At 33.9% G+C, this 60948-nt stretch overlaps 3 protein-coding genes across 8 annotated transcripts; 1 reads left to right on the top strand and 2 right to left on the bottom strand.

Annotated features, from left to right (window-relative positions):
• The first annotated feature begins 5243 nt into the window (after positions 1-5243).
• Positions 5244-22351, top strand: LOC148600278 (uncharacterized). 4 transcript variants are annotated; one of them, XM_088557646.1, is made up of 6 exons: positions 5244-5402; positions 6690-6780; positions 7181-11588; positions 17026-17865; positions 18493-18659; positions 20108-22351. In XM_088557646.1, the coding sequence occupies exon 6, from the start codon at positions 21587-21589 to the stop codon at positions 21989-21991; it is 405 nt and encodes a 134-aa protein (XP_088413772.1). In that variant the 5' UTR covers positions 5244-5402; positions 6690-6780; positions 7181-11588; positions 17026-17865; positions 18493-18659; positions 20108-21586; the 3' UTR covers positions 21992-22351. The 4 variants fall into 4 exon arrangements, 1 of the variants encoding a protein (XP_088413772.1); XR_015917786.1 differs by lacking the exon at positions 20108-22351 and having other exon boundaries at positions 5245-5402; positions 7181-10131; positions 11449-11588; positions 18493-18806; XR_015917787.1 differs by lacking the exon at positions 20108-22351 and having other exon boundaries at positions 18526-18837.
• Positions 22352-29571: 7220 nt separating this feature from the next.
• LOC148600277 (uncharacterized) lies at positions 29572-43059 on the bottom strand. Its single transcript, XM_088557756.1, has 7 exons — positions 43009-43059; positions 36354-36386; positions 35624-35777; positions 32734-32966; positions 31967-32245; positions 30368-30391; positions 29572-30116 (listed from the first exon to the last, which is right to left on the bottom strand). Exons 1-7 carry the CDS (start codon positions 43049-43051, stop codon positions 29821-29823), a joined length of 1062 nt encoding a protein of 353 aa, XP_088413882.1. The 5' UTR covers positions 43052-43059; the 3' UTR covers positions 29572-29820.
• A 12441-nt stretch (positions 43060-55500) lies between these two features.
• On the bottom strand, positions 55501-60284 carry LOC148600276 (uncharacterized). 3 transcript variants are annotated; one of them, XM_088557962.1, is made up of 4 exons: positions 60144-60263; positions 59152-59401; positions 58915-58972; positions 55501-56979 (listed from the first exon to the last, which is right to left on the bottom strand). In XM_088557962.1, exons 3-4 carry the CDS (start codon positions 58915-58917, stop codon positions 56356-56358), a joined length of 627 nt encoding a protein of 208 aa, XP_088414088.1. In that variant the 5' UTR covers positions 58918-58972; positions 59152-59401; positions 60144-60263; the 3' UTR covers positions 55501-56355. The 3 variants fall into 3 exon arrangements, with proteins under 3 accessions (XP_088414088.1, XP_088414089.1, XP_088414086.1); XM_088557963.1 differs by lacking the exon at positions 59152-59401 and having other exon boundaries at positions 60144-60284; XM_088557960.1 differs by lacking the exon at positions 58915-58972 and having other exon boundaries at positions 60144-60267.
• Positions 60285-60948: the final 664 nt, after the last annotated feature.

The following is a 60948-nucleotide window of genomic DNA, read 5'->3' as shown; positions in this document are numbered from 1 at the left end:
CAAAGTTTCAGTGAAATGTGACAAGCACTTTTTAAATATTTGATTTTTAAATATAGGGTAACCAAGTTGCGCGAGCAAAAAAGTGACAATATTCTACCATACTTAAATGCATTAAATATTTGCAAAGAACTTTTTCTGACTTTTCAAATAAAAAAAATCAATCACAACTTGTTTTTTAACAATATTTATAAAGAGATAGCCTTTAAAAGTAGTCATTTTCTGAAAAATTGGTCTATTTTTAAAAATTTATGTCTGACATGCCTCCCCCTTTTTCTTGATCACATGTCAAAAACCCTAAATCTTTAAATTTTCGCAAAAGGTGATATCTTTGGCTTTAAATTTGTAAATACAGTGTTTTCACAATAAAACATGGCAAGTTAAGGGCACCTAAAGCAAAAAAAGTACTCAAAAATGCATTTTCCATGTTACCATAGGGAAATGCTTATATGTCCTTAACCGCAGTAATGAAAGTGAGTTTTTCCTCATTTCTAATCAAATTTTTGCTCAAATTTACACAAAACTTGATTTCAAGTGCTGATTACCACCATATTTAAGTAAATATAGCCCTCAAAGTTAAATATTTGATATTTTTACTAAGTTCTCTACACTTTTCACAAGATAGGACATAAAATTCAGCCAAAGAGACCAATTTCCCATAATTTGGACCTATAACTTAAAAAATTGCATATTTTGAAGGATTTTTGTAGTGTATTCCTCTCATAGCAAAGTTTACAAGATCTTCAAGTAGTTTAAAGCTATTCCAAGAAACTTATCATTTTTCCATGGCCTCAGCTAAAGAGTCACTTTCTGTCTTAGAAAAAATATATAACTATACAAGTATCTTCCTATACACATACTGAATGCATTTGCAAAGTTTCAGTGAAATGTGACAAGCACTTTTTTAAATATTTGATTTTTAAATATAGGGTAACCAAGTTGCGCGAGCAAAAAAGTGACAATATTCTACCATACTTAATTGCATTAAATATTTGCAAAGAACTTTTTCTGACTTTTCAAATAAAAAAAATCAATCACAACTTGTTTTTTAACAATATTTATAAAGAGATAGCCTTTAAAAGTAGTCATTTTCTGAAAAATTGGTCTATTTTTAAAAATTTATGTCTGACATGCCTCCCCCTTTTTCTTGATCACATGTCAAAAACCCTAAATCTTTAAATTTTCGCAAAAGGTGATATCTTTGGCTTTAAATTTGTAAATACAGTGTTTTCACAATAAAACATGGCAAGTTAAGGGCACCTAAAGCAAAAAAAGTACTCAAAAATGCATTTTCCATGTTGCCATAGGGAAATGCTTATATGTCCTTAACCGCAGTAATGAAAGTGAGTTTTTCCTCATTTCTAATCAAATTTTTGCTCAAATTTACACAAAACTTGATTTCAAGTGCTGATTACCACCATATTTAAGTAAATATAGCCCTCAAAGTTAAATATTTGATATTTTTACTAAGTTTTCTACACTTTTCACAAGATAGGACATAAAATTCAGCCAAAAAGACCAATTTCCCATAATTTGGACCTATAACTTAAAAAATTGCATATTTTGAAGGATTTTTGTAGTGTATTCCTCTCATAGCAAAGTTTACAAGATCTTCAAGTAGTTTAAAGCTATTCCAAGAAACTTATCATTTTTCCATGGCCTCAGCTTAAGGCTAAAAACCACTAATTCCACTTCCCATAGGCTTCTATGCTAATTTCACAATATTCAATGGCTTCTCTGGACTTTACCTTAACTTTAACCTGCAGAGGACTATATATCAGCATGATTCTACATATGTCAGCTCACAATCCTCAGAATGGCATGTGGGGTTAGCAGACTTGCAGTGCAGTACTGGTCACCGGAAGTGAAGTGTCTATAAATAGCATGGGAAATCCCAGTGTTTTCACAAGATAGGGGTATATTTAGAAATCATTATGGAGATTAGGCTTCACATCACAAGAAGCAAAATGCACCTATAAAATGTACAGAAATGTTTTTCCTTTCAGAAACTGTTTAAATTTTTTAAATGAGATGAGAACTTTTTTCACAGCACTATGAGGAACAGGGGTAATTTCTGCGTAGGACTATTTTTGCGTACGTTCCAAATGCTCATTGGTTGAATTGGTGGTCTGTAACCTAAAGAGTCACTTTCTGTCTTAGAAAAAATATAGAACTATACAAGTATATTCCTATACACATACTGAATGCATTTGCAAAGTTTCAGTGAAATGTGACAAGCACTTTTTTAAATATTTGATTTTTAAATATAGGGTAACCAAGTTGCGCGAGCAAAAAAGTGACAATATTCTACCATACTTAAATGCATTAAATATTTGCAAAGAACTTTTTCTGACTTTTCAAATAAAAAAAAATCAATCACAACTTGTTTTTTAACAATATTTATAAAGAGATAGCCTTTAAAAGTAGTCATTTTCTGAAAAATTGGTCTATTTTTAAAAATTTATGTCTGACATGCCTCCCCCTTTTTCTTGATCACATGTCAAAAACCCTAAATCTTTAAATTTTTCGCAAAAGATGATATCTTTGGCTTTAAATTTGTAAATACAGTGTTTTCACAATAAAACATGGCAAGTTAAGGGCACCTAAAGCAAAAAAAGTACTCAAAAATGCATTTTCCATGTTGCCATAGGGAAATGCTTATATGTCCTTAACCGCAGTAATGAAAGTGAGTTTTTCCTCATTTCTAATCAAATTTTTGCTCAAATTTACACAAAACTTGATTTCAAGTGCTGATTACCACCATATTTAAGTAAATATAGCCCTCAAAGTTAAATATTTGATATTTTTACTAAGTTTTCTACACTTTTCACAAGATAGGACATAAATTTCAGCCAAAAAGACCAATTTCCCATAATTTGGACCTATAACTTAAAAAATTGCATATTTTGAAGGATTTTTATAGTGTATTCCTCTCATAGCAAAGTTTACAAGATCTTCAAGTAGTTTAAAGCTACTCCAAGAAACTTATCATTTTTCCATGGCCACAGCTTAAGGCTAAAAACCACTAATTCCACTTCCCATAGGCTTCTATGCTAATTTCACAATATTCAATGGCTTCTCTGGACTTTACCTTAACTTTAACCTGCAGAGGACTATATATCAGCATGATTCTACATATGTCAGCTCACAATCCTCAGAATGGCATGTGGGGTTAGCAGACTTGCAGTGCAGTACTGGTCACCGGAAGTGAAGTGTCTATAAATAGCAGGTACGAGACCACAATTATCTGCCCTTAGCTTTTTGTTGTATACGAATATAGTTCCTATAATAATAGGGGATTTTTCAAAAATTTTTTAGAAACACTTCCTTTCAGAATTTCTCATACTTTTTGTGCTCAAATGGAAGAGGAATAATGAAATTATTTTAGTAGATGTGTTGAAATGAGAAATTTGACATTTAGGTTGTGATTTGGTGAGGTCAAAAAAGGTCAAGTTTGTGACCTCCAGAAGCCATTTTGGGTCATTTTTTAGGGTATCTCTGTGTTTATGCATAAAATTTGAAAAAATAATGGTAAATTTTTTTATATTTTTTATATTAGTTGTTGGAAGGTTCAAATTAACGTCCCTGAAAATCTGAATTGAATTGCGCCGGTGGAATTTTTTTAAATTACAGAAAGGCTATAAAGAAGACAGTGGGAAAATTAATTGTGGTTTCGTGCCTAATAAGCATGGGAAATCCCAGTGTTTTCACAAGATAGGGGTATATTTAGAAATCATTATGGAGATTAGGCTTCACATCACAAGAAGCAAAATGCACCTATAAAATGTACAGAAATGTTTTTCCTTTCAGAAACTGTTTAAATTTTTTAAATGAGATGAGAACTTTTTTCACAGCACTATGAGGAACAGGGGTAATTTCTGCGTAGGACTATTTTTGCGTACCTTCCAAATGCTCATTGGTTGAATTGGTGGTCTGTAACCTTTAACCCTATAATACACGTAGCTATCCAAAGAATAGATTACCTTTATTAACTAAATAAACACCTATTATTCATGTACATGTATATGTTTGCACCGTATAAACACGAATTGTTGGCTATCAATATAATCAAGATAGCCTTTAAATACATGTAAATAGGCGCCATCCCTAGAGTGGTCAAACTTCATTGACGGAGTACAGATAACAGATATGACGCATGATTTACCTTGTCGATAGATTAATGAATAGATTTATGGTATGCAATGTGCATGTAATATAAGTTAAAATATGTTACAGTGTATATACTATTGCACATGTAATATAACTTACATGTAGTTACGTATTGTAATTGCTTGAAGCGTGATTACATGTACAATATTCACGCATGATTATTTTTACAATGCACGTACATGTACGTTGTATTATACAGAAATCCGTTAAATCCAGAAATAATTTAATTTCGAGAAACTTTTGTAAAACGAGGCGAACGGGCGATATTGATATGTACTGGGTATAAATTATACAAAGAACACATTTTTCTTTAAAAGGTCACTTGAATAGATTTGTAAGTTCTTTGTCTCATTTTCCGTATAAACTCAAAAAATGTCTCTCAAAGGCGAATATAAACAGCCCCTGACCCTCCCTCTTTTATGCTCGAAACATTTGGGTGCTTACATGTATATGATTTTTTTACAAAGCTTGAGCGGGTCCCCTAATTGCAGTCAGCGCACTCCCCTTTTCCTAATACAAGGACCCGCCACTGTTTTTATTCTTCGGCGTATAGTACAAGAATTTCTTACCATTTGCTTTTATCGAAACATAAGATTTTTTTCACATGCCACGGTATGGTTTTTGTCCATAATGAGAGTGATCCAATTAAAAGGCATTGGTTATAATAGTCTTAAAGGGCACTATCTACATGTACTTATTTGAAGTATATTTAACTTTTATTATGTCTTTTATGGCGGGAGATATTTTTATTCAATATCAATGGATGAATAAAATACAATACTTTTGGAATTTTAGAAGGATTTTGTCAGTTTATGTTTGAGATGAGCCGAGGTCAATAAATAAGGGTTTTTAGTGGGTGTATATATAACATCTGTTAACACTAATATAACTGTTTTTATATCGTACGGCATTGTCTTCGTTATCTTAGGCATTAGATTTTGTTAATTGTACAAATTTGAGAATAAATGCACAATTTTTTTAAAGAAAAGAGACTGATCAGATCGTATTTACATGTACATGTATATCTATAAAGACATAGATATATGTAATTATTATAAACACACGAAATCTTATCAAAAACCGCATATCAAATCGAACTTTGATTCTATCAAGGTTCAAATAACCAGGGTTATATTTCAATTAACGATAAATACTCTAAATATACGGCAAAGCATTGCTTACTCAATCTGGCTGTGATAATCCGCTAGAACGAGGAGGCCTTCTTCGTCCGTCAGGTAAGAACTTATCAACTAATTTGTCCTCCTCAATCTTGTTTACAATAAGTCATAGAGAAAATATATATAGTACATGCATATAACTAACGTTAAAAAAAATTAAGGAATACTTCTTGTAAAACCAACCGTAATGACTTAAAAGTTATAACTCAAATTTATGGAACGTGGGGCACGGATGAGTACAACCACCAACCCCCCTTATTTCTCGAGAATCTTCAATCCTGATTCGTTGAATTGATTTTAAATTGTAGTTACTATATGAATCAAATTTCTTAGATAAAGGTATTATACATCCCTTTGTGATATATTCGATGAATGGCAGAACCCTCCCCCCTCCCAAAAAAAAACAAAACAAAACAAAACAAACAAAAACAAACAAAAACAAAACAAAAACAAAAAACAAAAAACAAAAAAAACCATCATTTTTATTCCGATTGAAGAACAAGACGTAAATAAAAGTTAAAATGTAGAAAAAGGGGGGAATAACTCATGTACTTATTCAGGTTATATCGAATGTTTATTTACGTCTCAAATATAATTGTCAAATTAAAAAAAGGATAAGATAAAAGACAAGAACCGGGATTGACTTCAAACATGTCTTAACATTAGCTTCTTGTTGTAAAAAATTGTTCACATTGAGTTCATTATTCTGATCACAAATGACAATCAATAATTTATCTTTTTTTCAAAATCACACAAAAAATCAAGTGGCATCGGAACAGTGTGCAAGTTTGCGTAATATGCAGGTATTTTGTCGGTAAACATGAAAGACCTAGATTTATTACGTGCAACACAAAACTTTCCAACATCCTGCATGATACTCGAACCACAAACTACTAGTTGACCTTTTCCATTTTCTAAATTTTCAAGTCGAAATTCAATTTAGAACTCCAGGTGGATTCTATCCATCAAATCATTCAAACTTGAGCCTCAACAGCTGAAATAACCCATGCCATTAGATACATGTACCTCTCATCTAGCTACAACTAATTCTTAGTTGATAAGCTATAGCTCAGTGCTACAAATTTCCTGCTGCGATGTTAGAAATAGTTGCAGATGCTAACAGCCTTTACTAATCTATAGGCTCCGGCGACTGTTGAAAAAACATTGCTAGTGTCGAATCCATATTTAACAAACTTATCATTACCTTATTTTAATTCTATTCTTTTCTAAGATTTTTTTCTAAAATGTAGAACTTTTTATCAACTCTTACCACTAAAAAATGAAAACGAAAAATAAATATTTAAATTTACAAGTTATTTTAATAATGCAAATTATTTTTACTAGAATGTGGAGAGCTTGGACTTACACGTAGGTCGGGCCAAGAAGAATAAACATACATATACTCGGGTGTGTCCTGGAGAAGAATGGCACAAAGGTAACACCTTACTAAGCTTGAAAACAAGAACACCTTTAATGTTAAAAACACTTGATTACTACGGCACATATAATTTACATGTACATCAATGTTACACAAGAAGATTTATCGCCCTTACTACATAAAAAAAAACCCTTCAGATTAGGGGCGCAAATAAAATTCAAGAACTAGCGAAGCGAGGAAAATCATTATTGGAGGATAGAATTTCTAAAATATCAAGATTTTATGAAAAATAAATTTCGCATGGGGCCGTATGTCATGTTCGCCCTCTTTGAATACCTTCTTTGAATTATTAATTTCGAAACTGTTATCAACATCATTAAAACAAATTAATTCCTCTTTTAATGTCTTAAACTATTAAAATGGCCAATTTCATCGTTATAATTTACTTTTTACTCAGAAGAAAATCTATGAGATTTAGAAGAGTGAACATCGACATAAGAAGAAAATCAGGGGTTGATCTTACAGACGTTTGTCGTCCAGTTAATTAGACACTGCCAATGGATGTGTGAAAAACGGAAAAAAGTTGACATGTAATAACAATAGAACAGCATATGGTCCATCAGAGAGAAAAAAACGTGGTTCATCTAAGATATAATGTCCGTGTAAAAGTAAAATCGGATCAAAAATGGGGTCAAACTGCCGCCCCTAACTCCCCCTAAGTATGTTTGTTTAGCAGCATTACGTGCTTCAAGCCTTGGCTCCAAGAAGTAGACTGAGACGATGTTAACGAATGACGAACAAAAAAAACCTAATTATAGCCGACACAAATCTCTTTGGCGTCTTCGTCTCGTTCTCGATTCGATGTTTCTACTGTAGAAAAATACCTTTTGTATTTAGCTTGCTGCTTCCGGGTACATTAACATGATAATTTTCTTTTTACAGTTGTATGTGTTATTACCTAACTTATTGTAGAAATAGTAATGCATCATTACTGTTATCATATAGAGATTATATCGTATGATAATGAATTGAGTAATGGACCCGTTCGCTTCAAATGGTGATGTAACGAAACTTACATGCCCTTTACATTTATTAACCTATTCCCAGGTTGATTTTATCAGTAGATGCAATCGGCCAATCCAAGACTACAAAAGGCATAATTTACACAGTTTGATAATTATAAGAAATTTCTCATTTGTTACGACATGAGATACATGTAGCATTTGATCTCAATGACTTTTGGATCTTTTAGATATTTAGCAGACTGCAAATGAAAGAATTTAAATTAAATACGTGAATGTACCACAGCCGAGGTAATGAATTACATGTAAGTGTTGTCTTATCATCTTAAGATATTGTTCTTTTTAAAATATAAATATTACTCAGAATTGAGGGCTGTCATGTTAATTACAGCCTGCCGAAACATGGTGCATCACGTGTTAAGCCGAACTTTTTTTCCTATTTATCTTATAGTAAGAAAATTCTATTAATATATCACGAATTTATATAGTTGTCAGTCTAAGTTCTCTTGAATTGTCCCATTGATAGCTGTTAAAGATCTGTATTTTTTTCATGTCGTTAATGTCAATCATGTTTTTAAATGTGTGAAGCTTTTTAAAGGCATCTCTGGCCGATTGTGTGCAATATTTACTTCATCTGTTTAATTTTTAAATTCATGTATGCGAGTGTACATGTGAGGAAATGTGTGGGTTTGTGGTGGTGGCTATGTGTGTGTGTGTGTGTGTGTGTGTGTGAGAGAGAGAGAGAGAGAGAGAGAGAGAGAGAGAGAGAGAGAGAGGGGGGTGTATGTTTTATACGCAACTTACTAGTCAAAGATTACAAAAGAAGTAGTGTTGGAATATTATCGTTTGATAGAGTAAAGTGCGTATGTCCCATATTTATCGCTGGTATTTTGTCAAAGCTATAATGTGATACTGTAGATATTTTGCACGGATTAGTACGAAAACATGTATAAACGCATGCACACGATCTTGTATAACCACATGTACACGATCTCTCGTATAACCACATGTACACGATCTTTCGCTAAATCTCCCGCACATCATGCATGCTCCGTTAATATAATCTGTTTTCTTTTTCTTGCGATTTACTTTTTTTTCGTTCAATTTGGTTTCGGGTATTATTTATAGTAGTGCTTAGATTAAGTATGGTAGGTTGTTAATAGTTGACTAGAAAAAAGATTGGTCTAAAGGTGCTGGGTTAAACTCTTATAATGTAGTTCAAAAATTATTAAACTGAAAACTAGTATATGTATTTAGTATTTTAGGTTGGTAATTGAGCTTAGTTTGATTTAATTCTATTTTTAATTATTTTTTCCCAGAAATTGTCCCTGCATTTAATGCATATCGCATTTCTTTTCAATCATATATAAGCATGTCAATACAACATGCCGTTGGGGTGTATATTTGTACAAATGTAATATATGTCCATGTAAATGCACCAAAAATAAAACACTTCCGGTTGTGCCAAAAAATGTAGATTCAGTGTAGAAACAAGTAGTTTTGCTGTTTTAATTAATCTCTTAAAAGCAATGGCGGATCCAAGTTATCGCGATTTTGAGGGTTTGACACAGCTTTTGGAAAACGTGTTCATGCAATTATCAGCAAAAAGGAAAATAGTACCCCATTTTTTCTGAACCCCTTTTTCGTGTTAAAAAACTCTGGATCCTCCCCTGTAAAAGGAGATTTTGAATAAAGTAGTACCATCAATACTCTTGTAAATATTTTAGTGAATGTGTGTCTTCTATTTTGCATTTGGAAATGGTTTGTGTGTTATACGCGAGTGGATGTATCAAAGAGAAATAAAGACCATGGACTTAAGGTAGCTAAACACTATTTTCTACTGGTAAAAAGAGTGACATTTTTTCATAATGAAACAATTTTGGAGCTGATTTCGTTTAACGGATAAAAATGTGCCAGAGAAGATTTGTATTTGCTACCGATTGTGTACCATTATTTGTATTATTGTCAAACAAAACAATGGAATGATTAAATTAGGTATTAATGTTAACAACTGTCAATGATGTAGCTTTAGTAATTATAAAAACGTATTTCTATTCAATATCAAGTCCTCCTCTTAGCATGTGTTCTATAATTTTATTTCTATGAAAACTTATTAGGCTCTACACAAACTTGTTTCAGGAACCAAATTTTAATATGTGCCATATATCAGTTTCACTGTATCCATTTTTTTTTAGTTTTCTAGTCGACTAAACTTAACTTATTGTTTGCTTTGTTTGGAGAGATTGGACTGTATCAGTCAGTGGCACAATGAATTTCACTAAAGCAATGATGTTCCAATAAAGAATTTAATATGTACCCTGATACGAATTTTACAATTTGAATGCACTGAAAAGACACACTTACTTATGAAGTTGAGCACAGAATGGTGGGTTATCACTTTAGAGATCTATGGAAAAAAACTCTCTTTTAGCAGACTTTTGCAATTTGATTGGAATAGGGTATGCAAGCCTCGGACGTGACTCCGTGGTTTCATGATAATGGGTGCTCGTCGACCATTCAAATGCATGGAGATTCGTCATTGATAATTTACACATCGTTGGGTTCAATGTTAAAAGCAAAATATATTTTTTGTGTAAAATAATGATAAAAAATTACAAATATCTAGTTCTACAGGATAAAAATGTTAAGGAACGCATAAAACGGAAGATTTTGCATTGTGATGCATCGTTCCGATTTCCCGGTAGTAAACAATACAATACAGATCGGTCTACGGATTTCAATACGTTCTATATTGGATATTCCGGTAAGGAATCTCAACGAGAATTACAAACCCTATACAAAACAAACTAAAATATTCCATGGTATGCAGATTTATTTGAAAACAGACGTCGAACCCTTGCGAAATAAAGACACCATCTTGTATACATGTAAAAGTATAATATTGTAATTTAATATTAGACATGTGTCATGTTTTTTTTTTAAATGACGACTGCACTTAAACAAAAATAAAATAAAGGTGCATCTAGGTCACACTAGCGTTTACATAAAGAAGGAATTCAATAAACCCAAATAAATAGTTGGAACAAGCCTTATGTTAACTTTGACCTCTAAGACTTTAATGTGTACACGATAAATCAACTAAGAAACCCCATCAATTCAAGATTTTAAATCGAACACACTTTAGTCCATGCGTACGGTGGCAGAATGCGCCATGAAGAAAAAAATATTATGTTGTTCCCTCAAGAAAGCATGTAGTTCAAACAAGATGAGTTTCTCGTTCCCTCAAGAAAATATGCTGTCCTCTCAAGATACTATTTCGTTCCAACAAGATACATATATCGTTCCCACAAGATAAATATCTCGTTCCCACAAGATAATATCTCGTACCCACAACATATTTATGATTCCGTACACACAACTCTCATTCTGCACAAGGGGACTAAGGAGTCAAGACGTGATGGTCACAGTGACTTAAAGAGATTGATCCCGAAAAGGTAAAGCGCCTCTTAACGCACACTAGCCCACTATTCCCTAACCCCCAAACATTAAAATCTATCGTTGGTTCAAATTTCAGACAAAAAATGTAACTCTTATTGGAGTTAGGGTCCTTGAAAGTGTCATTTTTTGTTTGTGAATTTTTCTAGTTTTTTCTTATTATTTAGAAAACGGAAGCAGATTGATGTTCAAATAACATTAGAAAATTGTTGAGCATTGTAAGATCTATTTCTGGTGCATTTTTCAGAAATATGTGTTGATCCTTCTTTGAGTTACGACAAGTGAAAGAGTAATTCTTGGTGATTTTTCCAGTTATAGCAGATTATTAAGAAAACAATGACAGACTGATGATTAATGTAATTGAGAAAAAATGGTTGGAATAATAAGGTGTGTCATTTGTTAAAATTTCAGAAAAATTTGTTGATCCTTTTTAGAGTAATAGCTCATAAAAGTGTCATTTTTCTGATTATTTCGGAAATAATAGCAGATTACTTCAATGTAAATAGGAAAAAATCATTAAAAGCTTAATCAAATAAGATCTATTCTTCATGCAAATTTGCATAAGTATTTGACCATCTGTAGTTTATGCATCTGTTTAACCAGGTGAGCGATTCAGCTCTCTAGAATCTTTAGTATATAACGTTGCGCATGCTACTGCGGCAGTGTTGAAAAACACACCTATCTCAACTATAAATGACTATTGTATACAAATCAAAACTGTGATTATGTGAAAGCTGTATACTTTTGGAATATGGACTAATAATAAGTTCTAAAATTTGTCACAAATGGTACTTCTAATTCTTTATAATCAATTAAACTTTCCAAAAACCCGTAAAAAAAGTCAAAACTCCTTATGTCAGGTGTAACACTGAGTAGGTTCAAAAAAGCTAAAATAGTGAATTGCGTATTGCAGAAGGTATCAAATTTGCCAAATTTTGCATGGAAGAATAATTTCATGTGTTCTTTTTGAGATAGTTATCAAAATTGCGTTAATTTTAGGTAAAAAAGATATTCAATGCAAAAATGAAAGTGTTGGTAAATGGTCATATTTCTAAGAGCGTTCAGTAATCATATTCTGTTATTAATGTAAGAACTTATTTACACAATATTCTTTTCCGATTAATTTTTCCAAAAATGTACATACTTTCAGCAATTCTACGTCGGCATTTGATGAAATTTCCAGTACAAACAAAAAAGTTACATCTTTTTTGAAAACGTCTAGCGAAATGTCGGATGTCAATATTTTCTATGTAATTCGTTGAGAAAATGTCATGCTCCAACGCAATTCTACAATCCATTGCCAATTTCTTCTATGAAATAATGACACTTTATAATTAGTACATACACTTAAGAATACACATATTTCATTTTCTATGGTTTAAACCATTAAAAACGGATAAAATTCGACCAAAACAAATGTCTAGCGAACTTTCACTTTTTGAACGTTTGGAACGTTTTCCGTCGATCGGGTAATGTAGAAATAAAACGAAATCATGAATTTTCGCTTAAGAGAACAAGAACTAGACACTTATACGCATCTCTGCAATTACAACTATAGAACATGCAATTGAAAGAGACAAAAAATCGAAATCAAAGGGATATAAAATGACTAAGAGTATCAGTAGTTTGTGTTAATAATAAACGTAAGAATAAACCCCCCCAAAAAAAAAACAATATAACTAACTAACGGGGTTTTTAACGTCCTTGACTACCCTGTCGGGTCTCGCATGGACGGCCCAATTTGGTGGGCTTTAAATAATTTTGCTATTTATTTAAATTGTATTTATAACCAAAAAAAGTTGTTTAAAAAAAAATAGGAAAAAGGTAATAAAAATTATGAATAGCTGCAATGTTAGAAATTAAATAGTGAATAGTAAATATGAAATTTAAAAATGGACCATGTAAAGGAGGAAAATGCCAATTTGGATGGAGAAGCCAAAAGGACAACCAGTCGGACCAAGAAGGCGGAAGACCTGTGTGATTTAGTTTGCGTTTTAGAGTCAAATGGGTGTGGTTTAGTGAATATCCAAAGATGAAGTGCAAATTTAATAATTGATAATGTTGGAGTTTCAGGTACCAAAGGTGTATGCTTTTTTAGAGGTTGATTCCCATTTGCCCCACATTTGAAAAAAACAATATTCCCAGTTGTCCAGATTCTTATAACAACAAATAATTAATTAGTGTTTTGACAAAGTTATAGTCTTTTTCTAGTACTCTACTATCACCATCTAGTCATATACATGTAGATACATATTTTTGATTGGAATTAAAAAAAAAAAATAATAATAAAAATAATAAGTGAAGTTAATTATTTTAACTAATTAAACCAGCAGTCATATAATAACTTTTAATAACTGACCACATTAATTGGCTTATCAATTTCTTTCTAAGTGGGCTTGCTTATGAGCAACATGCCACTTCAGCTTGTTGAAATCAATGTGAACACATCTCAAAAGAGGTATATATAGAAAGTAAAAATGTCAACTTGAATCAAAGTCAAAATGGCTAATGCACAGCTAAACATAGAATTCATAGAGAACAGTAGAGGTGGACAAAGTCTTGTTCACAACAATTACCGTTTCCAGGTAAAGAATCGTCGTGAAGAAAGGGTTTACTGGCGGTGTGCTGTCAGAACATGCCCAGCTACTATAAGAACCTTAAACAACATACCAGTAGGTTACAACATTCAACACAACCACAGAGCAGAGCCATATAAGTTAGAGGCAGCAAAGATGTTAAACACAATCAAAAAAAAAGATGTAGAGAAGAAGCAACAGCTGTACCAAAACTCTATGATGAAGAGGTAGCAAAATTGAGAACACCTGAATGGAATGAAGAAGTACAAAATATGGTTGAACAACTACCAACATTCCAGTCTTCTAGAAGCATACTTTATAGACAACGTTCCCGTCTACTACCAAAGTTGCCAACATCAACCAACGACATTGATTTACAAGGTCAATGGACCCAAACATCAGCTGGTGAACAGTTCCTTCTTGCAGATGACAACAATGGACAACGCATATTGGTCTTCCCAACGCAACAGAATCTTCAACTACTAGCCAATAACGACACCATCTTTGGAGATGGTACATTCTTCACCTGCCTTTCTGTATTTACTCAACTCTACACAATTCATGGCAAAGTAAATGGTCAGATGTATCCTCTTGTTTATGGTCTACTCCCTGGCAAGAGTGAAGACGTTTACAGAAGGTTTTTTTTAGTATTGTACATACCAACTGCACAAACCAGCAACTTCAACTTCAGCCTTCAACTTTTGTTCTTGACTTCGAGACTGCAACAATCAATGCAGCAAAGACTGTCTTTCCTAACATTGCAATTCGAGGGTGTTTTTTTCATTTCACGCAGTGTATTTGGAGGAAGACACAGCAATCAGGACTACAAACACAGTACAAAGAAAATGAAGTCATCAAGACACTGGTACGCAGAGCAGCAGTGCTACCCTTAGTTCCTCTGCAGAGTGTAGATGATGTGTGGTTTAATGCTTTGACTGACTTGGAAAATGCCGATATTAACATCAACACAATACCATTTACAGACTATGTAACAACGCAGTGGGTAGAGTCTGATCAGCAAATCTAGAACCACTTTGACCATGATGAATCCAGAACAACCAACCACTTAGAGGGATGGCATTCCAAGATTAAGAAACAAATACAGCAGGCACATCCGAACATCTACACATTCATTACTCATCTCAAGCAGATCCAGTCAGCCAATGAAGTAAATATCATCCAAATTAGAGCAGGGGGACTACCAACAAGAAAGCGCCGCAAATACAGAAATATTAACAACAGACTGCAACTACTCAAACAAAGACTACGCAACGGGGAAATCACAGTTATCAATTATGCTGATGCAGCATCTCAGCTTATTCACCTTGGGTAGAAGTGTATGAACATTTTACTGTTTGTTTTACACTGTAATAGTGCATTATTATCATTCTCTGTTAATTTTTGTGAATCTTGTTATTTTCATAAATATCATAAAGCAATTAATAAATATTAGAAAATATTATTGTTGTTTCAATTATCACCCAAGGAGAAAAATATTAATATGGAAAAAGCATCATCAAAAAGCACAGTTCAAAATGCATTCAAACTATCCACATGGAATATCTCCCTCTGTTACCAGGCATCAGTACAAAGGATTGGAAAAGATCTATTTTATTTTATAATAAGTTACATATTTTATAGCAATAAATATACTTCAGGAACAATTTATCTATAGATACTACATAATACAATTAGATAATATTCAGAAAAAGACTATACATAATTACCTATTGTAATAAGGGTGTGAAAACAACTAATTAACACGTACACAATTCCCACTTGTCCCACAGATTTTTACCTGTAATTATAAAATGTGGGACAACTGGGATGACACCTCTTTTAGAATGCCGAAAAATTTATGCCGAGCCAAAAAGTGTACGTAAATTTAGACTGCCTTGTCTAGCCGGGCGTATTTCCCATATTTTACCGTGCAAGCACACGACGTTAGTACGCAGTTTTACTAACGCCACACGAGACCGTTCCAGCTCATGCTTCTGGTGAATGGGTTGACCAAATTTGTTTTATAAGTTTGAAAACTGGATTGATTATCATTGGTTAGATTGGTCAACTTTTAGAATTTAACAAGTGTAAATGTAAATCAAAATTTACAGTTAAGATTAGCCAAAGAAGCAAATAAAAAATGTATTTGTAAGCCAAAGTAGTAAAATAAGGAAAATAAAAAAAATATGGGGTTCCACAATACAATATATTTATATACATAATCTCTCATTTTATTTATTTAATTTTTACTATAATTATTTTTTTTACTTTTGTGAATCATGTACACATATGCTTATGAAACATATCTACCGCGCCGATAGCTCCAGTCGTGTGTAGTATAATGTCGCGTGCGTTCTTCTTAAAAAAATAAACTCATGTCATAAACTTATTTGGGAGTTTATTTTTTTAAGAAGAACGCACGCGACATTATACTACACACGACTGGAGCTATCGGCGCGGTAGATATGTTTCATAAGCATATGTGTACATGATTCACAAAAGTAAAAAAAATAATTATAGTAAAAAATAAATAAATAAAATGAGAGATTATGTGTATAAATATATTGCATTGTGGAACCCCATATCAGGTGATTAATTTTATTTTAATTCAATTATATATTAATTTGTTTTTTTATTGAAAAATAATAGAATAAATTGTTATATAGTTTACTGGAATTCGAGCGGAGTAGAATGACTGAAACGCAAAATAGGGCTGACAGAACTTTAAAAATGTATCGAAAAGCAGAATGCTAATAGATCAAATGAATGCAGAAAAGGGACTCATGAATATTTTTTATTTTGGAAAACGCAAAAGAGCAAATGAAAAAATAAATCAATGAGCGGCTATCTGATGGCCCGATTTTCTGATAGATAGAAAGCTCTTTCAATCGAAACACTAAGTTGTGAAAGGTCCAAATTCTGCTATTGGTACATGTAACATAAAATCAAGCATATATATCAAAATGCACATTTTAACTTATCGCAGGAGAAAGTTGCTATGTTTCCTCTCTAGACAGACTCTCTAGAGTGTACATATGTGTGGCGGTTGCATTCCATGCTGCGGTGCACATGCATGTGCAAATTTAATTTATCGGTAGTTCTGTTAATCAAATTAATTAATCTTTTCGATTTTTTAAGAAATGTTCAAGATGTTTTAATTGCTACCAATAAAAAATTATTGTATATTTAGCTTTACTGTACCCAAGAAGTCCAGCGCCGATGTAAACATATTAATATTCCTTTTTCAGATTTTTCTTAGAATATGGAAAAATGGTGGCTTCCATCTCTGTATTCCTATTTCCGACACGGATATTCTTACTCAGAAATGAAGCTTTTACTTCAGGATCAACATGATATTTGTATTAGTACACGGCATTTACGTCGAATTGCAAATTCTATTGGGCTTTATAAACGCAAAGAATCAAGTATAGAAAGATGCTATGAATTTATTCAATCGTTTCTGACAAAAACAAATGGATCACATGGATATCGCTTTGTTCATCAACAGTGTATAAAGAACAACTTAGTGATTAGCATGGAGAACGTTCGTGTTATTGTGAAAGCTTTGGATAGGCAAGGTGTTGAATTTCGGAAAAGACGCAAGTTTAAATGCAGAGAGTACATATCTTGTGGACCCAACAGCATTTGGCATATAGACGGGTACGATAAACTCAAACCTTTCGGCATAACCATTCACGGATGTATAGATAGTTTTCTAGAAAACTTATATGGATGAAGGCTGGAATAACGAACAATGACCCAAAAGTTATAGCAGGATACTATATCGAAGCTGTCGTAGGACTGAAATGCCCGAAATCGGTCAGAAGTGACTTTGGAACAGAAAATAAGTTTGTTGAACATATGCAGCGATTCTTCCACCGAAATAGTATCCATTCGGTTGAGTGCTATATTTACGGCTCAAGTACACACAATCAGAGAATTGAATCACTGTGGGCAATGTTCCGCAAACAGTGTGCAGAGTTTTGGATAAATCTGTTCAAACTGCTGAAACATTATAATCTTTTCAACGGATCAATCTTGGACGTGACGTCAACTTAATTCAATTTTATTTTATGGAGCTTATTCAGGTATGTATAAATCTTAGTTGTTACAAGTTCTAAAAGTTTTCGCGAGTGCAAGAGAAATCCCATTTCTAAATGATCCTAGATTCATTTTCTATAATGTTTTATGGGGGTACATGCTGGTCGTGATTGTAAATGATTTGTCTACCTCCCAGGCACAATATAACGTCTCCTTCATAGTTTATTTAACACTTAATAGACAATTTTGTGGTAAGTTGATGAGAATGCTCAATATACACTTCCATGAGGTAGGGCTTGGGTAGAACAAAAGAATTTTCCTGGCAGAAATGTATATTGAGCATGCTCTACGCATGCTCATCGACTAACTCATTGTCAGCAAAAAAGGGTCTATTCATAGAAGGGTAAATTTCTGGGGATTATACTATGGGTAGTCAATTTATACCTAAAATTTTACCATGAGCGTTAGCGATAAATTATACGAAACACGTTTCAACTCTTACGTGACAAAATAATGATTTTTTTCTTCCCTTCGTTTCGCATTTCACAGTTTCGTTTCGCAATTTATAGATTTCGCTTCGATTCGTTTCGATTTCGTTTCGCATTTTATAGCTACCCCAGCGGATTAGGAAATTAGTAATCTGATTATTGATAATATTTGCTTATTTTTTCTAGAAAGATATAAAAGCTTTTGTATCTTTGTATCAGATTGGAATCAGCACAAAATAAGGCACAACTCATCAACAGCCGCATCTTCAGGGAGGTCATACCTATTACACAGAATGCCAGCGTTGCTTGATGCTGAAGATTATATCCATAAAGTAAATGAAGACGAAGTCGACGTATGTTTGAATGAATGTTCTTTTAACAATAATCGTGTATGCGACGTTGACATATATGATTTTTGTAACAATATATTAGAGGAGATAGGATGGATCAGAAACGATGATCCTTATTCCAATGTTGATTTATATATCGCCTTACGAAATTACAATTCTCATGTATTACATTGATTATATAAAGGAGGCATTTTTTGAAGCGAGAGAAAATAAAATTGGTATGAATACCCTTGTTAATAAGAATTTCAACCAAAAAATCACTTCTAATTGGCGTTATTTGTCTTATTTTATTTGATTTTATTGGTTGGTTCGTTTGTTTATTTATCTCCCCAAGCTTTGTTGTAGGATATATATATATTTCGGTATGTTTGTTCGTTTATCCGACCGTCACACCTATGTTAAGCTTTGCATTTAAGTTGATTTCTCTGGAGCTGTAAGTCTGATCTTGATGAAATTTTGTACACTTATTCATCATGACAATAACAAATGAACTGCATAAAGGTTAGGGGGTTTCCACAAATAAGTGCCGAGCGGAACATCCGTGTCTTAGAGACTCATTTTCTTGTTTCCATATTCACTCCTTGGGAATTTGAACAATGGAAAATGTGAGTGTATGTTGTATCTATGATTGAACGGTAAGTAGATATTCAGGTAAAAAACATTTGCAAACGAGTATGAAAAATGCAAATTTTCATTTCTGTAATATCCTCGACAATGTTAGAATGCAATTATAAATTATCAATTTAATATAAAAGTTTCAACCAAAAAAAATTCAAAATAGCGCAATAAAATACAACAGTTATTTTGGACGCAAAAACGATGTAGATGTATAGGTAGTAGCGGTCAAAAAGAAGTCCTTGTCCATGAACGTGCGTAGCTAATATATTTTTACAAACATCTTCCCTGTGATAATTCCCCGTCGTAATATGATAGCTACACACACTTCTCATTGCTCAGGCTCCCATGGTGTGGTATTGTTTCCTAAATATCAAAACAATAGAAAATGGAGGAATACCGATTGAAAAGTACGTGTGACCACTCATGAAATACATATTCCAAGTTCTGGAAAACATCAAGGTTACTCTCTTCCTCCCCACCCGTCACACATTCCATCTAGGGGTATGCTTAGAGATCTCTAGCTAAAAGCACAAAGGTAAAAGAAGTTCTTGGTCGTTCTTCAAAAAACAAAAAACAAAAAAAATATAAAAAGCCACACAAATGAGTTGTTTAAGTAACATGTTCAACTTGACTTGAAATATCTCAACAGCTATATGAGATTGGATGGTATTTGGTCAGTGGATCAGGGATGATGTTTTAAGGCTCGTTAACCAAGTGGTATATGCAGAATGTTAAGCACCCATCCAACACGAACATAGATATAGCCATTAACAAAAACTTGATCAAATCAATTCTGCGGAAGATATATTTCAAGATAACTTTTTTCTTGTTAGGTTACTACCTATATGTAAGATGTACCCACTGACTAATTGGAAATGTCAACCTGTCTGCAACTTGTTGCTGAGATGACAATGACCAAAAACTTAAAATCAATTATGCAGAAAATACACGTCAAGGCGACTTTATCCTGGTGCGGATGTTAGTTATTATCCAGCAAGTTATATCCACTTTCTGACTGACCAAGCATACATGTACTTCCACCACTGTGGTTGCTAAGGTATGGAAATTCAATCATGCTATCATAAAAACTTCAGGGTGACCTAATTTTCGTAATCATGACATATGTGTTGGTGACTATCCAAGATATATCCAGTGAACAAATATCAACCCTTAACTACGGGTAGTTTCTGAGATATTGAACTTAACTGAAAACTTGTTCAAAGCCAATGAAATATGTAGATTAAGGGGATCTACTTATGGTAAGGACAGTTTAAGTGCCAATATTTATTCCCAAAATAAATAGCATTCTACAATGTTGATGAATTATGAAACGTTATCGAAAACTTGGTAATAAGAGTCAGTCATTTAAAATCTATCGATTACGAAGCTCACCTCGTTTTTCAGTTTGTCTCTCAGCCTATTGATGACAGCATCCCACAAAACAAGCAGAAAGAAACTACTTGGATTGACAACAAACTCAGACAAAAAAATTAACCAATCAAAACTTCTTTATGAAAAAAAAACAAGAGTGCAGAATATACAAAGGAGTATAAACATAATAAAATAATCATCACAAGATATAAGAAAAGCCTACTGGTGCTACATCCAAAACTTTATATTTGACTTGCTAGCATGCGAGCCTGATGAAAACAGAAAAACATCCAAAAAATCTCTTTACTTACTTCAAAGGTATGAAAAACGACAACAACGGCATAGCAGCACTATGAAATAATGGCACACTCACTGAAAATTCAGTGATCTAATTCTGTGAAACTAATTTTCGTAAAAGACAGTGATATATTTGGTTCTGTAATTCCCAAAAAACAATCATTTGTCACACATGTTGAAATATACAAGGCTATCAGCGAAGTAGTAGACACATGTACAATCAAAGGTATCCAACGTATTCGTCGTATGTGGCGTATATATATGGACAACCAGGAAGGTCGTTTGTCGTTGTTAACAAAGGGCATTGCGCTGAGGGGCAAGCAAATAAACATTCACACACACAATCCAAACAACCCTTTGACTGCAAACCTGGCCATAATGAAAGTTATTGTGAAAGGGGTCCCTCTTAGTGCTGATGATGGCATTATTAAAAGAACAATAGAACTTAAAGGAGTAAAAGTGGATTTCATAACAAGAGCACATATCAGAGTTGATGGGAGACTCACTAACTGTGAAAATGGAGACAGGATCCTATTGTGTAAAACCTTTATAGAACCTCTACCTAAATTCATGAAAATGGGGAGATACAGTGCTATAGTCTTACACAGTGGCCAGCCTACAGACAATGCTTTGAAACTGGGCATATGATTCTAGAATGTCCAAATGATTGGAAATGTAAAAGGTGTAATGAATCAGGGCACAGACAAATGGATTGTCCAGAAGCATTAACACCAGAAATGTTTAGTGACAATGAAGGTAAAGATGATGATGATGATGATGTTGAATTAAGTGAAAATGATAATGATAGTACAAAAGCTGATGAGCCTGAGATACAACAAGAACAATGTGAACAACAAAAACAGACAATAAAACAACAACAGACAATGAAACAACAGCAGAAAGAAAAAGGGGGTCAACAGTCAAATGGACAGGCCTTTGGGCAATCTGACAAGACACCCCATCAACAAGAAAAGCCAAGAACTGGGAGAAATCAAAACACTTCCAAAAAAATGAAAAGTCTGTTTCTTTTGTTAAATCTCACGGTATAATTGACGCTTCTGTAAACACTCCAGAAAGTAGAAATCAACATGGTAAGGGTAGAAACAAAAATCAACACACTCCTCCAACACCTGAGGAGAGGGACAAAGGTAAAAAAGCAAATAAAGGTTAATTATTATGTAATAGTGTAATTTTAATTAAACCCCCCAAAAAAAACTTTAAAAAAAGATAAAAATGGTATGTAAAAACAAGCTCTTCAAAAGAGTAAACATTGAATTGTGTTTTTGTGAAAAGATAATGATTCTTTTCTTAAAGTTTGTTGTATTGAATTTAATTGTGATGTATATTTCACATAGAGATGATATTAATATTTGTGTGAAGGATTCTAATATAAAGAAAATCAAAACTTGTTTTAGTGTTTCTTTTGTATGCAATATATCTTTAATGTTGTGTAACACTATAATTAAATTGTACCGTACAGGCACTTACTTTATTACGTTGTTACAAACTATGAAAAAATGTAAAACAATACAAGGTTCTAATGTAAAATCAAAATATTTAATAGAAAGTGGTAATAACTGAGTTGCCAAAATAGAGTTAATTATTTCTAACTATGTAGCTGATTTAATTTACAAAAACTGTGAAATGAGTTTTACCAACAATAGCCTGTTAAATAATTCGTTTACAAACAAAAACGAAAGAATAAAATATGTCAAGATCACATATCCTATTTATGTTTACAAACGTTTATTAAAACAGCTGAAGTTTGTTTACGTTTTAAATTGGATTTTACCTATTCTATTTTTAGCACTAGACAAACTATATTTGGGTTTTTGTTTATACCGTTTTATAGTATGTATGTACGACACTGTCCATTTAAATTCTGATTTAAGACCAAATTTTGAAAATTTACTTATCACTTCATATTTCATCCGATCTAGAAGTGGTTACAATATTTGTCTCAATCGGTGTTTCCATAACATCTTATACGTGTACTTGCATATGTTACACGATGTCTGCAAAAAATATTTGCTAGCTTATACTGAAGAAACTTATATAATTGAGAAATACTCACAGTATTTTATCCGTTTGTGTCTCGAGCTCCACGTCTTTGTAGGGTTTGCTGTCTCGGTGCGTTTCAAAGAACACATTGATAATTTTTATCTCGTTTTGAGTAAGGAAACACTTGTTCAATCCGAATTCATCACATTTTGTTCCAAAGTTTTCATCTTACAGCTATCTTTCACAAAATACGCAATTGTCACAACTTACATCTTTTATATTTCTCAGGCTAATACCCATTGTCACTTCAGAACAATAATTTTTCCACTTTTTACGGATGTTAATGTTATTTTAGATGAAAAAAGTGAATATCCAGGTAAAATAGCACACGCTCTTGACCACATGTTTTGTGTCTATCATTATAAAGCTTTGACACAGACAAGGTCAATAGGTGCTATCAGGTCACGTACACTTTACCCAATGTTTGTACCCGTTTTAAGTGTGTTTTGTAACTATATCTGTGTCATCGTTTGTGTAAAGTTTTTTGTTTGTGTAAATGTTAATAAATGTTATATTGATATATATGTATTTAATATAAATATTATTATCACTATTTACAATGGGATCTGAAAATGTATTAAATCTAAATACTTTAAATGTAAACGGTTTGAAATGTAGAAATAAACGGAATAGAGTTTTTGAATGGATTAAATCACATAAGTATTCGATTTGCTTTTTACAGGAAACACATTTTGATATTAATATTGAAAAAGAAATGTTGAAATACGACGAATTTTAAGTTTATTGCAATAATGCAACAACAAACAGGTGTGGTGTTGCAATAGTAATTAAAAAATCATTAAATCATAAAATTATTGATACATTTTCAGATGAGGAAGGTAGGATCATTTTGATTAATATTGAAATAGATAATTGTATATTCTCTTTATTATGTTTATATGCGCCTAATTGTAAAACTAGTAGAAATGCATTTTTTAAAAAAGTAAATAGTATGCTTAAGAACATGGGATTGGAATTCCTATATTGGGGGGTGATTTTAACGATAATTTCAAAAGTATTGATAGGAAAAGTACTAGAGTAGGGACACAAAATAACCAACCAGTTAACAGTCTTAAAGTTTTAATAAAAGAAAATAAGTTAACTGATATCTGGAGACTTTTAAATGAAAATAAACAACAATTTACTTGACAGAGAAAGGATAAGTCTCAAGCGAGTCGCATAGATATGATATTGATCGGAAAAGATTTTATCCCGTATGTAGAATGTTGTAAAATTAAGCCAGCTGTCATTAATTATACAGATCATCAGAGCATATTTTTAAAGTTTAAGACCGGTATCTCAGAAAAAGGGAGGGGTTATTGGAAGATAAATAAATCGGTTTTAAATGATGATGTTTATGTAAATACGATTAATCTATTAATTGATAAGTGTTTTAAAGATAAACAAAATACTAATGACATACAATTGGCATGGGATGTTTTCAAAATTGAGGTAAGGGAGATAACTGTTGAATATTGCAGAAATAAAACAAAAACAACTAGGGAAAATATGAAACTTCTTGAGAAAAAATTGGAACATAAGTTGAAGGTAAGGGATGAACAAGACGTAGATTCAGATATTACAGATAAGGAAATTAATAATCTTGAAATTGGAATTGGTAAAATTTACGATGAAAAGGCAAAAGGGGCACAAATCAGATCTAGGGAAAAATGGATTGAACTTGGTGAAAAAAATAATTCGTATTTTTTTGGTTTAGAAAAACAGAGACAAGTTAAGAAATCAATTAACAAATTAACGTCCGGGGATGGAAACATTCTAACAGATCAGGGGGAGTTGCTAACAAATATTAAAAATTATTATGAAAATTTATATTCATCTTCTTATCCAGACAAAATACTTAGTGACCAGTAACATATTTAATACTAATCTTGATCCTAAAATAGGCAATTTGACAAATCTAATTGTGACGGAGAAATAACATTAGACGAATGTACTAACGCTATTTTTAAAATGAAGCTTAATAGGTCACCTGGTTTAGACGGACTAACTGTCGAATTTTACAGAAAATTTTGGGGGAAATTGAAAAATATTATAGTTTCGGTTTTAAATACTGGCTATAGAAACCAAAACCTCACATATTCACAACGTACAAGTGTATTAACACTTTTATTTAAAAAGGGAGATCCTTTGTCTTTGGATAATTATTGCCCAATTTCGCTCTTAAACGTGGATTTGAAACTTCTGTCATATATTCTGGCTCATAGGTTAAAACAAATTTTAACTGATATCATTAATGAAGATCAGACTGGTTATGTTAAAAATCGTTTTATTGGTTTCAACCTGCGGCAAATACAAGATATTATCGACTACACAGAGTTATATAAAATAGAAGGGGCACTTGTATTTGTTGATTTTTCAAAAGCGTTTGATTCCCTAGAATGGAACTTTATGTTAACTGTTCTTAAACATATTGGTTTTAATGATTCATTTATATCGTGGGTTAAAACGTTGTATAATGGTATTCAAACTTGTGTCACTAATAATGGATGGATTTCTGAAATATTTAAAAAAACACAATGGGAATACGCCAAGGATGTCCTTTATCTGCTCTTTTATTTGTATTATCTGTAGAAACAATGGCATCACGAATACGAAGTAATAATGACATCAAAGGTATCAATATCAAATTAGACCAAAGAAATCATAGTATAAAAATTTCTCAGTTAGCAGACGATACTACTCTGTTATGTAGCTCAAAGCAAGAAGTAGAATTTGCTATGAACGAAATTGAAATTTTTGTGTCTTTTTCTGGGTTAAAATTAAATCGAAACAAGACGGAGGGAATATGGGTAGGGAAGTTAAAATCTTGTAAAGATAAAGTTGCAGGAATTAGTTGGACTATAAATCCAGTAAAAGCTCTGGGGGTATATTTTGGCTATTGTAGGGAAGAATGTGAAAAATTAAATTGGGAAAATAAATAAGATGAATAGACTTTTTGATACATGAAAAAAAGAGAAACCTAACAATTTTAGGAAAAATTTTAATAACAAAAAGACTTGTCTTGCCAATTTTTACATACATAGGGTCCACTTGTATCGTACCAGAAGTGTACATTAAAGAAATAGAAAGTAGATGTTTTAAATTTATATGGGATAATAAACCAGATAAAGTAAAACGAAATACAATTATTGGTAGATATGAAGTAGGGGGATTGCGAATGGTAGACATAAGGACTTATTTTTGTTCATTGAAAGCCGCGTGGGTGCAAAGATTAGCTATCGGAGAAATTGTAAATTGGAAGGTTATTCCTCATAAATATTTTAATGGTATTGGTACAAATTGGTTAATTTTTATGACGAATAATGATAATAGTATAAAACATAAATATTTTAAAGATATACCTGGTTTTTACGAAGAAGTATTAAAAAGTTGGAATGTATCAGGTGGGGGCAATCAAGAAAAACCTACTACATTCACAGAAATAAGAAAACAAATATTATGGAATAATAAATATATTAAATTTGACAATAAACCTGTATTTTTTTTTTATAATTGGATTAAAAGTAATATAATTTATATAAATGACATAATAGATGCAAATGGATGCATATCTCAAGAAATCATTTTAAGTAAATTGAAAAACAAATCGAACTGGATAGCAGAAATTCAAACTTTGAAAAAAGCCATACCTTTCGAATGGAAACAATCTTTATCATCAGAAAATTCTGTAAAGAGTGTGGTTCATTTTAAAAAGATTTCAAATTTGTTGGAAAAATATAGATATAAATGTAAAAAAATATTTCGAACAAGATATTGTATGAATCATTTATAGTTAAAAATTTGAATCCTCTATTGGAGAGTAAGCAATTGGTTAAGAATTTTTGATATAAAAGACGTGTTTTTTATGCCAAACATTTATAATTTTATTTTTGGTTATTTACAAGAAAACAAATTGAAGATGTTTCGATGGAAACTTCTACAATTCATAATTCCTAACAGAAAACTATTATGTAAGTGGAAAATAACTCAAAATATTCAGTGCAATTTCTGTAATGAAGACGAAGATTATCTTCACTACTTTATATCCTGTTCGTGCTTAGATAATTTTTGGACAAAAATACAAGAAATTCTTCGTGTATGTAATATGAATTTTGAGATAACTTTAAAACATCTTGTTTTGGGATATAAAATATTTGAAGAAACATATTTTTGGTTAAATCTCTTATTAACTATAATAGGTTTTTCTATTTATAAAGCATACTATGTATCTGAACATAGAACCAAACATGTTAATACTTTTGATATCTTTGTTAAAGAATTGAAGACTACAATTAACTCAGTTAATAGTAATTCAAAATTAATATTCATCAAAAATTATGTATCAAACAACTATCAGAAGTGATATTGTATGTTAAGTTGAATGTATTTATGTATTAGTAAATTTATGTTTGAAATATTTTATTTTGACACTTTTTACTACCCTGGGTAACTAGTGATTATGAACAGGGAGCGTCAGAAGGTGCTTGGACTTCTGACGTAAACTGTAACAAGCTTTATTGATAATAAAGAATATTATTTGTTGTTAAAAAAAAGAAAATTTATTTGAAAAAGCAAACATCTTCAACTGCCAATTCGAAAAAGCATTCCCAACTGAAACTACTGATAAACCACTACCATATAAAGGCAAATCAACTCATCCACTAATGGAAAAATCAACATCACAAAATAAGGTGCAATTAAACCCTACAACAAATAAATCCACACAAAGCCACTGATCGGATCTGATATGTGGACAGGGACTAAAAGAACTGTGTGGCAATATGCATCATTACATGCAAAAAAAAAAAACAAAAAAAAACAAAAAAAAACACTGACACCGGTAGAATACCAATAGATTGTAGTAACTTGCAAATGTTCGCCCAGTCTTCAAAAGAGGAGAAAAACACAACGTAATAAACTATAGACCAATATCACTCGAATGCATTCTCTGCAAAATCAAGGGGCATATCATTGCAAGTAGCGTAATGGAACAGCTTGAGTGTAACAACATCTTACACGGCCTTTTGCATGAATTTCACCATTCAAGATCCTGCAAAACCCAGTTAGTTTCATTTATTCAAGTATTTGCTCAAAATAACAATAGCAACATTCAGACGGATGTAATTGTGGTGGACTTTGCCAAAGGCTTTGACAAGGTCCCGTACAAAAGACTCCTTTATAACCTCAGTCACTATGGCATAGATTATTACATCTTAAAGTGGATTGACGATTTCCTTTCACTAAGAACACAGACAGTCTTTGTTGAAGATGAGACTTCAGAAACAATTCATGCCACATCCGGTGTATTACATGGAAAGTAGTGGGTCCTATACTGTTCCTTGTATGCATCAATGACTTTAATGACTACATCAAACATATTATCTAACGGCTTTTTGCAGATGACAGCATCATATCTAAAACTATCAAAAATACACAGATGCTGAACAGCTCCAAGAAGATCTATCAGCTGCAGTTGAATGGGAGGAGGACTGGCTCATGTCCTTCCATCCTGACAAGTGATCAGTTCTCCATGCAACAACGAAGAAAAATCCAATACAGCATAACTACATGTACACAACATGTACTACAAGAAGTAATCGCTACACAATATCTTGGACAACATCAAATGGAACAAACACATAGACTACATAACACCAGCAGCCTCAACACAACTAAACTTTCAAACGTAACCTAAAAGTTGACTCATAGGCCAAAACTAGAATACGGCAGCAACAACAAATCACAAACACAACAGTTTGAAATAGTATGGTAACAACGTAGAGCAGCATGCTATAGCTGCAACAAATACCACAACACTAGCTCCGTAATTGACATGCTGGAACAACTAAATTAGCTAGCTTAACAATTACGACGAACAAGAATACGTCTCATCTTCTTTTACAAAGTAATTCATCACTCCATTAGTCTCTTCCAACAGTAAAATAAAACATTGTACATTGTTTAACCCTATTTGACTCTTTAGTTCCCAAATGCAGAATGAGAGTTGTCTGTACGGAATTATAATTATGTTGTGGGAACGAGATATTTATCTTGTGGGAACCACATATTATCTTGTGGGAACCACATATTATCTTGAGGGAACGATATATGTATCTTGTGGGAACGAAGTAGTATCTTGAGGGGACAACATATTTTCGTGAGGGAACGAGAAACTTATCTTGTTCGAACTACATACTTTCTTGAGGGAACAACATAACATTTTTTTTTCATGGCCGCATTCTGCCACCGTACATGCGCGATTTGTACAGTTTTATGAAATGCTGTTGGTCAATTGAGGCTATAACAAAACGGATTGGACCGCAACGTCATTCCTCCCAAAAAATGTTACAAGTTAATCATCAGCGGAATTAACGTGTCTATTGATGACGACGAACATCGGCAAAACAATTTATATGACTGCATTTTTTGCAGTCATATACAATGTTTAAAGCAATTAAACAATAAAACTTGACAAAAAGGTTAAACAAAACTGAAATTAACGACACACACTAACTTTTATACGTGTAGTCTCGCAATGAATTGTAATTATACTTATGAAGTTCTGATACAGTGTATATTTGGGATATTAATTGTACATGCGAGTTTAAGTTATTACAAATATACATCTTTCACAACACTTTCAGTCATAAAAAGTATTCCTAGTAAAAATAATAGAAAACATTATACATGGTCTGCGTGTTAGGCTGAATAATCGAACGTTTTCATATAGACAATGTATGCATCCTTTGATGATTGAATATTTTAAGAAAACATCATTTGATGTGATACAATTTGCCTTGATATAGTTCAAATTTAATCACCCCATCTTTACAAAATGGAACAAGGAATGAACGTCTGCTGCTATAATGGGGGCTACAATTAGCCCAAGGATCAAACCGCCAAGCCAACCAATGGCCTGCGAAGACGCGCGTGCGTCCTCGGCAGAAATCAGCTTCCTTTTAGCAGTCGATAATTCTGTTTTGTCTATTTTTAGTTCCCTTTTAACTTCATCTTGAACTTTCTTCACTTGGTCTGGTGTCATTACAGTTGAGTTTTTGGTTGTACACACTTGTACGCAATCGCAGTTAGGTTGGGAAGTAGTGAACTCATCTACTAAAACGAAAAATCAAGGTAGAGTCAAAAAGAAGTCCCAAAAACTAATAAATTAAGATTGTCAATTAATCAATCAATCAATCAATCAAAATAAAGATAGCCAAACCTGCTATGATAATTCCAGTAAGTTATAAATAAATATTTCTTAGTACAATTTTTATGTTATTGTGTATGCATTTGAACTTGAAATATTCAAGAGTAAAATAATACTTCTTTAAGCAGAAAAAAAACAAGCATTGCATTTTACTCACCCAAACTTTGTTTGACAACACTACCTATTAAAAAGATACCAATTAATGTATATATGATATATATGTACAACTACCAGCACACAATGGGCTTACCTACACAGCCCGCCTATTTTCAGGTGTTTGATTATGCCTGGTAGCATGACCAGGCCTGTGACCAAGGTTATTTACTATATCCTTATTTGAGATACAAACATCGTATAAACCCTGCGTTATCCAAATTCTATCCGATTTTGTTTTAATTCTCTCGTTTTTTTTACGATTGGGCGTTCCGTAGAAATACAATACTGGACCAAACAATTTGTCCGGCATATTTGGCTATACTGAATTTGTGTAATTTCCTCAAAGTTGCAAAACGACATAAAAATAAATCTGATATTGCCTGAAAATCGTAATATATGTACATGTTCAAAGCACATGGGGTTTAATGTAAAAATACTCGCTAACAATTTACATTACATTTACATTATAGAAATTCGAAAATCCTGTTTCTGCTTTGTATGTGAAAAAGTTACATACCAGAAAAATAGCTTCCTCCTTTCTTTAATAAAAATGTGAAAAAAAGTCCTATTAAATAAGCACATATTAGATTAATACAGTACTCACACGTACAACAAAAATAAATTCTGGGTTAATACAGAACTCAAGCGTATAAACTTAACATATGTTTAGTAAATACACTGAGTACTCAGTTATGAAACAAACACGTTTGATTATTACAGTACTCACATGCATAAAACAAACGCATGGTGGGTCAATACAGTATTCACGCGTATAAAACAAACACAAATATTGGGTAAATATTGTACAATACTCACACGTATAAAACAAACATATGATGGGTTAATACATACCATACGTATAAAACACACACACGTTGGGTTGATACAGTACTCACACATATAAAACAGGCACATTTTGGATTAATACAGTACTCAGGTGCACGCGTTTAAAAGAAACATAAGTTGGGTTAATACAGTACTCACACGTACTCAACAAACACGTGTTGGGTCAATAGTGTACAATACTCGGACTTAAAAACAAACACATGTTGGGTTAATGTAGTACTCACACGTAAAAAAACGGTCGTCCAGGGTTCTGTCCTGACCAGAGAATGACTCGACGCCAATAAAAACTTTAAAATACAAAAAAAAAAAAAAAACAAGTTGAAATTAAATATATTTTTAGAAGCTGGTCAGCGCCAAAGGTGTGTGTGTGTGGGAGGGGGGAGGCGTCGATCGGGAGATTTTGAAAAGTGGTTGCAGAAAAGTAGGATTCCTATGCTATTACAGGTATGTGCTCATATTTGCCCAAAGTTTGCACGAAAGTTGAAAAATCCAAAAGGGGTTTAAACTGTCTGACTCATCCCTCTTCTGGATCCATCAGCTAGGCATTAATGATATAGAATTAAATTAAAAAGTACAAATTAAGATTTCTCCAGGTTTCTATATCATTGCCATCGTCCCCTCCATGCAATATATTGTACCTCACATAATGTGATTTTTTGCTCGAGGTTTATCTCATAACTTCTTTCATTTTTCATATTGGTTGCCAAATACATATTATACTGTATACAAATTAAATCCTACATTCAAGATTTACCTCTTTGCCAAGACTTCCAGGCGAATTCCGTAAACACCGATGAATTGTTTGTTAGCACAAACTCTTGCTTAAATCCAATATCTTCATGACTTCTACTTTTATAATTATGGCAATAGTTGATTTCAATGTCAAAAATGGAGGCAACACACTGCATGTCATATCTGCATTTTCTATGGCATATGTTTGCTGTTGTTGCGTCCTGCTGAAAAACTGCATTTACCCCGTACACTGTTTCCAATGATACATTTTGTCGTCTTTGTTCGGGAAAATTACCATTTTCTATGAGAAATAATTAAGTTCAAGTTTGACTTGATCATACTGTTTAATGCTGAATAAATTTATCAATACCTATTATTTATGATTCTTCAAGAGTTCAAGTACGATGTTTAGCAACTCAGAACAAAAACAACAACAAAACTGCAAAGATATGCATTCAAAAAAGTAGACAAAATGGATCAAATTCGAAACACACTTGTAAGTTCATTTAAATGATCGCATTTTTCCATTGATGGTGAGAACACAACGTAAATGATGACTCTCAATGGCCATAACAAACTGACGGATCTTGACCGTAAACCTTTGACAAATAATTTTTATATCTTTCTGAGAAGTACGTACATGTATGTACCAAAGGGTCCCTTTTATGCGTTCAGCAAATCCATTATATCAACGAACGTCTAAAATGATTTATGTAAAACGGACAGACGGACAGCATACTTTTATCTCTAATTTTCAAACATCGTGCAGAATAATACTCTTACATGTACCTAGGCTGTATGTAATATATGGATGCAGGTTCATACAATCGTCGTACGAAAACTCCATGGGTACTTTTTGTGCTACATTAGTTATATTCAAAGCTACACATCCTCTACTGCCGGAGGTTGGATGAAGTTTCAGATTGTTCACGGTAACTGGTTCACAACGGTCCGAATAGTAGAGTAACTCATCGTGATCAGGTTTGATAGCTCCTATCCAAACTAGTGGGTCATTGATGAAGCTGAAAAAAAAATAAATCTAAAATTCTAATGTGCAATTCACAAAAGTACAATGTAACGTATTAAGTGGCAGTCATTCTAAAAACAGACAGAAGGTGATTCGTGCATGTCAAAAACCCACAGAATTCAGTTTTATATCTTGTTCAGAGACAGTTACTGATCACGTAACCAGACTTAGTATTTCATTTGGTTATTGCGCTTTTGACAAAAAAAAAAAACATTATATAGATTGTATATGGAATTTGCACATTGCGAGAGTTACCGTTCTTTATTTGGCTACATTTGGTCGATTTTAGTGGGATATGAATGTATGATTTTCAAAAAGTCCAGATTTGAATGCAGAAATTATTATTGTTATGTGAATATATATCATATGTAAACTGAAAAGGTATCGTTTATTTGGTGGGTTTTTCTTCATCATGAAACACTTTACCATTGGCAGTGTCTGAAATTTAAATAGCAGAGCACAAGTTGTTTATAGAAGCAGAATGTTGCTTATTTTCCATTTAAAAAAGCTCACTCTGTTCCCTTTCTTGAAAGACTACATATAGCAAAATATATTGATTTCTCACGTCTGGTTATTTTTCATGGAAACGACACTAATATTTTTCATAAAACTCGACTGATCACTAAATATTGATTAATATCGAATGTTATCTAACTTAAATTATGATTAATTATTCGCTTAATCTGTTAATATGGGTCTTATGAATTTTATATAGACAACTTTAGATCATTCAAAGTGGTACACGCCACGAGACTTTAAGTTTACCTTTTAAGCTTAGCGTTTATTGTTTGTACATATCTTGGGTTCGATAGTTCTACGCACGATTGAAGTGTTCGTTTACATACAGAAAAGTAGATTTCGTGAAAACGAAGAACTATGTTGTTATATATAAAACAAATTAAGAGAGATGTGATGCAAAATTCATCAGTTTTCAATTTTTATTAAATATTTTCTTAATAATATGCAAGATTTTATCACAAATATTCAATTTGTTTTCTTCAATATGCAAGACTTTCTCGTTAATGTGCAAGATTTTTTCTTTAATATGGAAGATATTTTATCATGATGCCAAATTTCTTATTGATATGCAAGAATCTTTTAATAATATGTAAGATTTTATCATTATAATAGAAGATTTTTTTTAAATTAGCATGCAAGAATGTTTTATTATTACAAAATAATTCTATGTTAATTGTATTTCTTCTGCCTTGATTAAACTGCAATATTTTTATTTATATTCCATCTTTTTTGCTCATTGATGCCATGGAAGGCGCTCCGATGTAACGCATATATCCATAAGCTGATAGCGGCATCACTACAATTAGCGACAAGAGGCGACAAGAAGCGTCAGATACGAATGGAAAAAAAAGACCGACACTGACGCTTCAGGTACAGCACTGGATGACACTTTATAGCTTGAACTCCTTTATTGTTCGGGTCACGTAGAGTCACCGTGATGTGCATAATAACCGTAATACACCGACACTGTTCTGGTGTATTCGGAGATGATTATTTACTGTGAAGTTAAAAAAGACTGTCGATCTTAAATTACCCACCAGTCCAGCAGATGTCGTATTTTACCAGATATTAATGAACATTTATGTGCTTTTTATTGATATAGACCAATAAAAGCAATATGGTTTTAGAAAGTACTTAGAAATACAAACAATTTGATACATGTTAAAGCTACATGTATGTATCAATGAAATATGAAAATATTGAACATAGTTTTTCACTTCCTCTTCTTGCACAATACAATTACATGTATATTATAAAAAAAATGCTCCTTCTTTAATGTCTACAGTGCATTTCCTTGAATACTGTCAATTGAATAGGGATACGAAAGTAATCAAGGGAACCGAGGTTATAGCGGTAATCAAAAGAATGTAATCCAGGGACAAAGACCAGACATGGAAAATCGACATACACAACAAAGAACATAAAGTAACTAAGATCATACATACAAAGTAACAAGGCAAATGAGCAACTCGAACTTAGAGTTAAAGAAAGACAATTACACACTTATAACTTATGATTTAAAAGCTATCCTTACGTGTGTATATTCATAAAGAAAATAAATAAAAACCCAACTCGATGAAACATCTCTTCCTGATTGTGTTCTTGTTTTTTGATAGGTTAACACATTATAGAAAATACAGAAATATCTTTAGAGGTACGGAATTTTTGAAATAATACAGAATATTAAAAAACTATCATGGATTGACTTGAAACCAAGTTTTTTTCTTTCTAATTAAAGTGGGAACGTTCGTATATGGTGTGTTTGAACGCACGCTAGGAATGAACGTTCGTTTATCGTGTTTTTGTGTGTTTGAGTGATTTCTTTCTCTGCTCAGTCGTGTGGCCTCAACGTTCCCGTCAACGTATAATTAGGTAGTATTTGTTTGAAATCTATTCTACGAGTTCAAATATCAGTACTTACCCTGTCATTTTGTCTTCTTCCTACATATCCCGGACGGAACCAGGAGACTGGGGTCTTGGGGTCGGAAAAACTTCTTCCCCGTTTACTGAACAAATTGTTAACACCTTCGTGCAAAATTTTGGGAACAACGAGCAAATAATAGATTGGAACCATTTTCTTTAAGTCCTCTAGTCCCACCTTCAAAATGTCTGGATCCGCCCCTTTCTACCTACCTACTGCTTGAAATATTGATTGCAACATGTTTTAATGCATTTTTTCTGTCGATAGTATATTTTCCGAATCCAGATGATGTATGTGCAGCAGCATAATACGTGACCGGATCCGGAATAATGACGTATGTACCGTATTCATTCCACCCCTTTCCTGCTGAAAAGATAAATGGTGTGATGTTTGCCTAACCATGCCCTGGGTTGTTTGCTTTTTACATAATGTATTCGGGATATGAATAGTACTTTTATTGAGGCACGACTGTGTTTCAGTGATAATGGCCTAACTACATGTAAGTAGTGCAGATAACCATACTAAGATATCAACGATATGATTGTATCTGTTATTGAGTACAGTCACGAGTGGCACACAATGGCTCAGAATCAGATTAATGTGTCTGAGTGTGGCGACATTCATTTTTTTTTCTCGGCAGTTGATTCTGTGAGCTGCAGGTACATTGTATATTCAAAATACGACTCAACGTTTCTATCTACTATATGTACGAAGTATGTTCGGTTGATCAAATGTTTTCAATATGCATGAAACATGGATTTACCAATGGATTATAAACTAGGCTAAGCTTCGATAAATTAATCGCGACATTTTCTTACCATGCTTACGACATCATGTTGTTGAATGAATTAGCAATTTTTATTTTTTTGAATTATTGTTTTATAATGATTAAATCTATACATTTGTACAGCTTTTTCCGTCTAGTGCTACATTAATCATTACCATAAATCGTTTCATTCATTCCAAAGCATGTCCCTGTTGAAAAGAAAGCAATAAGTCATTCTCGACTATTTTCTAAACAATGTGAAATGTTTGTAACTATTTGTACATTATAAAGGACGTGATATTGATCTGAGAAATAAACGATTTGTAATGAGACACGTGCTTTTAAATAAACTTTGGAGTTTTGGATTGGTTTCCATTGAGATTTGCTCCCAGGTTAAACAAATGTAAGAAAAATGGATATGGTGAATATCACTAGGATTAATAATTTTAACCGTTAAATACACTTTACAGTTGCATTTCATGTTCATAATGCACAAAATAAACCTAATAGCAAAGAAGTATATCAAGTTCAAAATCAATGGTGACAATAGATAACTACTTTTACCGTAATATTTGAAAATTATCGTCAATGTGGGTTATTTTGTACTAAATAATTTATTGTTGAGTATTGGTTCATCTAGGATTGATGCATACAACAGAAGGACCGGTTTGATATTGAACATGATTGGACTGTTCAAGTGCCTTCACTCAACAAACATAAAATGTGATCTGCTCGACTGGCACACCACATTTTTCATAGTTGCGAAGTTGCTAGCAGACAAGTCGTCCGAGGTTGCCTAGGACCAAGGACGCCACCCAATTATCAATTAGGTACATTTTTTTGTAGTTCTCCTTTTTACATATTACACCTGCCTCATTTTAACATCATATATGTAGATGTTTAATATTAAATACATTTTATGATGAAATATATGACAAAAAAATCCAGTGTAATTGAATACGCAGTTTCTAATACCATTATAGACGTAAATTTTTACCCACACATATACATTACTCAAGGCCCCCTTTTTTCTCAACGGACCTTGGTTCTAGCAACCGACTTTGGCGTAAGTTTTAAGCGTAGCCTCATTTAAGAAGTTTCTCAACAACAGAGGAAGATATGGTAATTCCATATGTTTACGGAATTGATAGTCTTTTAGGCCTAACCTCTCATCCCAGTCCTAAGATGAACTAATGGATATTGGTTCTAGCCAACGACTTCCAATTTGGTTCGGAAATGACTGGAGCTCTTTTTTGTTGATTGTGTAATTGTCTTATATAATCGAATTCATAATATAAAGACTTGTGAAATAACCAAAAAAAAAAAAAAAAACAGGCACCCATCTAGAATCCCCCTGTTCAAAGTTTCTAAACCTTCCCTGATACAGTAGTACGACTGGCGACAAAACAATTCAGAAAAAATCTACTTATGTTCATTCCTATATGTCGTTTTTATTACATAAGTAACTTAATTCAAATTTTGAAAGCATCATTATTGACCGCTAACTTCCATGTGGGCTGGTATTGACGGCTAGATTAACTCTATAATATCTAATTCGGAAGTGAATTTAAAGCGCCTGAAGTTCATTTACCAGTAACTGTCTTCCTCTAGGTATAAATGACGAATAATCTGTTTTTACAAACCTACGTGTATCCCTGTGAGTTTCAAGCTGTTGTTTAGACCGTTATACATGTACATTCCATAGGGGAATCCAGAATTTCAGGTTAGAGTGGGCGTGAATAGAAATAAATGCCAATCATCAAGCGAGGGAAGACAATTTTTGGGTACGTAGAATTAGTGAAAATCGCGGTTTTATGAAACTAGAGGCTCTAAAGAGCCTGAATCGGTCACCTGTGGAAATTTGAAATCATTATCATTTGATAATTAAAACAAAAAGTTAAGACAGTTCTTACACTTACACCATTCCTGTCATCAAATGAACCACATGAGCCACGTAAAGGCAGAGATATCGGCCAATGTATAGTCCCCATAGGGTTTCAAAAGTAACTTCAGAGTTTTTCGCAGTCACACACTGAGCTGCCTGAACATTACACAAATTGTTTGTAGAATGCATTGAAGTCTGCAAGTTATTATACATTGGTTTAGAGGAGTTGATCTTTGAAAATTGGCAAATCAGAAGCTAAAATAGCCTCTGGCAGCCGTATTGTTTAATCACGCGGAACGTAGTTTTTATCACATGTTCAAGTTTTCCCCTTCATTAATATGGCCATGTTCTTTAATATACATGTATTCCTCCACTAACTAGAGAACTGTGTAACATTACGCATATTTCATCTGTAAGACACACAAATATATTTGATCGGTACTGAGACTCAGAAAGTCAGCACCTGGGGCTGATATCCTTCAGTAGGTTACTGCTAGTGGTATGAAGTTTGAAGCACACCTCCTTGTTATGTTATCAAGGTGGTCTTTCCCTCTAGCTGTTCGATGGGGATTCTCACTGTCTAGTATTACCGCTTTTTCAATGTCCTTTTATGGTAGTTGGTCAGCTCGTCGTTATATCTCATCGCCTGTATAAATGTAGCACGTGCTTCGTGGAGTGCTGAACATTCAAAGAGGAAGTGACACCTGATGCAAGTTAGGTCAACTTCATACTGTTTAAAGCGGTTTTTCATTGACTGCAAGACGTAGCTGCCAGTCAGGAGTCGGCATTTGACACTGGGCTTTGTAACTGCCATTTTTTTCACATCCAGCTTTCTACACTCTCCCGACTTTCAACCTGTCGATGTTAACATACTTCCGCTTGGATTTGGTTTGAGCGATGGACTTTAGCGTGTAATCACAGTGATCATTTACGGCGTCATACACTAATGCTCTTCCAGGTATGTTTTTTCGGGCGGCATCTCCAGTACAAAAATGTAGATCAAGTGAGTTCGGCAGGCTGTATTTCTCCAGTAACGATGAGATATGTATTAACCAGCTATGGTATGACTTCTTTGTAGTTGCTAATTGGCGCTAGCTAGTTAAGCACAGGGCACTGGTCCTAACAGACTGACCAAACATGGTAAGAGCGCGCTTATGGATCTCTGCTTCTAAAGGAATATCGTCAAGTAGCAAGTATGAAACCGCATCCGATGCTCTATCTGGAAGGTGTTAGATTTATTTCAGTAACCTCTTGTGGAAGGCAGTGAGGAGAGCAATGCCCATTGTTGTGGATCGAATTACATCCAGGCCACAGACAAGACGAGAGATCACACAGATTCTAAGCAGGTGTTAGCATGCTCCAGGATTCATTCGATTGGCTCCGTGTAGACCTGATCCAATCATTGCATATAACGCTTCTCTTGATGTGCTGATTCTTTCTAGGGCAACAGTTCCTGTGCTATATTTTGAATGGTTGTCCCAGGGAATTCCTAGATGAGTACTTCATGGTATGGTATTGATATTCCATTGAGTGTGTGATCTACTCCAATTCCTTCGTCCTTTATTTGTAAAATCTGGGATTTGATCTCACTGACCGTCTATTGGTCTGTGTAGTATCCCTGTACATTCAGTAGGGTCTGAAGCTCATCTTTGTCGAATGAAACCGTCAGTATATGGAACCGTCGTGGCATCCAGGTTGGTGCGGTTCATACATTTTTAACGGTGGTGTTGATGATTATCTTGTAACAGGGGGGACAGGACATCTCTTTGGAGTACTTGCTTTTCTTCGAATGTTGAGGATAGTGCATTGTTCTATCTGATTCGTGAGTTCGGGTCTCAATATAGATCTCTGATTATCGTCCACTCGTCACCTTCCATTCCACTCAGGTAGACTTTTCGTGACATGGAATGGTGCCAGACTTTTTCAAACGTCTTTTGTGTATCAAGGAAATCATGATATATGGAATTATTGTTGTCTTGCCTCTGCAATGATTTCTGTAAGGTTCAACGCTACACTTGATAGGGAGACACCCCTGGTAAATCATATATGTAGTTGCCTTTGGTGTTGGAGGAAAGTGTCTTCGGTTCCTAACAGTAACAATTTCTCCAAGATCTTCGATATTGTACTGGACACTGTAATTTTTCTGTAAGAATTCGGATCGTGCATTGGTTTTCCTATCCCTTTACAAGTTGTTGTTACGATGCCTGTCTTGAGGGAGCGTGAAAGCTGGCTGCATTTAAGTGTGTTGTTGATGAGGTTAGTCAGAACATTTATGGCCAGGTCACCGCCGTACTTAAGATGTTCAGTGGAGATAACTTGCTTCTCTGGGGATTTACCGTTATGTAAAGAGACCTGATTCTGTAAACGGTTCAAATTTTCCCTTTGTTGTATCTATATTTTCTATAATCAGGGCGTCTAGTTCGACTTCTTTGTGATAGTAGGCGTTGTCAACAGGAGTTGCAGTTCCCAAGTCCTTGAAATACTTTGCCCAACCTCTAATTTGTTCATTTCTGTTGATTGTCGACCAGAAGGTGGCGGGTGGTTGGTTGGGCATTACGTCGTTGTTCCGCTGTAAGCTTATAGAAAACTGTTTGATCTTCCTCATGAGCATTCATAAGAATTTCGTATATCTCGGATCGTGATTTTGCTTTAAGCTGTCTCTGTTTCTTTCCCGAGCTCATGTCTAAGTATAGTGAATTTCTCTGAGGATTTCAAATTCCCTGCTTGTTTTCACATCAAGAACTGTACGTATTGTGGTTTATCCTTTGATCCTTCTGGGTCTAGAGTTGGATTTTGGTTGTGTTCATTCATTGTCCTTTTTAATGATGGCCGCAATTAAAGAGCATACCATTGGGTCATATTGCTAGGTGTTGTCGTTCCAGTGCTTTGTAGTTGTTCACTATTTCCGTGTTATTCTTAAGTATGAGGTCAATTTGTGTTATGCATTTGCCACTTTGATAGTAATACGTGAGTATGTCTGTGGGTCTATGGGTCTATGAAGGCTATGCGTCCATTTAAATTCTACCATGATATTATTTCCAGAAGTGGGTTGATCTTTTGCTTAGGATACATTAAGGTCTCAAGCAAAAGTGATGTCGATGTTCCCTGTATTGGCTACTAAGTATCAGATTGTGGTTCACCTCTACATGCATGTTAAGTATACTCCAATAATAATCAGTGGTTTGGATGGAATATTGAGTCTGATGACGACAATACGATGTGACCCGTCAGATTTTTCTTCTTCTTTTTTCTCCTTGTCTGTGTTTATAGCAAATGGCCACTCCTTCCATTCCCCCGGGGCGTTGGCCTTGTATGCTGATATTGGATCGCCGTCATCAACTGGTTTTACAATGCAGGCGAAGGCTGTTAGAAATTCTTGGATTTCCTTTTTTTTCAAAATTGTATAACCAGTGCTCCTGGATGACAATAATATCGTATATGGCTTGTAGTTCATTGATGCATGGCTTGCTGGACCTGGAACCCTTAACGTTATAGGAGACAATGGCTATTGGTATTGCGGAGGTCATGTTGGTATCGTTTGGTTCATCGTGATAGTTCGGTGGTCGAGTAGTGCTGGCCGTTGGTTCATCACTGAAACCCGCAGTTGGTGATTCCGAGTGTGTTGTGTGGTATGTGTTGATAAATGTTGTTCCTGGATGGTGTGAACGAGTTTCTGGGATTTCGGTTACGGTTACTACGTCGAAATTGAACAGACAATAAAAACAATAAAACGTGGGTAGACAAAAAAATCTAGTTTAAACTGGACGGATAAGCCGATTTAAAACCGATTTAAAATTTAGCTGGAGATCTGGACGGAATGTAAAATATGTGTAATTTTTGTTTTCAAAACACAGTTCATGCGGTAAAACACTGGTTAAGATGATATTATGGTGCTGACTTTACAATATCTACAAGATGTGGATGTAAGGTGACACTAAAAGTCTTTAAATCTGTTCAAAATATGTGCTAAAATTTACCATCTTCTCAATTGGATGTTTTCATAACCATCATGTTTTGTCCCCATTGGCTGAGTTGAAGCAGATACATGTATGTAGGCCAAAATGTGTTTCAATGGCAAAGCCATGTAGCTATATGTATTTGAACCACACAACAAGTAAATCATTAAATTTGTATAGGGCATTACGACCGATAAAAATAACTATCAATTTTCAAAACATTGGCATTTGTGGTTTCAGAGGAATTGATCTTTAAAAAATGGGCATTCAGAAGCTTTTAAAATAGCCTCTGGTGGCTATCTTGTTTAATCAAGCGGAAATGGAATTTTATCGCATGTTCAAGTTGACTAGTTATTTTTGCCAGGATTGGCCACGACTAAGTTAAAACAGAGATGTAAACCAAAATGTGTTTCTCCATAGGGTTTCAATGGCACCTATGTCAGAGCTACCCGAGCCACAAAAAAAGTAGACCGATATCAAGTTTCAAAATATTGGCACCTGTGGCTGCGGATTTGACATTTGATATTTAGCATACCATAAAGTAGTATATAGTCAAACAAATTCAATATTTAGCATTTTATGTTCAACAAAAGTGACTTTTATAACACGTCTATGTTTGTTCACATTTGTAAATATCTATTTCCTTCTCAGACTATTTGATAAATTTGTGCAAGTGGTTCATATATATATATTTAGTTTTATGAGTTTTATGCTGAGGAAGGATATCTGCTATCCGAAATATTCAATTTAAAATTTACCATCTTCTGGTGATGTTAAACATATTATGTTTCGCATCGTTTTTAACGATCCATCACCCCGTAAGAGTGATTGTTGACTATTATTTAGACGATTTATTATATATATATATGTGTGTAAACTAGCTTCATAATATTGTTTGAATACATTTTACTTTTAAGATGAATAAAAAAAAATAAATAACTGCTTCATGTAGTTAAAATATAACGTTAAAAAAATTTAAAAAGTACTTACCCATCGAAAAAACGAATAAAACGAATAACATTTGTTCTGTCATCCTGGTCACTTGTCACGTGATTTAAACAAGAAAGAATCAATTTACCAAAACATTCTCTTAAATCACCATACATTTATAGAATCTATTGATTTGTGAATGAAAGTGACAAATACAACTCATTATAACTGCAAGGCAATGTAAATGTGTGGTTTTAAGATATTACAATAATACAGAATTTGTTTCCATTCGAGAAGAACTTTCCAAAACAGTGCACTCAAAAAGTGATCCAGTAATATCACGGAGCCTTCTTCCAGGAAAAGAAGACTCATAATGAATCAATCGAAACTCCTCAGTTTTCTTGTTACACAAAAGAAAAACCTAGAAGGCACTAGGCGGAAGGACCTGTCCGGAATTTGAACGATCCGATTCTTAAATTATAATTAAACTGGCTGATTATTTTTATCAGTACTTTTTTCTTCGCTCGATCCTCGCTTCGCGGAAATATTTGAGTTATTATTCTTTATTTCTAGTGATATCCAACTAAATATTTAAGCGCTACCAACATGACCAGGTACATTTTATAGATAGAATTATTTTGATTCACAACGGACTACAATTCCGGCTTTTTTTTTCAAGAAGAAATTCTACTTTCTGCATCCGAGGTTATTTTATAGTCTAGTGGTAATGGCCGAGTATAGTCCTGATTGATAATCAATATAATCATTGTAGAACGATTCAAAGGAGAGATAAGCAATCTTAAAGTTTTTATATTAAAACATCATACTCGCAAGCCCTCCCAACTTTTTCAAGGAATTTAAATGAAATTTCATAGGTAGCTATAAATTGGACAAATTATATAGATGTTCATGAAGCAATATTAATGAAGTCGGTGGACTCCAAAAGGAGATAACCAAATTTGGTGGTTTTATGGGTCAAAACCCCATTGATGAACCTCCTGAACCACTCAATTATGATTACATTTGGCGTCAAATGAAGATGTGCGTGAATTGATTTAACTCTTTTCGGAGGACTCCAAAGAGAGATAATCCACTTGAATGTTAGAAGCGAAAGTATTCTCTCACAGTAATTCTAGTTTCCATTTAAATTTTCTTCCTGATTCTAATTTTGATTCCCACGTACATGTCCATAGTGGTTCTCCACAATTAGTAAATGTAAATACCGATAATAATGTTTGTTAAATCAAGGCTTTGTGTTTATTAAATCTTTGCTCAATTTGTCCAATTTCACTGGTAACATGAAAATATGTAAACTAAGCTGAAATCAAATGTACATGTAATTAATATGGAACAGAACAACGGTTTCTACTTGCTATTAACCTGAAAATTCCTCTTTAAAACTTACAAACTAACATTCATCAATTATTGATTGATTAATTCTATGACAGATATTCCACGTATCAAGAGGATAACATTTTGCCAATCGAACATACATGTACCCTGCTTTGTAGTAGATCGACAGGATGAGCCGGATCTATTTTTTGCATGTGCTAGCTCCGAGAAACAACCGCACGCATGGCCACTCGGATACCTTCTTCTGACTCCGACCAACCAGTCGTCGCGCTTTACTATTATTACTACGTGCTTGGCGGAGAAGCAGTGACTATCAATTTTAAAGAAGATTGAACCCACGACCTCTCGCACCCGAAGTAAGCATGCTAACAGAGGCGATTGGGTAATTATTTAAGACTTCTGAGTAGTATACTTGTGGGAAACGATTAGTATTTTTCGGGGGGCGGGGGTGCATGGAGGTGCATCTCAATGCGCATGCGGTCACATCCGGTGGCAGTGGACCGAAAGTGACCGGTAGAGCACCTTGGGTATTACCGGAAGTGGACTTAGATGGGGACCAATAAAGAGAACATAGGGACCCACTGATCTAGGAAGGGAGGGTCTTAAAGTTAATAAAGGGTTCTTTATAAGGAGAATGAACTTGTTCCTGCTATAGTATGTTTTCAAGTTACTTACACTCAAACTTTGATCCGTGTGATGAGGCTCTGATAGTAAATATGTTTGTTATGCGGTCGCTAACGGTTTTTGTACTCCCCCACCCTCCTTTTGTAAGGAGGGAGTCTCTTTTTCTTTTCTTTAGTGTAGTACAACTATTTTTGTTTATTTTATTTACGATTTCATCGTTCTACGTTCTTGGTGTTATTCCAAGACATATCCGGGCACCCATAGTCGGAAGTGGACCATCGACCCTTTGGAATTTGACCATATTAACCACAGATTTTTTTACCCTTTCCAGCCCTTGCTAAAGTGTATTAGTCCGACGCCGACGAGTTCAAGATAGATCCATTTTGAATAATTAAATGAAATATAAAAGCACAAATTGTTTTAATCTCTAATAATCTTTTTTTACCGTCTAGTTAAGTGTTTCGGTTTAGTGTCCTTGTTAGACAAATAAATAGTGTACACCCGACGCAATTCTATGAATACAAATTAGTTTCATCATTTAGTAACAGTGATTATCGAACCAAAACTTTTTTATGACGCTTGGTATACTTATACTTGTATATTTTAATAAAAAAGGGAGATCACCCTGTTTTTTTTGTTTTTTTTTTTTGTGTTTACAAATGTCATTCCTATCTGAGGTATGCGGAGAGACCTTTGAAAACAAAAAGAATTTTATCCATCACCACAGAATTTTCCACGACCTTCTATCGTATTCCTGTCGTATATGCGGAATGGAATTTACACGCAATTATAACAGAATACGACATGAAAGCAAAATTCATGGCGAACGTTCAACAAGTAAATGGTGTTCGTGTGTGAATACATCCAATATGATTCTAAACCAAAGATTTCCTTTTTCGCGCTGTTTTAAAATATGTAGTAAAAAAAATACAGCTTAAAGATGCACATCCGGTTGGTTCACGAGAACCAAACGAATATTCATCAGAGCATCACCTTGCCATCCAGAACAATGTAAATATATGTAAAATCAATACACAGAGATGTTATGATAAGGCCGATTACAAACCTTTCGTCCATATGTGAACCACAGAAATTGTTACATTACAACCGTATTTGTAATCGGTCTCCAGTTGTTGTCATGGATAAGGACCGTTTCAGGAATAGTTTTTGTACATATATATAACTCAACTACTTCGATCACCTTTGAACACTTTAATATTTTTCTCGTATTTGATAATTGATGGATTAATTGTTGAAGCTTGATATATTGGTGTTCTTTCTATGTATAAGTAAGGACAGTGCCCCTTATGGAGTTCTGTGAATCAATCATGCGTAACTTACATCTTTGCACCTCTATTGACATGTTCCTTCCGCCATCGGCTACATGTATAATTGTTAATTTCATCCCACAGTATTGTAGTGTGGGAAAAGAATTGTATCATTTAAAGTTATGGCACAACAATGTATCTGTCTATTCGATACTGCAACTTCATAAGTCTTCTGTTGTATCTTCTCCTTTAAAAGTTACTTTAGTTTTTCACAGTTGTCACAGGGACTCTCTGGATTGCCATCTTTCTCTTGGCATACTGTGCTAACTATTTTGTACAAAACACAAGTTTGATCAATCCCTATAGCTCCAAACGTCTTTGTAAGACAGTTATAACGAGCTCCATGGGGTCGAGTCTTCTTCTATCTATTTTCCTTAATCGGAGGAAATCCATGTTAATCAACTTGGCTTTGGTCGTTATCAGGGAAAAAAGGCTTCTCATATGAGAAAAATTAAGTGTTTTGAATTTAATTGAAAGTTTTACGACATCATCTTTTATAAATTTATTAGGTTACCTTGCACTTTATGTCCTTGTTTTTAGCTCCAGTCTTCAATTTTGGTCCTAATTTTTTTATTGAAGTCATCTTGTACAACACATTTGATGTAGACTATACTTGTTGCTATGTATAAACTTTTTTGTGTATATTATTTGTAATAAAAGATATGGACACATATTTCTTCTTGTTTCTTAACATCATACAAACTGATTAAGAATAACAAAGGGCAACATCATAACAAAATGAAAAAACCCGAGAAAACAAAGGAAGTCATTAATTTAAAACTGGAATATCTACAACTAGGAGAAAACATTCATTTTACTTTAAAAGTTTCGTGAACATCTTGATTTGACACTAAATGCAGTCGGAGAATATCTCTCGAAACATACCACAAGTTACTGGAAATTCTCACGAGCCTCGCGAATAACACACAAACTAGCAGCTACAACAAAAAAGCAGCAGACTTTCGCCCACATTCGAGCAGCAGCAAAGATACCCCCAATATACAACCAGCAGCAGCAAAAATATCCCCATATTCGACAAACAGCAGCAGAAATACCTCCATATACAAGCAGCAGCAGAAAGGATGACCCCGAATACAAGCAGAAGCATCAGCAGAAATATCCCTCAACATACAAGCAGCCAAAGAAAGGATGACCCCGAATACGAATTTAATCATAAACCTGGACAAACATCCACATCTTACCCCAACCTTAAACATAACCCTAAGCCTAACCAAACACTTTACCATAAACTAAACCTTTGCCATAGACCTAAGTCTAGATCTAACTTTAACCGAAACCTAAAATAGACCTAATCTAACGCTAGACATAACCTTATCCCTAGACAAATACTAAGACCTGGTCCCAACCCTACACTTAATCATAAGTGTAGACATAACCTTATACCGAAACAAATACTAAGACCTGGTCCCAACCCTATACTTAATCATAACTGTAGACATAACCTTATCCCTAGACAAATACTAAGACCTGGTCCCAACCCTACACTTAATCATAACTGTAGACATAACCTTATCCCTAGACTAAGACCTGGTCCCAACCCTATACTTAATCATAACTGTAGACATAACCTTATCCCTAGACAAATACTAAGACCTGGTCCCAACCCTACACTTAATCATAACTGTAGACATAACCTTATCCCTAGACAAATACTAAGACCTGGTCCCAACCCTACACTTAATCATAAGTGTAGACATAACCTTATACCTAGACAAATACTAAGACCTGGTCCCAACCCTACACTTAATCATAAGTGTAGACATAACCTTATACCTAGACAAATACTAAGACCTGGTCCCAACCCTATACTTAATCATAAGTGTAGACATAACCTTATCCCTAGACAAATACTAAGACCTGGTCCCAACCCTATACTTAATCATAAGTGTAGACATAACCTTATCCCTAGACAAATACTAAGACCTGGTCCCAACCCTATACTTAATCATAAGTGTAGACATAACCCTATACCGAACCATAGATTTAAATGTAATCAAGTGAAGACCTAACCCTAGATGTAACCGTATCCAAGACGAAGAACTTAGCCGAGATCTAACACTAAATCTCACCCTAACCCGTGACTTATAACCCTCACTATAACACTTATCCTAGATTTTACCATAACTCTCTTTAGCCCGGTCTTTTTTATGTTTACTCAACACTAACGTTATCATAACCCTATCCTAACACATTTTCTAGCTTAAAACTGTGACTATTTGTAGTTTGTGTTTTTTAGGTTTCGTCTTCACTTTTGTTCTGACAATTATGCTATTGCAAACCCTAATCTTCATCAAACCTGTCTGTTCTATGTAAACCCTCCTCAACCCTAACCGTGAGTCATGTGACTATGTATAATGTGTTCTTTAGGTCTATTCCATATCATTGTGCTGACTGTTTTCCCTTGTGTAACTAACTCTTACCCCAAGGCTTACCCTAACCCTATCCCCGATTCCTACTCTAACCTTAATCCTTTTTCTGTTTGTTTTTTCTATTATCTATTCCTAGCTCTTGACCCTAACTCTAACCCTAATCTTTGCTGTAGTTATTTTACTATTGTTTCAACACTAACCCTAACCCTGACTCTTATCCTATCTTGTGAATTGTCATGATAAAGTTAGAGCTAGGGTTAGGGTTTGAATTTCAGATAAGGTCTAGTATCAAGAAAGTTGCTAGTTTCAACCGTTAGATCTACGGTCAGGTGTATGGTAAACGTTAAGTTTATGGTTATGTGTAGATTTAGGCCTAGGGTTATGTTTAAGGTTGGGGTCAGATGTTGCTGTTTGTCTAGGGTTATGGTTAAGTCTAGAGTTAGGTCTATGTTAGGTCTTAGACTCAATGAAAGTCAGACCTAGAGTTTGTTATGGGGGTTAGGGTCAGGTCTCGTTACTTGTTTAGGTTCAGGGTTATGACTTGGATCAATGTTAGGAAAACAGTTAGGAAGTTAGCGTACGGGTCAAAGAACTAAGGTTAGGATTAGATTCAGATAAGGTCCAGTGTCAAGACAGTTCTAGATCTAGGTTCGGGTTAGGGTTAGGGGTATAATTAAGCAAAGGGTTAGGGTTATGTTTATTTCAAGGGTTGGGATCAAGCCATGGTATCTGCCTAGGGTTAGGGTTATGGCCAATATATGTGAGAAATTATTTATAGATTAGGTTACAGTTCTAGAAGGAGATGCACTTTGCGGTCGAATAGAGTTAGTTGCCGGGTTACTTGCGATTATCGCAGGTTTTGTATTGGTTAAGGCTTGGTGTTAGACCTTTGTGTTAAGGCTTGGTGTTAGACCTTTGTGTTATCAATGTTATTATTAAAGCAAGACCCTACTAGTGTTGAACCTCTTTCCGGTGGCTGCTGAATCAGCTGTGCTTGTATGTTAAGAGAAATTTCTGTTGCTGCTTGTACGTTAAGAGAAATTTCTGTTGCTGCTTCTGGTCGTATTCGGGGTCATCCTTCCTGCTGCTGCTTGTATATGGAGGTATTTCTGCTGCTGTTTGTCGAATATGGGGATATTTTTGCTACTGCTGGTTGTATATTTGAGGTATCTTTGTTTCTGCTTGAATATGGGCGAAAATCTGCTGCTTTTTGTTGTAGCTGCTAGTTTGTGTTTTATTCGCGAGGCTCATTGAGGTTTTCCAGTAACTTGTGGTATTTTTCAAGAGATGTTTTCCGACTGCATTTAGTGTCATATCAAGATGTTCATGAAACTTTTAAAGTAAAATGAATGTTTTCTCCGAGTTTTAGATATTCTTGCTTTACAATAAAGGCTTCCTTTGTTTTCTCGGGGTTTGTTCATTTTGTTATGATGTTGCACTTTGTTATTCTTAATCAGTTTGTATGTTGAGAAACAAGAAGAGATATGTGTCCATATATTTTATTACAAATAATATACAAAAATGTTTATACATAGTCACAAGTATAGTCTACATCAAATTTGTTGTACAAGATGACTTCAATAAAAGAATCAGGACCAAAATTGAAGACTGGACCTAAAAACAAGGACATAAAGTGCAAGATACCCTAATTAAGTTTAAAAAGATGATATCGTAAAACTTTCAATTAAATTCAAAACACTTAATTTTTCTCATATGAGAAGCCTTAATTCCCTGATAACGACCAAAGCCAAGGTTGATCAACATGGATTTCCTCCGATAACGGAAGACAGATACAAGAAGATTCGACCCCATGGAGCTGGTTATAACTGTCTTACTACGAAGTTTGGAGCTATCGAACATTGATCAAACTTGTGTGTCGTACAAAATAGTTAGCACAGTATGCCAAGAGAAAGACGGCAGAGAGTCCATGTGACTAAATTTTTTGTTTGTTTGTTTGTTTGTTGGGGTTTAACGTCCGAGCAGCAATATTTCAGCTATATTCAGACGATGAACATGAAATTGATGATAAAATGAACATGAAATGAAAAAAAGGGTCGACAAATCTTGATTGCCACTGGAAAAAGGGGGGATGGGTAAGGTAGGGCAATTTAGTCTCCTGTGGCGGAGCGCAAAGGTTCCTACTCCTATCGAATACCACAGCAGGGTTCTTTAACGTGCGAGGAACGTGGCATTTTTCCCAACACGGTGCACCACTATGGTTTGCGGTCAGGTTTTCCGTATTGTAGCCTGACAACCCCAGCATGTAACACGCCAGGGGTACCCCATTCCACCACCTGGGGCACACATCCCAGTTGCTCTGTGGACATAGCGCCTAGCCCCCGGCTAGGTTTCTGAGCACTATTTAGTCGCCTTATACGACAAGCTTAGCGCTGCTGCAGGCCTATTCTTTTAACACCTGGACCTGCACGGGGCGACTAAATTTTAAGGGAGAAGATACAACAGAAGACTTATGAAGTTGCGGTATCGAAAAGACAGATATATTGTTGTGCCATAACTTTAAATGATACAATGCCTTTCCCATCCTACAATACTTGCTCAGAAATGGGTTGAAATTTAACGATTATACATGTAGCCGATGGCGGAAGGAACATGTCAATAGAGGTGCCAAGATGTAAGTTACGTATGATTGATTCACAGAACTCCATAAGGGGCACTGTCCTTACTTATATATAGAAAGAACACCAATATATCAAGCTTCAACAATTAATCCATCAATTATCAAATACGAGAAAAATATTAAAGTGTTCATAGGTGATCGAAGTAGTTGAGTTATATATGTATACAAAAACTATTCCTGAAACGGTCCTTATCCATGACAACAACTGGAGACCGAATACAGATACGGTTGTAATGTAACAGTGTTCTGTGGTTCACATATGTACGAAAGGTTTGTAATCGGCCCTATCATAACATCTCTGTGTACTGATTTTACATATATTTGCATTGTTCTGGATGGCAAGGTGATGCTCTGATGAATATTTTTCTGGTTCTCTGAACCAACCGGATGTGCATCTTTAAGTTGTCTTTCCGACTCAATATTTTAGAACAGCGCGAAAAAGGAAACCTTTGGTTTAGAGTCATATTGGATGTATTCACACATGAACACCATTCACCTGTTGAACGTTCGCCGTGAATTTTGCCTTCATGTCGTTTTCTGTTATAATTGCGTGTAAATTCCATTCCGTATATACGACAGGAATACGATGGAGGTCGTGGAAAGTTCTATGGTGATGGATAAAATTCTTTTTGTTTTCAAATGTCTCTCCGCATACCTCACATAGGAATGACATTTCTGAAAAAGAAAAACAGGGTGATCTCCCTTTTTTATTAAAAAATACAAGTATAAGTATACCAAGCGTCACAAAAAAAGTTTTGGTTCGATAATCACTGTTACTAAATGATGAAACTTATTTATATTCATAGAATTGCGTCGGGTGTACACTACTTATTTGTCTAACAAGGACACTAAACCGAAACACTTAACTGGACGATAAAAAAAAGATTATTAGAGATTAAAACAATTTGTGCTATAACGTAAAGATGCTTTTATATTTCTTTTAATCATTCAAAATGAAAAATAAAAATGTTTTTGTTTCATACACGATTATACAGAACCTGTATGGGATAAACTTCACATTTTATTGGGTAAGGGGCGATGGAGAATGGGGCAATGGGGAATGGGCGATGGAGAACGGGGCATGGGGAATGGGGGATGGGGCAATGGGGCATGGGGGATGGGGCAATGGGGAATGGGGCAATGGGTAATTTGGCATTGGGTATGGGGTAAATGAATAGGGGAATCGGGCGTGTGAATAATTTTGATTGGTCAATCAAACAAATTGTTCTGTCTTTTTTCGCACGCAACGTGCATATCATAATTCTATGACAGCAATTAAAATAATTTTTAAACAAGATTGTTTTAAAGTAATTTTTAATTATTACAGGTGCCGCAATTCATTATTCATTGAAATTTTTTTAAATATTAACCGGAAGTACATTTGTTATTGATTGAAAATGATCGCGCTCATACGATTTCTAAACGTAAATTATTTTTTTTCAAAATTGATACCGAAATAATTTTGTGTCGGAGACACTCGTATGTTTTTGATATTGACAAATTAAACACATTAAGCAATAATAACAAGACCATTTCAAAAATAATAAAAAATGTTTATTCCCTTAGCTTTCAATTGGCAGAAATATGTCGTTCGTCGCAACCTCGAAAAGGACAACAATATTGCCGTTTTTAATATCTTATACACGAATTTTAGACCATTATTGAAATTAAAACTGTTCGCATCCTAACAAAAAGCAGAAATGTGACATTTTTAAGTAATTGAACTGAAATCAATATGTCATAGCCAAACATATAACGCCTATTGTGACAATTTTAACGTTTTAAACCATAATATAAGACCATAAAAGTAATTTCAAGTGTTCGCCCTTATTCAATTTGCAAAAAAATATCTCATTTTCAAGAATTTGGTCTGAAATATATGTATCACAGCCATTAACATAATAATGATATAGACAATTTTAACATTTTTTACAATCTATATAGACTAATAGGTATATTAAAAGTGTTATCACACATACACTTTACAAAAATGTGTCATTTTGAAGATTTATGACTGAAATATGAGTGTCGCAACCAGCAACAGGATACTAATAGGAGTATCTAGTGGTACAGTGCAACTACACTAAAGAAAAGAAAAAGAGACTCCCTCCTTACAAAAGGAGGTTGGGGTACAGAAACTGTTAGCGACAGCATAACAAACATATTTACTATCAGAGCCTCATAACACGGGTTAAGTTTGAGTGTAAATAACTTGAAAACATACTATAGCGGGAAAAAGTTCATTAAAGAACCTATCATACAATACTTAAACTAAAAAGGGGACGAAGGAAACAAACCACGAATGAAAATATGAGAGAAAAATAAAATTCCGTATACAGTTCAATGGTTTACCCCATAACGGGTCAAATCTAGTGCACGCGACATGTAAACATTGAAAGTATGAAAAAGAAACCGGTTTACCCGATAGATCCTCATAACACGTTCAAAGCAAGTTTGGGTGTACGCGACATGCAAATATAATATAGCAGTAAAAAGTTCAGTCTCCTTATAATAACAAAAGACAAACATTAAGCGATCATATAAGCCTCAAACTTTAACAAAAAAGGGCGTAGAAAACAAACGACAAATGAAAATAAGGAGAAAAATTTAAAATTCCTCAATGGTTTACCCAATAGACCCCATAACATCAGGTCAAATACATGCGACATGTAAACATTGAAAGTATGTAAAAGAAATCGGTTTACCCGATAGAGCCCCATAAAAATGAAAAGGTAGAATCCATCTGTTGTAGGTGATGAATTAGTCGACTATAAAATTTAATTATGATAAAAATGAAAGGCAATACACCATTGAAAAGCTATTAAAGTTCTACATGTACAACGTGTAAACCTTACGATAGTCAAAGACAAAGACCATACATGGAAAACAGACATACACAACAAAGAACATAAAGTAACTAAAATCATATATACAAAGTAACAAAAGCAAATGAGCAACTCGGACTCCACTAAAAACTGGGAGCATGGACCAGGTGCACCGGTAGGGTAAGCGTCCTCTGCTTTTCTAGAAACACCCGCCGAGTTGCTCATAAAAGGAAAGTCCGGGGTAGACAAACGAGGAAAGGAAATCTATAAACCGTTGAATAAATCAGTTTTCATGGTGCAGATGGACACACCATAACGATCCACGAGTTCATGATGACGACCATAATACTTCTGTAGTGATGACTTCAATCTTGTAGCAACATAACCTTGTTCCAGAAGCCTATTTGTTGGAGTTCTAGCGCGATACAAAAAGTCTGCGTAGTTTCGGCAAGCTCTGGCATAACGTATGAGTTGTGATATGAACACTTCATTCGCAGGTGCTGAAGGGATGTTGCCACAGATGAAAGGGAAGTTCACAATTCTGAATGAAAAGTCATCACGTTTGTCGTAAAGTTTGGTCAATAGTTTTCCTTTACCATCGATTTCTAAGTGTAGGTCAAGATATCAGGTTATCTCAAGTTCTTTGGGGTAGATGCGATGAAATGATAATTCAAATAGTAATAACATGCTTCGCAGGTCGCAGCTTAATACGCAAAAAGAGGTCGAAGTCCGGGGACAAGTACGGACAAGCTTGACAGAGATCTAAATTTTCAATGGGATAAAATATTTGACACAGAATAAGAATTTCATTAGAATTAAAGTCGCACATTTGCGGCCCCCTTTTCAAAAATGGTTCCAGTTCCATAAAATATTATTTAAAAAATAGTCAGGTTGTTGTTTGGAAAGCATGAAAATGCTTGATTCTGGTCCATTGTGGCCCACAATTCCTACACGGTTTAAGTCAAAATCCCTAAAATCGATCCCAACCTTCGGTTTTTGGTATGGCATCGTGTGGTGGTACTAAAGTTATTGTTCGCACACGGAGGTTGCCAGCATGATACTAATGTGAAACACCATGTTTTACGGTGATATAAACATTAAATATTTTAAAATATTCTGGCATTTTTTTCTATTTTGATATATCAGAAATATATGAAGTAAACAATGTTTGCCTTCAGAAAAAAGTGAGAGTGCAACATTTCAGCATATATGATCGGATATATGTCTATGTACATGTGCCAGAACGAAAAAAAAAACAATTCCTGATCCCAGAGTCGTATGGCAGACCGATAAATATACAATGATATGACATATCATGTAGTTAAAATGAAGTTCAAGCATGAAATATAACCAACTATACAAAAATAAAGAACAAAAGAAAACAACACAAAAGCTTTCATTAAAGTCCCTTTAATCTACACACCATGACATATTGTAACAAGCTTTATATTCGAAATATTCTTTGTTCTATCGGAATTGTCTCTGTTTCACGATAGATTACTATACAACGGTACATACATTTATGTCTTTTCTTCAAAAATAAACAAAAAATGTATACCGTATAATATACGATAATACATCTAGACAGTAAGCAGCGAACCTCACGCAAGTTTACTAAGTCTACTAAGTGCAATATACTCGCTGAAAAGAATGGATAAAAAGTAATTCAAAAATACATGAGTGCAAATAAAAATGGGGGATACCAGTGAGGGTAAATCAAGGTTTAATAAGATACACATTGATGAGCAGCACGAACCACAGAAAAACAAACAGGCTGAGCTCAGGTTCTTCGGAAGAGTGAGCAGTTCCCGCCTTTTTGTAAGACATGTATCGTGCTAAACGATAAAGTTCATATCCGGTAAAGTATGATTAATCATTACCTGAACAGACTATATATATAGGATTGCATTTGCTTCACAATGTTTTAAATTTACCGATTACATTTTCGCATGTCTAGAAAAATTCTTTAAACCAGCAAACTATTCATTCTATAGAAGTAACAAAACTTCGTTCAGGAATGGATCAAGATATTTACAGGGAAGGGGAGTTCCGATTAAAAGATTTTAAATTGGCGTTCCAGGTTGTCTTTTTCACATTAGTGCCATAATTTTGCGGAAAAATAACAATATGCATTCCAACAAAAAGGAGTTCCAACTTCCAACCTACGAAACCCTCCTCTTTGAACCGTCACTGTCGTTCAACAAATTAAAATGTTTTCCTTTGAATACGGATTATTTTCTAAATGTTTATTACCACCATGAATTGATAGACATAGTAAAATCGTCCTTACTGCCACTAACTGTGTACTGTCCTTTCATTGTACACCCATCCTGGGTAATCTCACCAGAGTACCTTACTGAATGGGCACCATGGTAAACTTTAATAAAATCTGCATTGCCAGTCATTCTGTCAAACGTTCCTTCGACTGAGAATGACCCAATTTCATCATCGCCACTTCCGGTTATTGTGTCTGTTTCGAATTTTAAGTTCATAGAAAAAATGTGACGGTCCCTATATTGCATATAATATCCGATCCAGTGTCCAGATTTAACATCTATATATGAACATTTATGAAATGACATAGAAAAAATGTCTTCTCCACCTTTAATTGTGTATTTGCCTTTAATAGTGAGTCCGTCCGGAGAAACTTCACCCGAGTATTTCACGGAATGAGCACCTTCATATACTTTCATGAACTCAATAATGCATTTTTTTCTGTTAAGATTCCCCTCGATCAAGAATTTACCGATTTCGTCATCTCCGGTTCCAGTTACGCTGTCTTTTTCGAACTGCAAGTTCGTAGAAAACATTTGACGTTTTTTGTATTGTACGTAATATCCTTTCCATTGACCCGATTTGACGTCCATGGACGGCTAGAAAAGAAATAATAAAAAAAATGATTAACGCTCAGTCGACTAATGAAAACTAACTAATGCAAAATATACATATCATCATCTAAGAACTTTCATTACTTGTATATTAATAAAATGCCTAACAAAAAGCGTAGCGGGTTGGTCTAAAACAGGACAGGCTATAACTTTAGCTTTACTAAATTTAATTCAAAAATTAAAAAAAAAACTATAAAGAAGGATAAAAGTGTTTTAATCGATATGAAAGGTTTTTTGGGAAGTATCAAATAATAAAGCGAAAATCTTGACAAGAACTTATTCGGACAAGAAAATGGCGATAAAAACGGGGACGTGTTGATGAATTATATATAAATAACATACAGATAAGAAGGTGAAAGAGCAGTTTGTTACCCCGAGAAAATCATTGTTACCCCCAAGGTAACCATGTATTTTAAAGGGGTAATAAACTCTCTATCACCATCTTAGCTATATGTTCTTAACTTCACAATACCGAATGTTCCATTTCTTTTTTTTTCACAATAAATCCTAATAATTAGTTGTTGTATTTTTTTTCTTAATAGTTCGTTTTTAAAATGTGTTTTATTTACTTCTTTGATTATTTTTTCCTTCTAAATTTGCATGTATTTGAAAATGGAAGTGTCTTTTTTTTAAATCTTTGATTTTGAATATTACTCTGGCAGTGAACCCATCAAAATATAGCAAATTGACATGAAGTTCATTGTTGATAAAATTTGTCATCATGGGCACCATGTCTGTCAAATAATGTAAACTTATTCTTCTGATAGGTAAATAGACATGTACACGTCGATTGTGTACATTTTGATATATATCAGACAATATGGAAAAATCTTGACAAAATTTATTTGTTCTGTTACTTGATTTTGTGTCGTTTTAGGGGTATACGATTACAAGACACCGCATAGTTGATAATTACTTAATGTCTGTCAAAAATCCTTATAATATTCTTTATGCGTATACTTTTTGCTACATTTTGGTGTATATGTTTTGGAAATATGTCCAGAAATAAATTCAAAATTTTGACAGGATAAACTTTTTCTAAGAGGAAATGTTGGGTATCGGGTGTGTGTACTAAGCTAAGTTATATGACTGTCCAAAAAGTTTTAGAAATTCTTAAAGTATGTATTAAACGGTATATTTTGATCTACAAATTATCTAATTTTGAGAAAGTTAAAGTGAAAAAATCTTGACGGACTCTTTCTGTTACATGTACCTGATTTGTGCATTTTTTACGGGGGTATAGCAAAAAAATCTGAAATTTACTTTCTGTCTGTCCAAAATATTTATCATATTCGTAAAGCTTATACTTTTTGCTACATTTTTGATTGAAAGATATTTAAGGTAAATTTAAAATCTTGACAGGGCGAAAATTTTTGGGGTGAAAAATCGATAAAATACGACAGCAGATATCCATGTACATTTGGGGATAGTAAAGACACAAATTCATGTACAGCCTTAAGAGTGAAGTACATGTATCTTTTGGTTTGAAAGAACATTTTACATTGTCAGTCCTTTATCTGAAGACAGACAGTGTCGGAAATGTTTTCGCGAAGTCAGTAACTATGGTAACATTTTGTACGAAAATGCAACCCTCAGCTTGAGCTGTAAGTTACGGTAGTTACCCCATGTTTTTGTGTTTTTAAAGCAAACTTTAAGTGAGGTCAAAGTCGAATTCATATTTTCTCAAAACATCTCAACTGCTTTGCTTTGTTTTTATTAGTTAGTATGTTTGTTTTGTTAATTTAGTATGTACTTACAAGTAATTGCATAATGTTCATAATGTATATTGAATGTATTGTAGAAATCTATCTAGTCACACATTTTTGTAACTTGACCCCTATGAATGAACTATGTTTTATTAAAAATTTATATTCATAATGATTTAGTGCACTAAAGAATCTATTTGAGCATTGCACCTACCATTTTTCATTTTACCTCGTTTTCTTAAGTCATCTAAATATTCCACAGACACTTTAAACTAAAACAATATAAGAAAAAGAATGGATATACACCATGTAATTACATATAACAAAAATACATATTCTACATTAAGATAAAACCTGTCTTTGGGATTGTGGGTTTTTTTAGGATAATGTTCAGTTTATACAGGTTTAAATGCATGTATTGAAATTGATATGGAAGGATTATACAAGAAACCTGGTTTTGACAGGTCATCAATGTATTCCGTGTTCAGTTTAGACAGGTCATCAATGTATTCCGGGTTCAGTTAAAACAGGTCATCAATGTATTGAGTTCAGTTCATACAGGTCATCGATGTATTCAGGGTTCAGTTTAGACAGGTCATCAATGTATTCCGGGTTCAGTTTGGACAGGTCATCAGTGTATTCAGAGTTCAGTTTAGACAGGTCATCGATGTATTCAGAGTTCAGTTTAGACATCTTCCAGTCTATTATATAAATTTGATCATGTGTGATTTCCTTTTTTGTTGAAACTAATACATGTAAACCAGTCATACAGCAATAAATAATTAAAATATACAGGATAATTTATTGTCTAATTAACAATGATCTGTGACTTTTTTTTTTCTTATTTTTTTAATATCATATTATATTGATATTTAACTAAATATATTAAACTGTCACTTTTTATCATAAAAGCAGACTAATTAGTACTGATAAGAGATTTCAGTTACATCTTTCTAATTTCGTGAAATGTACATTTTAAATACGTTGTCTTATAAATTAATGGCAGTTAATTGAAGGCCAAAAAATGTTCCGGTGACAAAGCCGGGCTAAATTGGTAAATGAATATTTTACCCTACACCGTTTAAATAGCTATAAGCTAAAAATAGCGCACTGACAATCGGAACTGTTCGGAGTGGCATTTTTGGAAAATAAGTATTATTTTTTGTCTTCGTGCGACTAGTACTGATTCTTTTGGTCACAAATTTCACGCAACTGCATTTTAAAAGACAAAGACTACTATTGTTCATGAATTAAAATCGTAACCAATCAAGCTTATTTAAAGTCGTTCAGCAGTTGGAAACCTCTTCCCCGTACTACATGTACAATCGTACGTTATCTACGCAAAACGCCTGAATTATAACCCATTATTATAACTCTTTTTTTAAGATTCCTGTATCCGGATTTTAATTTCTACTCGTAAACTGAAAAGGAAACAAAACTTACCTCCTGTCTTAGTCCCACATCGGTGAAGATTGAAAATGTAACAGTCTCCGGAACAATTTTGCAATTTCGGTGAGTGCAAAAATGGTCGCAGTGAAAAATTTTGTGTTTGAGATGATGCACTAACATCCTAGTAAAAAATTTGTAAAAGTTACATTCTTACTTTGCTTACCATCTAACCACAATAAGCATTTTAAACCAAATTTCCTCTGAGGAAATCTGATTACCTTAAACGAAATTTCAAACTGAGAAGCATTTCCTTTAAGGAAAAACTTTTTCCTAGTTTTTCCCAGGGGCGTGTCCAGGATATTTGAAAGGGGGGGCGTAGAATAAAATATTTTTGGACCTTTTTTGGCTTAAAAACATAAAATAATAGAGAATTGCACTAATGTAACGGTTCCTGACTTGGAGCATGTATATTTTATAGTTAAAGTGTCAGGGTGTGACATTTTTTATGCCGAGTTAGTGTCACACAAAACAACCAAAATTCATGTATTATACTGATTTACTTACCGTTTTGGTTGTTTAAAAAAGGTGTCCAAGACACCTTGATACGATTTTAAGGTCTTTTGACGTTTTGTTTTTGACATCGACATCTTTAAGAATTCTTTATCACATCAACAACAATGGATACTAATCGCAGAGTCGAACATGCCGGACTCCGAGAAACGAAATTTTACGGTTGATGATGACCCATCAAATTGGGGAATCAGTATAAAAAGAAATCAGAGTATGTGTTTAATTAATGAATATGATAAATTGCCATCATTCAATACAATACTAGCAGATTATAACGATAGTTTTTTTT

The sequence above is a fragment of the Perna viridis genome, chromosome 13, assembly GCF_037379345.1.
Source record: "Perna viridis isolate PV_CMFRI_1.1 ecotype Kerala chromosome 13, ASM3737934v1, whole genome shotgun sequence".
Taxonomy (NCBI): domain Eukaryota; kingdom Metazoa; phylum Mollusca; class Bivalvia; order Mytilida; family Mytilidae; genus Perna; species Perna viridis.
The sequence above is the reverse complement of the archived record's forward strand: the minus strand, read 5'-3'. Positions and strand labels throughout refer to the sequence as shown.

Coding starts and splice junctions, on each gene's coding strand:
- LOC148600278 (XM_088557646.1), top strand. CDS start 21,587: ATGATTCTAGAATGTCCAAATGATTGGAAATGTAAAAGGTGTAATGAA.
- LOC148600277 (XM_088557756.1), bottom strand. CDS start 43,051: ATGACAGAACAAATGTTATTCGTTTTATTCGTTTTTTCGATGG. Junction 32,967..35,623: donor ATCAATATTTCAAGCAGTAG/GTAGGTAGAAAG, acceptor TTTTTTTTTCAG/CTTCATCAATGACCCACTAG. Junction 30,117..30,367: donor TGTTGTCAAACAAAGTTTGG/GTGAGTAAAATG, acceptor TTTTCGTTTTAG/TAGATGAGTTCACTACTTCC.